At 45.9% G+C, this 71,634-nt stretch overlaps 3 protein-coding genes, 2 non-coding genes and 1 pseudogene across 9 annotated transcripts; all 6 read left to right on the forward strand.

Moving 5' to 3' along the window:
• The first annotated feature begins 15,628 nt into the window (after positions 1 to 15,628).
• On the forward strand, positions 15,629 to 19,476 carry LOC109751794 (large ribosomal subunit protein eL37y). Of its 2 annotated transcripts, none has more exons than XM_073500851.1 (4): positions 15,629 to 15,730; positions 17,597 to 17,732; positions 19,064 to 19,165; positions 19,267 to 19,476. In XM_073500851.1, the coding sequence occupies exons 1-4, from the start codon at positions 15,629 to 15,631 to the stop codon at positions 19,305 to 19,307; spliced, it is 381 nt and encodes a 126-aa protein (XP_073356952.1). In that variant the 3' UTR covers positions 19,308 to 19,476. The 2 variants fall into 2 exon arrangements, with proteins under 2 accessions (XP_073356952.1, XP_020166270.1); XM_020310681.3 differs by lacking the exon at positions 15,629 to 15,730 and adding an exon at positions 17,360 to 17,485.
• Positions 17,973 to 18,069, forward strand: LOC120967614 (small nucleolar RNA R64/Z200 family). The gene has a single exon (XR_005761343.1). It is a non-coding gene; the product is annotated as a small nucleolar RNA R64/Z200 family (small nucleolar RNA).
• Positions 18,154 to 18,237, forward strand: LOC120967591 (small nucleolar RNA Z199). Its single transcript, XR_005761323.1, has one exon. It is a non-coding gene; the product is annotated as a small nucleolar RNA Z199 (small nucleolar RNA).
• On the forward strand, positions 18,412 to 18,490 carry LOC120967593 (small nucleolar RNA Z199; annotated as a pseudogene).
• Positions 19,477 to 21,482: 2,006 nt separating the features above from the next.
• Positions 21,483 to 26,066, forward strand: LOC109751793 (F-box protein At5g49610-like). 4 transcript variants are annotated; one of them, XM_045229548.1, is made up of 4 exons: positions 21,483 to 22,382; positions 23,482 to 24,525; positions 24,806 to 25,298; positions 25,391 to 26,066. In XM_045229548.1, the coding sequence occupies exons 1-2, from the start codon at positions 21,590 to 21,592 to the stop codon at positions 23,640 to 23,642; spliced, it is 954 nt and encodes a 317-aa protein (XP_045085483.1). In that variant the 5' UTR covers positions 21,483 to 21,589; the 3' UTR covers positions 23,643 to 24,525; positions 24,806 to 25,298; positions 25,391 to 26,066. The 4 variants fall into 4 exon arrangements, with proteins under 4 accessions (XP_045085483.1, XP_045085482.1, XP_073356953.1 ...); XM_045229547.1 differs by having other exon boundaries at positions 24,821 to 25,298; XM_073500852.1 differs by having other exon boundaries at positions 23,456 to 25,298.
• Positions 25,221 to 26,159, forward strand: LOC141025696 (putative serpin-Z6C). Its single transcript, XM_073501608.1, has 3 exons — positions 25,221 to 25,298; positions 25,488 to 25,781; positions 26,154 to 26,159. The coding sequence occupies exons 1-3, from the start codon at positions 25,221 to 25,223 to the stop codon at positions 26,157 to 26,159; spliced, it is 378 nt and encodes a 125-aa protein (XP_073357709.1).
• Positions 26,160 to 71,634: the final 45,475 nt, after the last annotated feature.

A 71,634-nucleotide genomic window follows, 5' to 3' on the forward strand; every position in this document is an offset into this window, starting at 1 on the left:
ATAAGTCAATGATAGACATCTTTATGAATAAATACAACTATAATGCATAGTAAAATTTAAGTTTAATCATACAAAAAGTAAAAATTGACCACTTCTTAGACTTCTATGTTGGATAATAATTGCCATATTGGGGCCAGAATTGCTTAAACTAGCTCACTAATATTATTCGGATACTGATATATCCGGTTCTATATTCATATTTATGTCAGTTCATACCATATTGGGATTTTGTTTTGTAAAATAAATCTGGATACCTTTTATTTTTATTTTAGTTTGAATGCATATGTTTCGAATATGAGTTGGCATTTTCTGGAATATAAATATGGTTGACCAGTCATGAGATTTACAAAACGTAGATCGACTTGATACAAACCTACACCCCCATGTACACTAGAGGCAAGGCCCCCATGACAAAGAAGAGTGAGACCAATTATTTTGCTAACCATTACTGTCACCGACATAACTGATACAACGAATAACGACACATATAAAGAAAAACATAACGGTTCAATCTCCCCAACGTCATGACTTCATAGAGGCCGTCGGAGGTAGGGATCGAACATTCACTAGTGAAAAACAGCTGGGATCTTAAGATGTACTCCCTCCGTCCCACAATATAAGATGTTATTACAACCAACGTGTGAGGTTGAGAGCAGAGAGGTGTCACTGGCGGCTTAGCGTGATGGACATTGAGCCCCGTTATTAGAAAAAAGAGACTTATTTTCTTGATATATGTTTTTTTCCTAAAGTGCACGCGGAGATTTTCTTCCTTCAGGCGAGCACCTGATTGGGCCTGCGCCGAACCGAGATGGATCGGCCCAACAATCCAACAGACAAAGCCCACCACTGCACGGCTCTGCCCCTTATAAAGCGTGGTAGGGTTTCACGCCACTCCGACTTCACCGCCGCCACTCCCATTCGCTCGTCTCCTCCAACCCTAAGCAATGGTATGTCTATGCCTTCCCTGCCAAACCCTGCCCGCTAGTGCCGTCGCGCGGCCCCGTCCGCTCCATCGTCGCATCTTGCCGACCCTCTTCTCTCGTTGTCAATGTTCTACAGACAAACGGTATCGACAGTTTTGGCGAGCGCTGGAGCAAGACCCACAAGTTCTGCATTCATTGTGGCTGCCACAACTTCTACCTCCCATAAGAGCACCTGCTCCTCGTGCGGCGCGGCGTACCAACGCAAGATCCTCATGGATCCTTCCCTAGAGCCAACCACCCTTGAGCACCCAGGCAAGAATAATTTCTCTCTTCCAATCCCCGACGAGCTCCTGGTGGATATCTTCCTCCGCCTACCCACCCCAGCTGACCTTATCCGTGTCGCCGTTGGTTGTGTCTCCTTCCGCAACATCATTGTTGAACGCTCCTTTCTTCGACGCTTTCGCAAGCTCCACACCCTGCCACTCGGCTTCCTTGATGATACCCGAGTCTTCCACCCCACCATCTCGCCTCACCCCTCCCCACCAGCAGTAGGCGTCATCGCGGTTGCCGCTGACTTCTCCTTCTCCTTCCTCCCAGGCCCCACCCATAATTGGGCCATCGAGGACATCCGTGATGGTCGCATCCTCCTCTGTAGGATCCCTAGGGATGGCATTAGTCATCGGGGCAAATTATTTACAGAGAGTGTGGTATGCGACCCCTTGCATCGGCGGTATCCTCTTCTTCCCCCAATCCCTGATGACTGATACGTCTCCGTCGTATCTACTTTTCCAAACACTTTTGCCCTTGTTTTGGACTCTAACTTGCATGATTTGAATGGAACTAACCCGGACTGACGCTGTTTTCAGCAGAATTGCCATGGTGTTATTTATGTGCATAAACAAAAGTTTTCAGAATGACCTGAAACTCCACGGAAATTATTTTTGGAAATAATAAAAATACTGGCGAAAGAATCAAGGCCAGGGGGCCACACCCTTTCCACGAGACTGGGGGCACACCCCCCTGCCTCGTGGGCCCCCTGGAGCTCCACCGACCTCAACTCCAACTCTATATATTCGTGTTCGGGGAGAAAAAAATCAGAGAGAAAGATTCATCGCGTTTTACGATACGGAGCCGCCGCCAAGCCCTAAACTCTCTCGGAAGGGCTGATCTGGAGTCCGTTCGGGGCTCCGGAGAGGGGAATCCGTCGCCATCGTCATCATCAACCATCCTCCATCACCAATTTCATGATGCTCACCGCCGTGCGTGAGTAATTCCATCGTAGGCTTGCTGGACGGTGATGGGTTGGATGTGATTTATCATGTAATCGAGTTAGTTTTGTTAGGGTTTGATCCCTAGTATCCACTATGTTCTGAGATTGATGTTGATATGACTTTGCTATGCTTAATGCTTGTCACTAGGGACCGAGTGCCATGATTTCAGATCTGAACCTATTATGTTTTCATGAATATATGTGAGTTCTTGATCCTATCTTGCAAGTCTATAGTCACCTACTATGTGTTATGATCCGGCAACCCCGAAGTGACAATAATCGGGGCCACTCCCGGTGATGACCGTAGTTTGAGGAGTTCATGTATTCACTATGTGTTAATGCTTTGGTCCGGTACTCTATTAAAAGGAGGCCTTCATATCCCTTAGTTTCCATTAGGACCCCGCTGCCACGGGAGGGTAGGACAAAAGATGTCATGCAAGTTCTTTTCCATAAGCACGTATGACTATATTCGGAATACATGCCTACATTACATTGATGAATTGGAGCTAGTTCTGTGTCACCCTATGTTATGATTGTTACATGATGAACCGCATCCGACATAATTCTCCATCACCGATCCAATGCTCATGAGCTTTTCATATATTGTTCTCCGCTTATTTACTTTTCCGTTGCTACTGTTACAATCACTAAAAAAAACCAAAAATATTACTTTTGCTACCGTTACCGTTACTTCCATATTACTTTGCTACTAAATACTTTGCTACAGATACTAAGTTATCCAGGTGTGGTTGAATTGACAACTCAACTGCTAATACTTGAGAATATTCTTTGGCTCCCCTTGTGTCGAATCAATAAATTTGGGTTGAATACTCTACCCTCGAAAACTGTTGCGATCCCCTATACTTGTGGGTTATCAAGACTATTTTCTGGCGCCGTTGCCGGGGAGCATAGCTCTATTCTTTGAGTCACTTGGGATTTATATCTGCGGGTCACTATGAGGAACTTGAAAGACGAAAGAACTAAGATTTTTCCCTCAACTACGAGGGGAGGTAAGGAACTGCCATCTAGCTCTGCACTTGATTCACCTTCTGTTTTGAGTAAGCTTGCAACACCTAAACCTGCTTCTGCTATTAACTCTAATATGTCGCATGTTATTGATGATGCCACTTCTGCTATGCATGATACTTATGATGAAACTACTTCTATGCTTGATACTACTGTGCCACTTAGTGAATTTCTTGATGAACAACTTGCTAAGGCTAGAGAGAACGAAATTATTGAAACTGATAATATTGATGAAAGTGATGATGAAGATTCTCCCCCTAAATATGAATTGCGTGTTGTGCCTGAGGGCTATGTTATGGATGAAGAAACTGCTAGAGACTTTCTTGCTTGCAATGATAGAAGTGATCTTAAGAAATTATTAGCTAAGCTGAAACAAAAAACTCTGAATGCTGAATGAAATATGATCCTGCTTATGCTACTTCACCTATCTTTGTTACTGATAAGGATTATGAATTCTCGATTGATCCTGATATAATTACTTTGGTTGAATCTGATCCTTTCTATGGCTATCAATCTGAAACTGTTGTGGCACGTCTTACTAAATTAAATGATATAGCCACCCTGTTCACTAATGATGAGAAAACTCGCTATTATTATATCCTTAAGATATTTCCGTTCTCATTAAAGGGTGATGCTAAGATATGGTTTAATTCTCTTGATCCTGGTTGTGTGCGTAGTCCCCAGGATATGATTTATTACTTCTCTGCTAAATATTTCCCTGCTCATAAGAAACAAGCTGCTTTAAGGGATATATATAATTTTGTGCAAATTGAAGAAGAGAGTCTCCCACAAGCTTGGGGGAGGCTTCTCCAATTACTTAATGCTTTGCCTGATCATCCTCTCAAGAAAAATGAAATACTTGATATCTTTTATAATGGACTAACCGATGCTTCCAGAGACCACCTGGATAGTTGTGCTGGTTCTGTTTTCAGGGAAAGAACACCAGATGAAACTGAAATTCTATTGAATAATATGTTGACAAATGAAAATAATTGGACACTTCCTGAACCAACTCCTAAGCCAACTCCGAAGAAAAGCGGTGTTCTATTCCTCAGTCCTGAAGATATGCAAGAGGAAAAGAAATCTTTGAAAGAAAAAGGTATTAAAGCCGAAGATGTTAAGAATTTACCACCTATTGAAGAAATACATGGTCTTAATTTACCGCCTGTTGAAGAAATATATGATCTTAATCCATTACCTATTGAAGAAACTCATGGTCTTGATAACCCGACACAGGTAGTAAAGGTAAATTCTCTCTATAGATTTGATGAAGGTGATATTCCTCACTATAAGTCTGCTAGACACTGCTTAGATGAGTTTGACAATTTTATTGTTAAACAAGAAAACTTCAATGCTTATTTTGGTAGAGAATTAAAACGCAATTCTTATATGCTTGAACACTTGAGTGATTATATGTCTAGAGTTAAAGGTGAACTTAAACTCATTAGTAAACATGCTTCTATGGTTACCACTCAAGTAGAACAAGTACTTAAAGCTCAGAATGATTTGCTCAATGAATTGAATAGTAAGAATAATGACTATGCTGTTAGAGTGGCTACTAGAACTGGTAAAAGGACTCAGGAACCTTTGTATCCTGAAGGCCATCCTAAGAGAATTGAGAAGGATTCTCAGAGAACTAATGTAGATGCACCTAGTTCTTCCAAGAAGAAGAAAAAGAAAAATGATAGAACTTTGCATGCTTCTAGTGAACATGTTGTAGACACACCTAAGAATCTAAATGATATTTCTATTTCTGATGCTGAAACATAATCTGGTAATGAACATGAGCCAAGTGATAATGTTAATGAAGATGTTCATGTTGATGCTCAACCTAGCAATGATAATGATGTAGAAATTGAACCTGCTGTTGATCTTGATAACCCACAATCAAAGAATCAACGTTATGATAAGAGAGACTTGGTTGCTAGGAAGCACGGTAAAGAAAGAGAACCATGGGTTCAGAAACCCATGCCTTTTCCTCCCAAACCATCCAAGAAAAAGGATGATGAGGACTTTGAGCGCTTTGCTGAAATGATCAGACCTATCTTTTTGCGTATGCATTTGACTAATATGCTCAAAATGAATCCTTATGCTAAGTATATGAAAGAAATTGTTACAAATAAAAGAAAGATACCGGAAGCTGAAATTTCCACCATGCTTGCTAATTATACTTTTAAAGGTGGAATACCAAAGAAACTTGGAGATCCAGGAGTACCAACTATACCTTGCTCCATTAAAAGAAATTATCTTAGAACTGCTTTATGTGATCTTGGAGCCGGTGTTAGTGTTATGCCTCTCTCTTTATATCGTAGACTTGATTTGAATAAGTTGACACCTACTGAAATATCTTTGCAAATGGCTGATAAATCAACTGCTATACCTGTCGGTATTTATGAGGATGTGCCTGTTGTGGTTGCAAACGTTGCTATTTTAACGGACTTTGTCATTCTTGATATTCCCGAGGACGATAGTATGTCTATTATTCTTGGAAGACCCTTTTTGAATACTACAGGGGCTGTTATTGATTGCAACAAAGACAATGTCACTTTTCATGTTAATGATAATGAGCATACGGTACACTTTCCGAGGAAACAACCTCAAGTTCATAGTATAAATTCTATTGGAAAAATTCCATCGATTATTTTTGGAGGTTTTGAGTTTCCTCTTCCCACTGTCAAAAAGAAATATGATATTCTTATTATTGGGGATGTGCATATCCCCGTTGAGGTAACATAGTGTTATTCGAAATTTCTCCAGTTCCATGTTATTCGGAATGAGTTTGTTAACAAGACTTGATCAACCTTGTTAGTGGATTCCTTTTGATGAGCATGAGATGGATGAAGTTAGAAGGCACAACCTTCTGTACCCTCTCTTTTACTTTCTGTTATTTAGTTGAAATAAAGTAAAAATAGTATTTTTCTGTCTGTTTTCTGAATTATCCGTGCAATATAAAAATACCCCGAAAATAAAAGTTCTCCAAATGCCCTGCCAATTTAATATGATTTTTTTTGAAATATTTGAGAATATTTGGCACTGAGAACATAGCAGGGGGAGCTGGCACCTGGGCACGAGGGTCCAAGGCGCGCCCCCCTGCCTCATGGGCCCATGGTGGCTCCCCTCCACTTATTCCTGCACCCACACACTTCTTCTTCCTCCCAAAAAAATCACCAACCAGCTCTAGCACGAGTTCTAGCTCATTTTGCTGCGATTTTTCGATCTCCTTGCTCAAAGCACCTCTCACAAAACTGCTTTGGGGGATTGTTCCTTGGTATGTGACTCCTCCATTGGTCCAATTAGTTTTTGTTCTAGTGCTTTATTCATTGCAAATTTTTGCTGCCTAGGTGACCATGTTCTTGAGCTTGCATGTCAAATTTATATGGTTCCAAGTAGTTCTAATGCATGATATAGGCTCTAGGCACTTGTAGGAGTAGTTGCTATCAATCTTGTTGAGCTTGGTTCACTTTTATTTGAAGTTACTAAAAATTTCAGAAAATTTCAGAAAATGATGAAGAGATTTTTGAGGGGCTCTTTGATCCGAAGCTCGAAGGATAAGCAGAGTGAAGAAGCAGAGAGGCCCAAATATAATCTGCCTCGCACCGCGGAAGTTCGGCCGTGTGAATGGCCTTGTGATGATTTCTTAAGAGCAGCCGGGATTTATGATGATTTTTATGAGTTGGCTGAGAATGCAGGCCTCACCGACTTCCTCCGTGACCAACGCGAACAGTATCTCTTACTCACTAATACCTTTGTGCAAAATTTTCATTTCCATTCTAGGAGGTCACCACCTATGGTGGATTTTTATTTATATGATGAGTATAAGGAGATGACCCTTCGTGAATTCTGTGAGGTTTGCAAGTTACCTTTTCCGGGTTTCATAGAGGAACCACATAGTAACGATGTGGAGGGGTTTATTGATACAATTGCTTAGGGGAAACGAGGAAGGTCTCCGACGCACGAATCACTAGCATACACTTTCCTGTTCTACGTTACTTTGCTATATTTGCTAGTAGATGCTTAATTGGTCGCGGAAACTATGAAAACTTGAGTGTCCCTGATATTATTATTTTGTTCCATGCCTTGTTTCGTGATGACACATTTAGTATGGGCGCTATTGTTGCAAAGCGGTTAAATCTTAACCGTACTAAGGGCCCCATCTTGGGAGGCATCTTCGCCTCGCGCCTCGCTGCATACTATAACATACCTATTAGGCACTATGAGAAAGAAGAAAAGGTGTTGCCTACTATTTTTCTAGACTATAAGAGTATGGTAGCGCATGATTTTATTGTTAATAATAGGGAAAGGGCGCTTAAATACAAACTGTTATTTGATAAAAATCACCCTGAGACTATTACCTTGCCTGCTCCTTCCTTGTTTGATTTGTCTGCAGGTAAGTATCTCGTTCCGCTGGCGGCCATCCACGCCTACCGGAACCCTACATCAGCTACAGAGCCAGAGCCGGAACCACAATTTGATCCTCCACGACAGTCTAATTACCAGTGGGATCCGGAGGCAATTGCCAACCAGTGGCAATCCGAGGCTTCTTCTCAGTACAACCCCAACTACAACTATGGATATCCGCCAGGCCAGCCGTGGCAATAGACCAACTTAGGCCAAAAGCCTAAGCTTGGGGGAGTATGTATTTCTCACCGACATTACATTTATGTTTACACACTCATTGCTAGATGTCGGTGCTCATACTCTTTCATTGTAATATCCATGCTAGTTTATTTTCTTTTTATGCTTTCTTCTTGTGTGTTTGTTAAACCTTAAGAAAACCAAAAAAATTAGTAATAGCTTTTAGCTAGTTTATTTTCTTGCTGTAGTAGTAATAATTAAAAGAAAACCCAAAAATATTTCCTGTTCTTCTTTTGCTTGTTGGGAGCTTTCCCGTGTAAATAGTTTTTATTTCTTTTCTTTTCTTTGGGGGTCGATAGAAGAAGACCATGATGAAATTGTTGAAGTGGCTCTTATATGCATTATTGTTGATTTAACCAAGAGCCCATATTACCTTGTCTTCTCCTGTTTATTGAATGCTCGCAGATTTCAGCTTAGTCCAATGCACGTGCACTGTTATTTTTATTCGCATCGTTCAGTCATGCAAGTGAAAGGCAATTATGACGACATATGATGGACTGTTTGAGATGAGAGAAGCTGGTATGAACTCGACCTCTCTTGTTTTGTTAAATATGATTAGTTCATCGTTCCTGATTCAGCCTATTATGAATAAACATGTTTGCAATGACAATTAGAGATTATAGTTGCTTATGCCATGCTTAATTAGCTAGGATCTTATAATGGTTTACCTTGCGTGCCAACATGCTATTAAAATGGTTGTGATGTGGTATGATAGGGTGGTATCCTCCTTTGAATGATTCAAGTGACTTGACTTGGCACATGTTCACACATGTAGTTGAAACAAAATCAACATAGCCTTCATGATATTTATGTTCATGGTGGATTATATCCTACTCATGTTTGCACTTAATGTTTATTAATTTTAATGCATGTTCATGACTGTTGTCGCTCTCAAGTTGGTCGCTTCCTAGTCTTTTGCTAGCCTTCACTTGTACTAAGCGGGAATACTGCCTGTGCATCCAATCCCTTAAACCCCAAAGTTATTCCATATGAGTCCACTATACCTTCCTATATGCGGTATCTACCTGCCGTCCCAACTAAATTTGTATGTGCCAAACTCTAAACCTTCAAATGAAATTCTGTTTTGTATGCTCGAATAGCTCATGTATCAACTAGGGTTGTCCGTATCTTTCATGTTAGGCAGGTTATTCTCAATAGGAGTGGACTCCGCTCCTCACTCACGAGAAAATGGCTGGTCACCGGGATGCCCAGTCCCATGCTTTATGCAAATCAAATCAAAATAATTGCAAACAAAACTCCCCCGGGACTCTTGTTAGTTGGAGGCACTCGTTGTTTCGAGCAAGCCATGGATTGATGCTTGTTGGTGGAGGGGGAGTATAAACTTTACCATTCTATTTGAGAACCGCCTATAATGTGTGTAGCATGGAAGATATCGTCATCTCTTGGTTGTTATGTTGACAATGAAAGTATGCCGCTCAAAATATTATTTATCTCTGCTTTAAAATCGAGCTCTGGCACCTCTACAAATCCCTGCTTCCCTCTGCAAAGAGCCTATCTATTTACTTTTATGTTGAGTCATCACCCTCTTATTAAAAAGCACCAGCTGGAGAGCACCGCTGTCATTTGCATCCATTACTATTAATTTATATTGGGTATGACTATGACTGGATCTCTTTTACCATGAATTACAATATTTAGTCAGTCCTTGATCTTTAAAGGTGGTCTGCATTTATGTTTTGCGGTCTCAGAAAGGGCTAGCGAGATACCATTTTGTCATATCATATCATGATTGTTTTGAGAAAGTTTTGTCATCTGAGATTTATTATTATTGCTCGCTAGTTGATTATGCCATTGACATGAGTAAACATGAGACCTAAGTGTTATTGTGAATATGGTTAGTTCATAATCTTTGCTGAAAACTTGAATGCTGGCTTTACATATTTACAACAACAATAGCAAACAGAGTTTGTAAAAGTTTTTCTTTATCACTTTCAGTTTATCAACTGAATTGCTTGAGGACAAGCAAAGGTTTAAGCTTGGGGGAGTTGATACGTCTCCGTCGTATCTACTTTTCCAAACACTTTTGCCCTTGTTTTGGACTCTAACTTGCATGATTTGAATGGAACTAACCCGGACTGACGCTGTTTTCAACAGAATTGCCATGGTGTTATTTATGTGCAGAAACAAAAGTTCTCGGAATGACCTGAAACTCCACGGATATTATTTTTGGAAATAATAAAAAATACTGGCGAAAGAATCAAGGCCAGGGGGCCCACACCCTTTCCACGAGGGTGGGGGGCGCGCCCCCCTGCCTCGTGGGCCCCCTGGAGCTCCACCGACCTCAACTCCAACTCTATATATTCGTGTTCGGGGAGAAAAAAATCAGAGAGAAAGATTCATCGCCTCTTACGATACGGAGCCGCCGCCAAGCCCTAAACTCTCTCGGGAGGGCTGATCTGGAGTCCGTTCGGGGCTCCGGAGAGGGAATCCATCGCCATCGTCATCATCAACCATCCTCCATCACCAATTTCATGATGCTCACCGCCGTGCGTGAGTAATTCCATCGTAGGCTTGCTGGACGGTGATGGGTTGGATGTGATTTATCATGTAATCGAGTTAGTTTTGTTAGGGTTTGATCCCTAGTATCCACTATGTTCTGAGATTGATGTTGCTATGACTTTGCTATGCTTAATGCTTGTCACTAGGGCCCGAGTGCCATGATTTCAGTCTGAACCTATTATGTTTTCATGAATATATGTGAGTTCTTGATCCTATCTTGCAAGTCTATAGTCACCTACTATGTGTTATGATCCGGCAACCTCGAAGTGACAATAATCGGGCCACTCCCGGTGATGACCGTAGTTTGAGGAGTTCATGTATTCACTATGTGTTAATGCTTTGGTCCGGTACTCTATTAAAAGGAGGCCTTAATATCCCTTAGTTTCCATTAGGACCCCGCTGCCACGGGAGGGTAGGACAAAAGATGTCATGCAAGTTCTTTTCCATAAGCACGTATGACTATATTCGGAATACATGCCTACATTACATTGATGAATTGGAGCTAGTTCTGTGTCATCCTATGTTATGATTGTTACATGATGAACCGCATCCGGCATAATTCTCCATCACCGATCCAATGCCTACGAGCTTTTCATATATTGTTCTCCGCTTATTTACTTTTCCGTTGCTACTATTACAATCACTACAAAATCCCAAAAATATTACTTTTGCTACCGTTACCGTTACTTCCATATTACTTTGCTACTAAATACTTTGCTACAGATACTAAGTTATCCAGGTGTGGTTGAATTGACAACTCAACTGCTAATACTTGAGAATATTCTTTGGCTCCCCTTGTGTCGAATCAATAAATTTGGGTTGAATACTCTATCCTTGAAAACTGTTGCGATCCCCTATACTTGTGGGTTATCAATGACCTAATCACTTCAGTGAAGGATCCACACTGGAAAAAGAAGACGAGTCGCTATGAGACATTTCTCTTGCCACCCGGTGAAACCGATAAGGAGGCAATGATTGCAGAAGAAACTTCATTCAGAGTGATTTTGATGGTGCATTCTGAAACTAAGATGGTTTATTTTGTCTTTAGTTCCAACAGTAGACAATGGCAAGTCATTCCAACCCCGAGATGGAGCACTCTAGTTGGTAACTGGCTGCCACGGATGTGGATTTATATCTCTACCCAGTGCCAATACATGTCTAGCAGCTTCTACTGGGTGTCGGGTTGGTGGGAGAAAATATTGGTGCTTGACACCAAGACGATGGAGTTTTACATTGCTAACCCCCCATCTAAAGTGAGAGACTTTTCCAAAGTGGATACAACCATTGTGGAGGCAGGGGAAGACAAGCTCGGGGTGTTTGTATATGGAGAAGGTGCAACTGACCTTGAATTTCGTACCATTAGGAGAAATAATGGTGAGAGTTCCGGTCAATGGCACTTGGAGAAGACCATATCATTGGGTTTTCAGTATCATTTTGTGGGGTCAACGGAGAGGCACTTGTTCCTATATCATGGTGGAAGCTCATCGCTTGATGCTGGTTGTTTCTCACTGGATGTCAAGACATTCCAGCTTGAGAGGGTGTGCACTTTAAAGACGAGCATCTATAGGCTGCATGCATATAACAACTTTCCACCATCGTTGTTGTCCTCACCAATAGTGGCAAGTGGTAAACTTCCTATTTTCTCCAAGTTATCTCCTTCCTTTCATACTTATCTCAAAACTTGCCTTATTAGTTCATTATTGTGATCAGTATTTTTGACCTGTATGGTTTGTTAATTCTTACCATTATCGTTCTCGTGGAAAGAAAATCAAGCACCATAACATCACTGTGACTGGGGTGCATGACAACATTTGGCAGCAACTCAATGTGTTAGAAGTGTATAAAGGGTTGGTAGTTATGATACGTTTTGGTCTCATGAGGGAGTTCTCATGTTTCTTGTTTGTGTTGTATGAATGTTGGCTAGAGCATTCTTTGGGCCTTATTTTCATGTTGGCTTTGTTCATAAAAGGGGTTATCCCTTTCTAACCATCTTTGTGGTTTCTTTTTGGGGGAGGTGGGGGAGGGGTGGGGAGAGTATACTGAGTTTTGTTGTCTTATCAGTTTCGCGCAATATAAAATTTTGGGCATGGAGCCCCTTACTTCAAAAAATATGGGAAGTTCCAAAGGTTGATTCTCGAAATTACATGTGGGTTGTTTTAAGTCCTACTAGTTTAGCTCATCTATCACATAAGAAATTATCAAGTGTTCCAAATAGTAACAATATGACTGTGTATATGTTGTGCAGTTACTCAGAAAGTTGATGAGAAGGAGATGTTGGAACAAGGCACAAAAATGCTACAAACTCAAGAGCTCTCAGATAGCCATCATGACGAGAGCATTGTTGATGGTGTTGATGCTGAGGTCAGGCCGGTGCGCCAAGCATTGGAGATGGAGCCGATTGAGGTTGTGTGGCAACTCGATTGGCCACATGTTGGTCTGTAATAGGAGGCTTTGTTTGGTCTATGAGAATATCTTCTAGAATTTACCTGGAGTTTACCGTGTGTGCCTTTGATATGAGGATGATTGGTGTGTTTGACGCATAAATAATGTTATGTGAGACGTCGAAGGCGATCTTGGTCTTCATGTATGCTTCCTCATAGTTGTAGCTTATCGTTCAAGCATGTGGAAGAATTGAACTTGTCTCATATTTGGAAATAAGGTGGAGTGATATAATACATGAGCAAACAGCAGAGTGAAGTGAACCTCCTTGTGATGCCTGTTAATGTTGTGATTTCTTTGTGCCTATTTTCTTACACAGTGGAAGTTACTTGTAGTTTTGCTTGCGCTTTGTAAATCTGTTTTACAAATTATTTATTTATTTATTTGAACTAGGCTTGATGAGAGTACACTATTTTGAAAAAAAAGAAAAATTACACACCAGAAGCCATTTTATTCAGTAAACATATAAGCATATATTAGGTTATACGAAGCTGAACTGAGAATGTCGAGTTATTTATTTACCACAGCAGAAAACCAAGTATCCAACTAGGTAGAAATACCATAGAAGGAAGCCAACACATGATATCCACAAATTCGGTAGAATGGCAGCCATCATAATAATAAGAGAAACGATATATAGTAAGAGATTGAAGTGTTGAGATCTCAAGCTTGTCATGTTGTCCTGCTGCATCTCCATCAGATTGCCTGCCGAGTGTATTATGACCCACCAGTCCTTTCTATCAACGCTTGAATTACTCTCATGTCCTTTCTATCAACACTTGAATAATTTCGGAAGTTGCGGAAAAGAAAACCTTGTTCTCACTGGATTTGATCCATATCTCCTTGTTCTTGCCAAGAGAATGTTCTGCAAGAAGCAACAAGCAAATGTAGTTTTCTGCTTTTCATGCAGTAATTGCTGCTGCTTTGCGGTATATGCTGATCAACTCTGCAAGCCAGCTGGAACAAAAGACTAACAAATAAGAGATGAAGACACATTTAAACTAGTACCTCAACTTCTTCAGGGTATCTCTGAAGGTTGGTTAATTAATTCACCTTGGCTAGATGAAATATTAAAATCATACTCCCTTATGATTTCAGTTATACATCATCTGGCAACAAACAGAACAAATTACAGGTGAAAGCTGACACACTGATGATCGAAAAGTTGTCATTTCACTTAACATTAAACTCTCCTTAACAGCTATGGTTTTACTAGTTATCATCTCTCCCTCTGCCTAATGTCTCGGTACAACTAAAATGTTTTTTGTGCAGCAAGAACTTCACAAAATCGGGTCATGAAAGGTCAAAAAAAGTAACAGACTGGCAAGTACCCTATGTTTTCTTATCATCATATTGTTCAGTCTCAACACAAGCCTATGTTTGGTGAACCATAAAGAACTCTTTCTGAAATAACGACCTGATGTTGCAATCAATTTTCTGGCGATGGCGCCTTGATGATTTAGGAATTAGGATGCCATTTCTGCATGAACATTATGTTCACCACAGTGCACTTCCATGATCCTTCATTAAAGCAATAGAAAGCTAATTTTACTCTCTCATTTTAACGGCGACAAACTACGAGAGATCAATATTGGTGTGTAGTGAAAAAATCAAAGGGCAAATCATTCTAGCTCGTAACTCTCGATTAAACTTCGCAGATCAAGACAACAAGGAGCCACCAAGTGACAATCACCATCTACCTGAACCTGAAGGTTACATACGGAGTTTGCGGTAATTCTGAAGCTCGTTCATTGGCAAATCAACTGCCTACTGGAGAGCACTCTCATCCGCTGCCGCTTTCTGTTTCTTCAGATGCGGCTACTTATGACGTGCACTAGCTCTCATATCTGACCTCCCCGGCTGATGCAGCCTGATGAGACGACATATAGATTACATTTGTTCTTTTCTTCTTCTTTTTTGAGAAATAAAGCTTACTTGTAGAATATTCCTCTAAGAATGGGGAACGACGAGTGGCCACATAGGTTTAATTCAGAGACCCAGAGATCAGGACGAAGGACATGAGAAGAGAGTGGGGAAAGTGAACAGGTTGGAAGAGCATACATGCAGCAGCCATAGCCACCCAAACCTTTTCTTCAAAACGGAAGTTGTATTAGTGAGGAAAAGGAACAAGCACAATCGACCTTGTAGGCTGGGAGGAGAAAAATCTTCACAGGGAAATTTATGACTATGTACACAAGCATTCAAATATTTATTTTCCAGGAACGTGTAACATTAACACCGTATTTTCAATTAAAAAAAGTGATCAGATGGCATTTTAATTAACTATCAATTTTTATTACCCCTTGGTTAGAAGAATTTGAATCCCCACCCACCCCCACCCCCTTTTTGGTATTTTTCCTGAGAGGCATAGCTCCCCCTATACACCACCATTGCCCAGCCATCTCTGCCCAGGCCTACACCCACCACCGCCAACTGTATCGGCGGGCATACCGCCCCCTACCGCTGCCCCATTGTCCCCCCAGGCATACCCCCCCCCCCTTTGCCTGCACCCCGAGTATACCTCCCCCCTCTACCCGTGCCCCTATAGACCTAGACCGTATCCTCTACCCTAACTATACTAGACCATATACGCGCACACACGTAGCAACCCTAGCTAGCCCGGCAGCGAGCAACAACTGGCCACTTAGCCAGGACGAGGTGGACGATGGGACGGCTGAGGGAGCTGGGATTCGAGCAAGCATGAAGGGCGGACATCATGGATCTAGAAACAGCCAGACATAGACAACACTGCGGGACCATAAACACCACACACGGCAAAATTAAGAGCCCCGCTTGAAAACGCGTGGAAGCGGCCATGTCGAAACGGTGTGGCCGTGTCGGGTGGCCGCAAGGGCATCGAAGAGGGTGCCATCGGCACGGCTCAACGGCAGCAAAAGGGATAGGTGGGTTTGTGGGAGTAAGATAGGAGGGAGAGGAGCGGCGACGCGTGGCCGGACACGGTGAAAAAGGGGCTCGATGACGACCATGAGAATTTTGAATGGGGACAGGGCAGTCGACATGGTATATAATTGGTCGCATAAACAACAACACTGGTCAATGAGAAAATTAAAGTGTCAGATTTGAAAGATCGAGTGTCGATCGATGTTGACAAGCCATCGATTTTGACCATCGGAACACATGATCACTGACATGTTATCTTAGGCACAAATGTGATATACATCCAGCTGATCCCAAAATACCATATCATTGATGTCCCCAGATGACCGGTTAATGACGCATGGCGAGGCACCGGTCAGTGATGAGGGGACAATGATATTCGGATTAGTGGTAGTGTCAAGTCTGGGGGACTTGAACTCTAGTTGGCAGGAGATACCAATATCCTCCTAACCATCCAACCACAAGTTAATTCACGAATGTGAATTTAACCTGCTTTACAAAACATGAGTTGTTCAATAATTTAATCTGTTTTCGGTGCTTTTCATATTCCGTATATGGCCATTTTGAATGTATTCTAACATGATTAAAGAGATCTCCTTCATAGTGACACTTTGGCCATAACCATGATTTTTTTTCTCGTTTGAAGATAAATAGTCTCTAATTCTACATTTGTGTCACTAATACCTAACAACTTTGTTGCAGTGCTAAACGACTCCATGGACGATTTGCCCGGTAGTAGTTCTGAAAGAAACTAATGGAGTGGCACACTATTCATTCGAGTTGCAAAGATGACAACCTTCCACTCTAGAACGGGCCTTTTCTAGCATTTAGATAAGGAACTCCATCATAGCCAGGGCAACTCCGGTAGCCGCCATCGGCACCTCCCGCCGTTGCACTCTGCCTCGACCAGCCGCACTTCAGATCCCGATGAGGAGCCAGGTCACCACCTCCTACCAGCGCCAGCCATCACCATATCTCACGTGCACCCTTGTTGTCGCTGAGCATCTCCGGATGTAGGTGGGAAGTTGGCTCGTTGTCTTTCTACCAGTCGCCACCACCTTCACTGCTGTCCCAAACCCTCGGGTCGGGTCACGGCACCGTCAACGTCTAAGGGAGCCTCGCCTCCGCCTCTAACCCGCGCTGATCCTTACACATGGGCAGACATGGCAACGTCGAATGATAGCTCACCGCGCTTCTCCGTCGGCACCAGTGGCTCGGAAACAGAGAGGTGAGGCGGTGCTTGCCGGGGGATGGAAATGGATGTCGGTAATATTCTAGAACGAGGACAAAGCCACTCCTTTCCCTCTCGAGCCAAGTGAAAACGAAGGATTTGTTCGCGCGACGCGTGTTAGGGAGCGAACGCTCGTCAGCAGACAAATGCCACACTAACAACTTTATGATTCATGCTATTGATTTGATGGTGGATATTGCTTTCAAAATCTGATGTTAGACTTTTAGTATTTTGGGGAAAAAAGACACTTATTTTCTGGCATGTTTTTTTACATGTGCACGCGAAGGTTTTATTTTCTTCACGCAAAGCAAGCACCTCTCGAGCCAAGGATTGGGCAATTGGGTGGGCTTGGGCTGAAGCGAGATGGACTGAATTGCAGCAGCGCCCTCGTTCTCACGGCCCAACAATCCAACAGTCCAAAGACAAAGCCCACCACGGCACCCGGCGGCTCTCCGCCCCCTTATAAAGCGCGGTAGGGTTTACGCCACTCCGCCTCCACCGCCGCCACTCCCATTCGCTCGCCTCCTCCAACCCTAAGCGATGGTACGTCTCCGCCTCCCAACCCTACCCCCCATCCCCGCCGGCGCCGCCTCCGCTCCGTCGTCGCCCTGTCGCTGACCCTCTCTTCTGGCCGTGGTGGTCTTGTTTTTGCAGACGAAGGGTACCGGCAGTTTCGGCAAGCGCCGGAACAAGACCCACACGCTCTGCATCCGCTGCGGCCGCCGCAGCTTCCACCTCCAGAAGAGCACCTGCTCCTCGTGCGGCTACCCCGCCGCCCGCATCCGCAAGTGTAAGCTCCCCTCCTCCTCCCTACGTTATAGATCTCCAGGTTCTTGATGTTGTGCGTTGTCATGTGGATGCCACGAAGGCCGCTGCTCCTGCGTGTGGATTTGATGCGCCATATCATGTAGATGTAGTTTGTTGGATGCATAGTTTGATCTCCCAATGGGAATTATTAGTGAATGATTATGTCTGTGTTCGCGAGATTCTCGGCTGCATCTGGTTTCTCGGGTCTGTTTCCCCGGTTTGCAAAGTGCTGTGATGAATCATGAAATCTACAACGCATGTCAGACTTCGGAGATGCCATTTGGCATTGATGAGAAGATATTTCATATTCTGAGCAACAGCGTTTGCATTTCTTATCGGTAGTTGCCAAACTATCAATTGTTGTAGCCGGTTTTGTTGTTGTCCATGCATGCTTACATGTTTGAGGGTCAGGTGATGAGGAATAAACTGCAACAATATGATGGAGCTATGCTCCTCTGATTCTTAGTATTTAAGTCTCTGATGATACCTCAACACCCTGATATGTTTGTGCCTCTCTGTGCTATGCACATACTCAAGGAAGTCCTTCTATCTTTACAACAAATATAATTTTGCTCCAACGAGTTTATAAATTGAACTATGTAAACAACAGAGATATTTACCATTTGTAGTTCCAATATTCTGTGTTGCCTGATTTCATTTGTGGTTCAAGTGATGATGAAAAACTGCAACAATATGACAGGAGTTACACTCCCGTGATTCGTAGTTTCATGTCTGATGATTTCTCTATGCTTTATCTTATAATAACCTTTGTCTTGTGAAATGCAATTCTTCTCACGTTTTTGTTTACTTGTGCATTGCTTGATGCAATTTGTAAGTCTGGTGATGTTAGAATAAATTGCAGCAATATGACAGGACCATGTTTTGTAGTTTTCTGTTTGATTTCTCCATCCAAAATTGACCTTTGCCTTCTGATTAGCAAATCTTATTTCACTTGTTTTCTCTGACTTCTACCATGCTTACCTCTAAATATTTTCAAATGTGTTGTCTTAACTACCAATTGTCACTTCTTTTGATCATGATCATGGCTGTTACCTGACCATGACTGTTACTACCTATTACCATCAATCAAACCCAAGCTATTTAACAACCAGAAAGCTTATGGTTTGGTGTTTGCTTTGCTGTTCATGTGGTTCATTATGTGTAGTAATATTATGTTCTTTGTTCTGATTGGATGCCACATTATTTCCATTGTCTGTGATTAGTCTTCTACTATGATTAATAATTTGTGCTTTTGCCACTTCTAATCTTTTTGATTGCCTCAGTGCTAACATAGTGATCTATTCATATCTTCAGACAACTGGAGTGTGAAAGCCATCAGGCGCAAGACCACCGGCACTGGAAGGATGAGGTACATGCGCCACGTGCCTCGCAGGTTCAAGAGCAACTTCAGAGAAGGTACCTTGACATCTATATCAAAAGTTATAACACTAGAAACACCCTTTTAGATCTGAAGCACTTCTGATGCGTTTTCTTTCTGTTGCATCTTGTTAATTCAGGTACCGAGGCTGCCCCCAGGAACAGGGCCGCGGCCAACTAGGTCTGGATTTTGCCCCATCAGGAATCTCGTGAAGCTAGAATTTAAAGACTTTTGCTTGGATTGTACCCCGCCTAAACTATTGTTGCTATAGAATTGAGTATGGATCTGATATGTTTTGTTGCATGGGTTTGGAAATTGACCTCTGAATCTAAGACCAAGTTTGTCTGAATGTTACAATTGTTTGTGGGTTAAGGGCATCTGCTTTCCAATCTAGTGAATTCTGTAGGGCTATTTTGCTGTGCGACACATCTGCCTTATAGTGAGGCTGACTGCTTGCGTTTTGATAAACCATACATTAGTAGTACACAGAAGAGAATGTTGAACACTTCATTTTGAAACAAATAATGGCTGAAAAGCATCAAAACTTGGCAACTGGGAGTCGGTCATTGAGCATATCAATTGCACAACTATTCTGTTACCGTAATGTTTGAGCATCATTTCAAAACCATAATGTTGTCTGATTCAACTTGAAACATAATGATGCATTAAATGATTCAAATTAGATCCAAAAACTAAAATCAATCATAACGAACTGGACATTCAACATATATTTAGCCCAAGGGACATTGGCATCCACCTGCCATGAGCACTCACAACCGTGCTTCTATTTTTTATGCTACAATTTGTGCGTTCACCAAATCAATCAGAAGCTGATTGACGTCCAATTTTATTATTGCTGCTCCATTTTATTCGTTTGTTACAACTTGTCTTACTCGATTGCTGCCTTGTGACTCCTCACATGCCACTTCCATAGCCTTCGGGCCGCTTCAAGTCCTTTTATTTTTTCACTTCCTCCCAACTTAATTTTGCGTGTTATGATCTCTTCTAGAAGTCTTACACAATTGCGTCTCCTAAGTTCTTTTGTTAAGTGGTCTCTTTGCCGTTAAGATTGGAGTGGCGTTGGTATTAGGATGTGTGACTTCATCAACATCGTCACCGGTATCGTCATTGTTGTACATTTTGTGTAGCCGATGATGATTTAGCCTTCCTCTTCGGTTGGGTTGGATCATTTTTCCCGTCTATCCACTTCTCATTGTTGTGGGGCTTCCTAATAATGAAACATGAGAAAAGCCACCTCTAACATGTGCCTCTCCTCTGCCCGAGTGACTAGACTCCTTTTTCCCGTCTCCTCCTTCCTCACCTCCTCTAGCACTGCCATGGACTCCTGCTTCACATCGGTCTTGGTCTTGTATCGGGATCAGATCTCGCCCCATCGTCGCCAGCTTGCACGCATCGCCTCGCACGAACATCAGTAGCCACTCCTCCCTCACCGATCGTCAATGAGCTCATCGCCCGATTTGGGGAAAAATGGATCTCAATGGGGAGCGGGTGTGGAGAACTCTCAGTGAAAATGCGGAAGGGCACACACACCTAGCAACAGATGAGTATTAAGTGCGGTGTCAATCCCCCACCCCTAGGCATGCTCATGGATCGAGGAGACCTTCGCGCTGCACCCAATATCCTCGGCGAGCCATGCGACATGGCACTCATGGTACACAATTCTCCTCAGCGCGACATGTTCACGTGTCAACGATGTGGCCCACCTCAGTTTGTGCACCGCCTTCTGCCGGCAGACGAGCAATCTCACTGCCCGAAGATCGGGAACGAACCACGCGGCCTCCACCGTGAGTCGTACGTGCGCAAGAAATCCTCATCATCCCCCCAACAGTGACTTTGTAATAATTTATTTTGATATTACATGAACCGTTGCATACTTGGTAAATTTGACTATGGCTTCGGTATCAGGGTGGTATATTTAACAAGACTGTCAAACAGTTGACACAAGTTCCTTTAAAATTCTTATTTGTCGATGGCTCCATCCGATGACTTTTTAGGACATTACAAGGAGGACGGGAAATTTTGGTCTATGAGTGTATATGTACAACCTATATGGAAAACAAATTTAGTAATTAAATAAAAACTTAAAAAATTCTGAAAATATTTTTGAAATGAACTTGACATTTCATTGTACTTGTAAGAAATATCCACAAAAAGAAAACCCCCGTTGACTTCTTTTAGAAAAAAGTCCTGAAGTCAACACTGGACTTTTGTTCGTGAAAATTTATGTACTACTAGTGCAAAAGAATGTCAAGTTTTTCAAATAAAACCTCTAAACTTTTTTGTCTTTTATTTTAGTTATCAAATTATTCTAAACAAGTTCACGGTGGGCCTCAGTCACCGGTCATCACTCCGTGGAATCCCCAGCCCTAAAAGGCACTCCGTCGGCGCCGCCGCCGCCGCCACCACCGTCCATCCCCCGTCGCCGCCGTCCCTCCCAAGCCATGGAGAAGCCGGTGGAGGAGCCGTTCTCGAGGCTCACCGACGACCTAATCGCGGAGATCCTCTCCCGCGTGCCCTACAAATCACTCCGCATCTGCGAGTGCGTGTGCCCGGCCTGGCGCGCCGTCGTCACCGACCCCGCGAGCCGGAGGAGGATCGCGCAGACCCTGGCCGGCTTCTTCCACATCGTCACCGACGACGAGGCCCCCGGCTTCGCCGTCAGCTACGCCGACCTGTCCGCCTTCCCCTGGGCGAGCGTCCCCAAGGCCTACCCGCGCCTGCCGGTGCCGCCCGACCGCACGGACTGCTTCTTCTATCCCGAGGATTCCTCCGACGGATTGTTCCTCACCCGCGTCGCGCCGCCCCTTGCCTGCGTCCGGCGTGATGAAAAGTTTCTCTACATGGTCTCCAATCCAGCCACCGGCGATTATTTTGTGCTGCCTCACTCCGGCTACACCGGCGGCCACCGCCGTGCCTACCTGGGCTTCGACGGCGATGCGCCCACCCAAGAGTTTCATGTGTTCGAGTTTGTGTTGGAAAAGATCCAGGCTTTGCGTCCCACTGTTGTGAGAAGGGTGAACATTTACTCTTCAGAAACTGGTGCGTGGGTGGCAAGGGAAAGCCAGTGGAACGGCGGATTTACCTTGCGCTGTCGTCAACCCGGAGTTTTCCGTAAGGGGTGTCTGCACTTGCTCACAGATCAGTCTGCGTTGGCGATAGTTGATGCGCAAGGGCTGAAATGGAGAACCGTTCCGCTGCCAACATTCGTCGATCCGAGCATCCAGATTTTCATCGGTAAGTCTGCCGGGCAGCTGCTTTATATCGACTCCAGCGATCGCCAAGGACGGGGCTCAGATAGATTTTTCAGTATATCAGTTTATGCTCTTAGTGTTGGGATTTATCAGTGGGATGTGTCTTGCCCTGATGACATATTCGTGCCTTGGGAACCGTTGTGGAAGCTTTCAAATGTTGCTCCAAAGAAGAGGTTTAAGGTCGACTTGGCCCTTCAATTCACTGGAGTACACCCACATGCCAATATAATCTTCTTGGTATCTTTTTGGGACGGTGAACTGATTGCATATGATCTGGATCATCATGAAAGCACGGTTGTATATCACATCCACCCTGACTATGAGAGGTCTAGGCCATTTCTCCCATATGTGTCATTGCTGTCCCGCCTACCACTGGATGGAGGAATGCAGTTGGCAACTCCAAATTGATGAATGATGTTCTGCTGATTAGAAAAACAGGCAGCCATGGTTGAGATGCTCTGTCGCGTTTTCGAGTGAAATCTTCACAACGATTCAAATGGAGATGGTGTGTTGTTCATGGAAAATGCCAAATTTAGTTTTTATGGTCTGATCTGTATGCCTTTTCATGTCTAATGTAGTCCCTGGTGTGTAGCTGTATGAGACACTTCGGTGTGTCCCTGTTTGGCTAAGCCAGAATTGTTTATGTTCTATGTGAGATTTCCTCGCAGTATGATTTAGGTATACATGCCATGTCTTCTGGATAAGCCCTTCTACATATGCTGACTGCCATTGCAGTATGGGTTAAATTAGTGGAAAAGGCCCAAGTGCCCTTTGTTTTAGATCAGTACACAGTTTTTATTGCTGGCTTCTTTTGTCATGCTTAGATTGGTGGCATAATTTCAAATGAAATGTTATGATACCTCTGAAAATTTAAATAAACAGAGTTGTACTGTTTCGCTTTTCCTTGATGGGCTCCTGTTAATTATTCCCCATCAGTCTATAGAAGCAGTTCTATTATCTCTTGTTGCAACAGCAGCCCTTCGAATTTTCTTAGAAATAAATCCAGTGAATGAGAGTGAAATATCTACCAAGAACTCTAATGGCATCTAATGGCAGCCAATGCTGGGTACCTGTGTTTGCAGTGCTTGCTGGACCAGCCCTTTTACACATCAGGAGGATGCTGACAGAATTCAGAAACACATGCCAAAGACCTCCCTTGTTCTTGAAAGTTCAAGTCGCGTTGGCAGTTAAGTCCGTCTGCGCGTCCATTACTCCAGTTCCGCCGTTTTCATTTTTCGTTTGATGTTATTGGGCATGACACTAACTGGGAAATGGCACTTAGATGGCGGACAGGGTTGTATAGTGCTGCACTGCTGTTTACTTAGATTCTGCATGGTGTGAGTGGAGCAGTAACTCCCATAATATTATGAGTTGTTGTTTCTAGATTAGCGGTGTACCAACTGAAAGTCGATTCTTAGGTTGCCGCACTGCAAAATTTAGAGTCTGTCATGAGTGTGAAAGACCCAATTTCACATCTCAAATTTGCAAGTAAAATGTTACAAAGCGTGAGAATACTATTACATCATTGTTCTTTATTCTTAATTTTTCATAATTTCGCAGGTATCGGTGGGCCAATATTTATCCTCCATTTGTTTTCTTCTTCTTCGTATCTACTATATATATACTGCCTGCATGTTTTTTTTTATTGTAACATCACTCAAGCAATGCATTTTGAATGACAACTGTGACCTCATTAAAAAGGTGTTCTTTTGGTGGAACTTTGCAAATCTGAATTTCATTTTCTGAAAATGCTAGTCGATTCTCGTGATGCTTTGATTTAGGATTTGTTAGTACTTGATAGGAACTAGGAAAATCTGGGTAATTCATTTGGCATATAACCACGGGCATTGCATATTGAAACCCTGCAAACTTCCTATTTGCATTGTGAGTTATCTTGCTTGGATAATACTAACATATCTATAATCTGTTGAAAACCCACGATGCAAAGTTTTTGAAATCAAACACAGAAGTAGAGCTTGTTGCTGTCAAGATTCGGACTGTCGAAGGTGTTCATCTCCGCCGCCTACTGGGCTGTCCTCATCACCCGACATGCCGGCGGTCACCGACAGACACGGGGAACTCTGAAGCTCAAGCTACCCTTGTGACTGAGATCGATCAGATATATAGTGAGTGATAAACTATTAGCATTGCATGTTGCATCTGCAGTTGGTTAATTGTGTTTTGTCAGGTGCTCTGCACTGCATCCCCAAACCTGAATAAACCTTTTCTTTCTCTGAAACTCGTGAGTCAGATGCAGATGGTGATTATTGACTGGTCCGGTTGGTAAGATTGGATCCAACGGTCGGTGGATCCTATTTGACTATCACAATCTAACGGGCGAAAACATCTTTTGATCAGGGTTTATTTAACATCCACGCATACTTTCCGCCTCATTTGTTAATTCAGGCCAACAACATACAGTTGGAAACATCGTCAATCGCATCGGCCGGCAAGTGCATGTACCATGGAAGACCAGGGGGGTCAGACGAGGCCAGGCAAGAAGGCACGCAAGTCGTCGCCGCCGGCGGTGGGCTCCGGCGGACTGACCGCGTTCGCGCTCCGCCTGGCCAAGAAGCTCGCCGAGGGCGACGACACCAGGGGCAGCAACATCGCCTTCTAGCCGCTGTCCCTCTACACCACGCTTGGCTTGGTGGCCGCCGGAGCACGGGGCACAACACTGGACGAGCTCCTCGCCCTGCTCGGTGCCTCGTCGTCCGACGAGGTCGCCGGCTTTGTGCGTAGCCTCGCCGCTGCTGAGCCGTCCGGCTCAGGTGGGGGGCCGCTCATCACCTAAGCCTACGGCGTGTTCCACCAGAAAAGCATGGAGCTCACGCTGACCTACCTCCGCACCGCCGCCGAGTCCTACAAGGCTGAGATACGCGCCGTCGACTTCACTCAGGTATCATATCAATCGCGAGCGAAACTGTTCTTCTTCTCGGCTCGCCGTTGATCCCCGCCGTTTTACAACGTGCGTGCTTGTGTACTGTATAGGATGGCAGCAGGGAGAAGACGAGGAAGGAGATCAACGAGTGGGCGGCGGCGGCAACGGACAATCTCATCCCGGAGAACCAACGCCATCTACTTCAAGGGCGTGTGGGAGAGCCGCTTCCCCGAGGCCCTCACCGAGCACCGCAGGTTCCACCGCCTGGGCGGCGCCATCATCATCCCCTTCATGACCTTTTATCCGGGACTGCACGACCTCTTCGTCTCCTACCACAAGGACTTCGACGTGCTCAAGCTCCCCTACAAGACCGGCGACGCCACGGCCCGGTACTCGATGTGCGTGTTCCTCCCGCACGCGCGTGGCGGGCTGCGCGCCATGACCAACGCTCTGGCAGCCCGCGGCTCGCTGCTCGACCATGTGCCGAAGCATCCGATCAAGGTGACTAAGCTCCTGCACCGCCGTCGGTGGCCGCAGGAAGCAGTGTGCAATGAGGGTGACTCCGATGGAGTTCGTCGCGGACCACCCGTTCGCGTTTTACATAGTGGGGGAGGTGTCCGGGGCCGTGGTCTTTGCCGGCCATGTCCTTGACCCTTCTTCTAGCTCACAGTAGTAGTAATTATAATGCAATTCGATTTCCTACTAGTTACAATTGGTAGTATGCCCAGGTTGCAAGTGGATAATAAATTAAACAGTTCGACTATATATCTTGCTATTTCACGCTTTGGTCCCTCTGTATATGTTTTCTGTTGTTGTTGGGCACCGATGGACAATCCATCTCTGCATTCTGCTAAGCTCACTGTTTTATCTTAGGGATAAGCTCAGCGTTGATGCATCTTTTTGATCTATGAGAGCATCTACGGTCGGACTTCTCAAATTGATCTTGTGGACGCAGGTCTACTAACCGGACAGGAGAGAGTAGGAAAAAGTTGATCCAACTAAACCCTTTAAAGTCTCCTTAAATGTCCGGGCTGTCCGGTACTCCTATTGCTTCCATAAGTGAGATGAGTATGAGAGTGCCCGGGCGTGTCCGATCCGTGGTCCTGCGTCCGCCACATATAGGATTTGACCCACTATAGAGCATTTTTCTTTCTTTATTGTTTCTTTTCTGTCTATCTCTCCTTCACCAATCACATGCATGTGACCGGACATATAAGGAAAAAGAGATGGACGTGGCTGCATGAACGGATAAAACGTGAGTTAAAACGGACACTGGGCACGTCCGCGGACGTTTGAGGGCCGAATTTGGCCAGTGCGGCTATAGATGCCCTGACCTGGCGGATCGAAAACGCATCTTAGCAAAGTCGTCATCCGGCCCTCGGCCTGCATACTTTATGGAGCACGCTCCATATCCAACCCGTGCGCCTCCATATATAGAGACCGCCCTACGAAGCTGAAGACCCAAGACAAACCACTCCGAGGAGTCCAATGTCCTCGGCATGAAGAGTAGTTCATGGGCTACTGACGGTGTCCCAGACTAGGGGGGGGCAAACCATGTCGGCCCCTTAGTAATAGGACGGGCCGAGGACCCCTTGATCGTTAACAAATGGGCCAAGATCACCATGTGCCTCGATGTACTCAAGACATAATCCTCCGAAGACTTGATGCCTACTCCAAGATTTATTTGACTCTTCGACATGTTTATCCTTAGATGTAACCGACCTACATGTAACCCTTGATACCTCCGGTGTCTATATAGGCCGAGGGGTTTAGAGCATATGGTAGAGAACCATTCATACACATACAGTCTCGAGGTAGATCACCCTGTACTTTGTACTCAGACAATCAATAGAACGAAAGTATGATGTAGTGTTTTACCTCTTTGAGAGGGCCCGAACCTGGGTAAACATGTCCCTTGTTCATCCTGTTACCATCTAGCTAAGATTACCAGCTTGGGACGTTGTACCCGAGATCTGCTGGATTTAACCTCGACACCACCCTAAGTTGGTGTTATGAAGGTTTGACGCCGATTCTTCAAAGGATAGTACGTTGCGCTCCTGCAAGGGGCGCCACCAAGCTGCAGGTTCACGACCAGTGAGGGACATGTTGTCATGAGGCTCATCAGGCCTTTTACAATGCAAGGTGCTCAGGGGAGGTGTTTGAAGAAATAAACCCGTTTTCTTTAAGCACTGGTGCTTATTTGTAGAGGGTAGACGCTTAATTAGGCATCCTTTCTATAGAAATAATTACTGATGCTTAAGAAAAACTCAGTTTATTTTACTACGCACACCTCCCAAAGTACCTTGCATTGTACAAGGCCTAAGTATTCTATGCGACCGGGTGCTACGAGTGCAATGGGCGGTCTTGTGAGCCGCCCGACGGCTGTTGCTCCCTGGAGTTGTGTGATGATGCTAACTTATGTGTGCTCCTATTTTCGAAAAAGGGTTTCCCCTCACTTTGTATTACAAAGCAATCAACCGATACAACCAACGATAGGTGCTGGGGCGGAAGCAGTACAGTCACACCCAAAAGAAACGACAGAGAAAATACAAAAACGAAGAAGCCTCACGACCACTGCGCCCACCGGAGATCTCTCACCAAGCTCCTAGACTCCGAAGCGCCGGTACCAATCAACACCTCCAGAAAGGGACGCGACGATGATGACGTTGCTGTCAAGGGTTTCCCCCAGTACGCGAGGAGGAGAAAGAAAGGGTAGCCCCCAACGCCCTCCATGAAGGTCCGGCGACACCCTCACGCGATGATGCTAACTTATGTGTGTTCCCATGTGCACGTTGACCTGAGCGTCGGTCCTTGTTTTTTTGGTGGTTGAAGATATTTTGGTGAAACACTATTATCTTGTGCCGTTCATTGTTGCTTCAAGATTCATGCTATATTTTCCGTGTTTGGCAAATTTTGTCTTCTTTCAGTATTACATTCATCTTTTCCCTTGTTTCAACGTGTATCAAAATGTTTTGCTCTGTGTTGTTTGTGTACTAGTATATTCAATTTGAAACAAGTACACTCATTTTTTCTACGGGGCACAAGTACACTCATTTGTTTTGAGGGAAACACATCACAACAACTTTATTGAAAGAAGCAAGTACAAGATGAATTCTTATGATACACTTTGGGAAGGAAAAACAATAAAACATTATGTAACATTAACATGACAAATTTTGCCTGAAACTAAAGAAATTAGCATGAATCTCAATGCAGCGGTGGACAATGAATCTATGCACGGGTAGAGAAATAATAGTAATGCTAAACATATGTGCTAGTTATAGGAGTTTCACGGCCTTTTCCTAATTCTCTCAACCTCCCCCCTGAATTTCAGCTGAGTGGGCCCCTCCCTTACCTTAATCAAATCATAATTTGCCAAGTTAAAGTTAACCGCATAAAGCCCTGTAAATTTCTGTTGATGTAGCATTGCTCGTAGAGAAACCACTCCTAAAGATGTTTGGTCCAGCGAACCAATATATGCTTGGATGGTTAGGAGGACATTGGTATCCCTAGCCCACCAGGGTTGAACTCCTAGACTTGACGCCGCTGCTTGAATTTTTCTGGATTTATTTTAGGTCTTTTGGTGATGTGCGTTGAGTGGAAGGAGATATTCCGTCGACTACGAAGGCGTCTGTGGCGACTTCGTCAAACTTAAGATGATGTGCTGGATCAGTCTGTCGAAGGTGCTCATAGGCTACGGTGTGTGTGCGTGCGTTCACAGGGGTAAGTGTATGTGCGTATGTATGAGTGTCCGCTTGTGTTAAAAAAAGGATTTTTTTTTTGTTTTTGCCACTAGTTTTTAACAATTTTTCTTATGCCACTCTAGATTTTGACATTTCACTTTTGCTACTCTAGATTTTGACATTTCACTTTTGCCACTCTTAGCTCTCTTCTTGAGGAAAAGAGATTTTATTGAAAGCCATTAAGTAGGCTATACAATCGTATGCAATGTCAGTCTTCAAGTTGCCTAAACCAGAATTTAATGGGACAACTACTGCTATGTCCCAATACTGGTGGGGAGATGAAGAGGTGAAGAAGCATATCATTGGTTTGTGTGGTGGAGATGTGTGTTTCTAAGAGAAACAGAGGTATGAGTTTTAGAGATTTACACAGTACTAATTTCGCACTGTTGGCTAAACAGTGTTGGAGACTTCTCTCAGAACTTGATTCCTTATGTGCAAGAGTGCTAAGAGCAAAGCATTTCACGGATGGTGATCTCCTTAATTGCAGCCTTAAGAAGGGAAGTTCTTACACTTGGCAGAGTTTATGGAGTAGTATCAAAACTTTTAAAAAAGGTCACATATGGAGAGTGGGAGATGGTACCCAAATTAACATTTGGGATGAACCATGGGTTCCTAGCAGCCCAGACCAGAAAATGATGACGACAAGAGGTAACATTGTCATTACCAAAGTTTATGAGCTTATTAATGTGGATAATAGAGAATGAGGGGTGAGCAGCTTATCCGAGATATATTTCGGCCTATTGATGCTTAACGAATTTTAAATATTCCTCTGGCGACGGGAATGATGGAAGACTTTTTCCTAGCATTATAATCGGACTAGTATTTTTACGGTTAAAACAACTTACCATATGGAGTAGGAGCAGCATGGACAAAAGTTGCGGAGAACCAATTCTATGAATTCATCAAGTACTAATCCTATATGGGTAATCCTTTGGAAGCTTCGTGTTCCGGCAAAGGTAAAAATCCATCATTGGAGACCGCTTCTTGGGTCAGTACCTTGCCGAGGTATCATGGCCAATAGACATATGATTACTAGCTCGTAGTGTCCGATTTGTGATCTAGACTGAGAGCATCAGACATGCACTTTTCATGTGCCCGAGAGTCCAAGCTATTTGGAGGGTACTGGGGTTAGCAACCAAAAATGGCGAGGCGTGCGAGTTGAAGAGGGAGGGATCTTCAGTACTTGGCGATAGGCTTCTACTCCCTCTGTAAAGAAATATAAGAGTGTTTAGATCACTATTTTAGTGATCTAAACACTTTTATATTTATTTACGGAGGGAGTAGCTCCGAATTCTATGGCACCACTTCTCCCTGATGTCAACTGCAAGGAATTAATCGCGGTGGCTGTGTGGTACATATGGTGGGAGTGGATGAGGTACACCCATGGGGAACAACTTCAAGATGCTACACGTGTGGCGCAAGCAATCTCTACACTTGCAAAAAACTTTGCCGGTGCAAATAGACAAGGTCCATGGCGCATACAGAGACACGGCTGGACCAAACCAAGCGAGGGATTAGTAAAGTTGAACATCGATGCATCGTTCTATGAGGATAGTGGATCTGGAGGATCTGGTGCCATCATACGAGATACATACGAGGTCTAGATAGCTGCATCTTGCAGCGACATACCTTTTGTCGAGGGCGCGGCAACGGCGGAGGCAGGAGGACTTCGCGATGGGCTCATTCTGGCCAGTGACATCAGTTGAAATAACCTGGTGATTGAAGCTGATTGCATGGAAGTGAGCAAAGTAGTGCCTAATGGAGGCAATTCAATTGGACCAGCGGCACCTGTCTATGAGGAATGCTCGTTTCTTTGTCGTAATTTTAGTTCCGTTAGCTTTTATCATTACCCTAGGAAAGCCAATATGGCGGCAAGACTCGCGTTCTATTGTATGGCAGTCCGAGCCTCTTGACTTTTTGCTCGACATTTTGTCAAATCATGCAGACCTGTTTGCACATGAAATGCAAACCGCCATGATGGCATTTCCTAGGGCCATGATGGCACCCTTCTCGATGCCATTGGCAAGTAGAAAGTTGGGAACAATATGCTCAGTTTCTCGATTTTTGGTTACACTCTCAGAATAATTATACATGCTATATATTCTCCACAAATAAAAATAAACGGTACAAGAAGTTCAAACGCTCTGTGCAAACAAACTTGACGAAGGAATGCGGCCAAACTTCCAGGCCCGCAGCTACACCGACAGACAGCGAGCAGACGTGATTTTGGGTTTGCGTCCAGGCGTTGGGCCGGCGTTTTCGTTCGTTTTGATCCAAACGAACACACGCGGACCAAATTGGTCGGCGCATTGGAGTTACCCCAACTCTTCTAGCCTAGCAGGATGAAACGGATAAAAGAACTTGGTCTCCCTCAAAAAGTGTTCATTATTACATAATCATTAGGAAACAATCTGAAGATAAACAACAAAACAGAAGCATAAACTACTAGTTTAAAACATCAGGATGATGCGTCATCGTTCGTTAAACATTGTCAACGTCTGTATACGAGACGGTATCCTCCGTCAACCAAGGCATCATCCTGAGAAACTGCTCCTTGCGGTAGTTATGAGATATCTCCAGTAAACGGAGTTTTGGCGTGGACAAGCTCATACGCAACCCGTCGGCGGCGGCTTCATCCGTGTGATGACGGCACTCAACGATGGCAAGACGCTCCAGCGAGGGCGACACCAGCGCGTCACCATGGAGCCAGTATCGCACGAGGGTGAGGCGAAGCAGCGCCGGGCAGCAGGAGAAGTCCAGTTGGCCATTGACAAGGCAGACAGTGTCGAGGTGGATCTTGGTCAGGTGCACCGGGGCTTCCACGGCATGCCGTCCTGCCTGCTGAAGCACGCCGTGAGCGAGCGGGCGTGACACACCGACAATGCCTGGCTTACCCAGAAATCGACGTGGGGATGGACCTCCCAGGGCCGGGACTTGCGGTCGGCCTCGGAGTGGCGGTCCTTCCTGCGGCAGAAAGAGCAGACGACGCGCTCCTTGAGATCGGCGTCGATCTCGAACAAGCGCAAGGACATGAAAAAGCATTGCAATTGGTTTTTCTAAAACATCATCATCGAAAGAGCATACCGACCGCGGCCGAAAATAAGTAGTACTCCCTCCGATTTATATCATTTGTCGATGTGTCTAGATGTATTTTAGTGTTAAATACATCCGTTTAAACGATGTGTAATATAGATAGGAGGGAGTATTGTTTTTTACATTTATAACGTACGGGAGGGTCCTTGTATTTCGGCTCAATTGTGTAGGAGCCCCTACACATCGAGGACAAATATGCATGAGCCCTCGTGGCCTGCAGACTCTTACCACAAGATTCTTGGTTGTTCTCAAATTTATGGAGGAAGCCCCCATTTAAATCACCAGGGGAGGTGCTTGAATAAATAAAAAAAAATCAGTTTTTGTTTAAGCACCAGTGCTTATTTATAGAGGATACATGCTTAATTAAGCATTCTTTTTATAAAAATAAGGACTGATGCTTAATAAAAAAATATTTTACTAAGCACACCTTCCAAAGCACCTTGCATTGTATAAGGCATCAGTGTTCTATGCGACCAATGCTACAATTGCAGCGAGCGATATTGTGAGCCGGCCGACAGCTGTTGCTCCCTGGAGTTGCACGACGACACTAACCTATGTGTATTCCCATGTGCATGTTGACACCTGAGCGTCCCTTTTTTCTCGGTGGTCAAAAATATTTTAGTGAAACGCTATTATCTTGTGCCGTCCATTGCTGCTTCAAGATTCACATTATATTTTCTGTGTGTGGCAAAAAATTTCTGGTTTCGTAATTGCAGTTGTTTTTTTTCCTTGGTTCCGCGTTTATCAATTTTTTTTGCTGTGTGTTATTGTGTGCTAGTTTATCAGTTTGAAACAAGTACATTCATTTATTTCGAGGAAACACATCATGACAACTTCATTGAAAGAAACAAGCACATGATGAAACCTTATTGTTAGAAGGAAGAGAGAGGTTTGGCGGAATAGTTGATTGTATTGTTTGAGCCTCGTGGGCATATATATAGGAGTACAATGACCAACTTGAAGTACAAGACAAGGCAGGAACAGACGGTGCTTTGCATGTACATTATACTCAACATCCCCCCGCAGTCCAACGGTAGCGACACAGACGATGAGACTGGAGAAGAATCTGAAGGCAAGCCGACGGACACACCCCCACAGTCGTAACGGTCGATGCATCGCGGAGTCGTGGCTGGAGTGGAAACCGACGAGGTTGCTCAAGCAAGGCGGTAGCCCTTTGTGTCGTTGTCGAGGTAGCCGAGAGCGTGGGTGGTGGAGCCGTGGTCGAGGTAGTCGTGCGAAGAATGCCGTGGTCTTCGTCACGCTGTCAGGGTTCTTCGCCTACTTCGAGCACCGTCGCCGCACTCCTAACCTAGCCGCCGCCGCCGCCGTCAGGCCGCCGTCGCCGCTCTTCTTTGGCCGCCGCCGCATGACAAATTAGGATTACAATGACCAAATTGGAGTATAAGACAAGGCAGGAACAGACGATGCTTTGCATGTACATTATACTCAACACTTGTGATGCATTTTGGGAAGACGACAACGAAACATTAGGTGACATTGACAGATGTTTGGTCTTTATTTTTTTAAGAAGGTTTGATCTAGATTTTTGGAAACCCCCCTTTGATATAACCCTGATCTCTTCAATCTCTTCGAGTGTAAAAAAAAAACTCTTCAATTCCTTTGCGTAGGTCAGGCGTCTCTCTTTGCTGTTCGCCACAAAATTAAACTTGCAGGTTGAGATTCTCGATCACAATTCCGCAGCAGGCCAGGTTCACCGATCTAGCCGGACATGGCACCGACGTCATCTAGCATCCCGCCGGCCAAAAGGCTTCGGCGTCGCCGCCGGGCGAAGCGCTCTCGCGTCACCACCGCCTACTCTGACTGGTAAGATCGCGATCGCCCGCCTCCCGTTGCTCATCTGTCGATCCTGTGCCTAACTCAGACGTGCCCTCCGCAGGAGGGACTGGGCGAGCCTATCGTGCGGGCCGGCCGTTCTGATCGCCGAGCGCGCGCTCTCCGCCGATCTCGCCGACTACGTGCGCCTCCGCGCGGTGTGCAGCGCGTGGCGGCGGTGCACCGCGGATCCCCGTGCCGACGCGCGCGGCGCCGCCCTGGACAGCAGATTCCACCCTCGAGGATGGATCATGCTCGAAGACAGCGTCGGCGGCGTCCGCCCCCGCCACAGCCGCTTCCTGAACGTCTCCACCGGGGAGTGCGTCCGGACGGAGCTGCCGGAGCTGGACGGCCGCGTCGTGCTCGCGCCCACCCCCGAGGGCCTCCTCCTCCTGCTGAACGACGACGAGACCCATGCCGTCTGCCTGCTGAACCCGCTCACCGGCGCTCTCACGGACCTCCCGCCAGCAACCGGTCTGCTCTCCGGCTTTGTTAGCTACTCTAGTCGCTGTAGTTTTTCTTCAGTTAGTTTGCTTTCGTCAGAAATAACGTAGCTAGGCGCACGAGCTCGCGAGTCGTTGTGTGAGCCGCGCATGTAGGCGATCTGGGCACGATCGTTGCCGGATTGAACGGGGTGGCCAGCCACGAAACCCACTCGTGGGATGGCGCGAGTCTTAGGGATCGTGGCACTAGGATCGGGCGACCTCTTCTCTCTGTAACAGAATAAGTAGAGGAGATCAAGAAACAGAAAAGTCATAACGTTGTACGTGACGCAAAAAACCTCCTGTCTCTCCTCTCTGTGTTTGGCGAGCTGTGAGAGATCGATCGACCCTGACAATTGGCATCAGAGCCTGTTTCCGGCGATCCTGGCGCCATGGCTGACACCGGAGTTCAGCCAGACCAGACGGCGGCGGCACCCCGCAACGACGGCGGGGATGGGAGCCGCTCGCGCACTCCACCACGGGGGCGCAGCCGTGGACGGAGCCGCGTACGGAGGGAGCGGCAGGTGGTGATCCACCAGGTGGCGGCCACGGAGCGCGCGCCGCTCGTGCCCGGCGCGGGCACCACGTTCCCGACGCTGACGTCCACGAACTACATCGAGTGGTCCCTCGTGATGAAGGTGCATCTGGAGTCTTGGGGGCTCTGGGACGCGATCCAAGGCAACGCACAACACGTGCGTGACGACAAGACGGCGCTCGGCGTGCTGTTCTGGGCCGTCCCCCCGGAGATGCTCGGCGTCCTCGTCGTCAAGGAAACGGCGAAGGAGGCCTGGGACACGATCAAGGTCATGCGCATGGGGGTGCACCGTGTGCGCGAGGCGACCGCGCAGCGACTGCGCGCGGAGTTCGAGCAGATCACCTTCCGCGACGGCGAGACTCTCGACTCCTTCGGCATGCGGATCACAGCCCTTGTCAACCAGTTGCGTACGCTGGGGGACAACGTCGATGAGGTGCGCGTGATCCAGAAGATCCTTCGTGTCGTCCCCGCCCGCTACACCCAGATCGCAGTCGCCATCGAGACGCTCCTTGACCTGACCACAATCTCGGTCGAGGAGCTGATCGGTGGACTACGCACCGCAGAGGAGCGCTGTGGTGGCGGGGCGGCTCAGGCCAGCGGAGGCGGCCAGTTGCTCATGACGGAGCAGCAGTGGGACGCGCGGCGCCGGGAGCGCGAGCAGGGCCAGGGGTCCGGCTCGAACAGCGCCGGCAACGGGAACGGCCAACGGGGGCGGCGGCAACCGCCGCCGTGGCAAGCCGCAAAACCAGAGGCGCGGCAACGACGCTCAAGGCCAAGGCGGCGGCAGCGGCCGCGACAGCACCGGCAACGGCGGGCGCGACATGTCTAAGGTGAAGTGTTACAATTGCAATAAAAATGGCCACTTCTCCCGTGATTGCACCGAGCCCCGGCGGGAACGAAAGGAGCAGGTTCACCTGGCGCAAGGTGGGGCAGAGGAGAGCTCGCTCCTGCTCGCGACTGCGGACGTGTGGACCGCGGCCGAACCCACGCCGGAGCACGTACTGCTCAACGAAGAGCACTCCCAGGCGCGCGCAGCGGTAGACGGCCAGCGCTGCGACCTAGCCTGGTACCTTGACACGGGTGCGAGCAACCACATGTCGGGCCGGCGAGAGATCTTCTCGGCGCTGGACACCGGCGTCCGCGGCGCCGTGAAACTTGGGGACGGCTCGGCGGTCCAGATCGAGGGGAGAGGGACGATCCTCTTCCAATGCCGGAACGGTGAGCACTTGGTACTGTCGGATGTGTATTACATCCCAAAGCTCTGCAGCAACATCGTCAGCATCGGACAGTTGGACGAGATCGCCTACGAGACCCATATAAGTCTCGGCGTGCTCCAACTCCGTGATCCTGGAGGCCATCTCCTCGCGCGAGTACATCGGAACCAGGGGAGGTTGTACGTGCTGCAGCTCACGCCAGCCCAGCCAGTGTGCTTCGCGGCGCACGCTGGAGAGGACGCTTGGCGCTGGCATGCGCGCTACGGCCACGTAAACTTCCGGGCTCTACGTCAACTTGCCCGGAACGAGCTGGTGCGCGGCCTCCCGCTATTTGATGAGGCGGATCGTGTCTGCGAAGCGTGTCTCGCCGGCAAGCAGCGCCGGGCACCCTTCCCTCAGCAGGCTCTCCGCAGGGCCGGCGAGGTCCTTGAGCTGGTGCACGCGGATCTCTGTGGCCCAATCTCCCTTCCAACGCCAGGAGAGAAGCGGTACTTCTTGTTGCTGGTAGATGATAAGAGCAGGCACATGTGGCTGTACCTGCTCGCGACCAAGGATGAGGCGCAGCCCGCTCTGAAGCGGTTTCAGGCCATGGCGGAGCTCGAGTCCGGGCGGCAGCTCAAATCGCTGCGCACGGACCGCGGCGGGGAGTTCACCTCCGCCAGCCTGGGTGCGTACTACGCCGACCAGGGAGTCAAGCGCCAGCTCACGGCGCCCTACACGCCTCAGCAGAACGGCGTAGCCGAGCGCCGGAACCATACCATCGTGGGCATGGCGCGCAGCCTGCTGAAGACAAAGGGCGTGCCGGCGCGGTTCTGGGGGGAGGCCGTAACGACGGCGGTCTACCTCCTGAACAGGTCTACAACCAAGAGCGTGGCGGGGTCGACCCCGCACGAGGCCTGGTGCGGGCGGCGCCCCAACGTCGAGCACCTGCGCGTGTTCGGGAGCGTCGCACATGTCAAGGTGACACGTCCAAACCTGTCGAAGCTTGATGACAGGAGCACACCCATGGTATTCCTTGGCTACGAGCCAGGATCGGCGGCTTATCGCATCTACCACCCGCCGACGAACCGTGTCCTGGCCTCGAGGGATGTCGTGTTCGACGAGGAGGCCGCGTGGGACTGGTCTCAGGTCGAGGCGACAAGCGAGGAGCCGCAGTGGGACACCTTCTCCGTCGAGCTCGAACCGGTGCCCGCCGAGGAAATCGGCGGCACCCCATCTGGCGCAACATCCCCTGAGGCGCCGAGCTCTCTTACAACGCCGACATCGACGCGCACCAGTGCGCCCACGACGCAGCCCGCGACGCCGATTTGCGCTACACCAAGCCCAGACCGCTCTGGCATAGAGTTCGTGTCTCCACCACCGGGGGCGTCGGTGCCGCCACCCGACGAGGAGGCGCCGCGGCGGTACCTCACGTTGGAGAACCTATGGGACACCACTGAAGAAGGAGCAGGTGATAACAGTCAATACAGTTACCTGTGCCTCTTCGCAGGGGAGGAGCCAACCTCTTTCAACGAGGCGCGGAAGGAGGGAGGATGGAGGAACGCCATGAACGAAGAGATGCAGAGCATCGTCCACAACGACACATGGGAGCTGTGCGAGCTCCCGCCCGGGCACCGACCGATAGGCCTCAAGTGGGTCTACAAGCTCAAGAAGGACGCCCACGGCACGGTAGTGAAGCACAAAGCGCGGCTGGTGGCAAAAGGATATGTCCAAGTCCAAGGAGTGGATTTCGAGGACGTGTTCGCTCCGGTGGCGCGCATGGACTCGGTGCGCGTACTGGTCGCACTCGCCGCGCACCACGCGTGGCCGATTCATCACATGGATGTCAAGTCCGCCTTCTTGAACGGAGACTTGCAGGAGAAGGTCTACGTCGTTCAGCCGCCCGGGTACGTCACCCCCGGCGAGGAAGGGAAGGTGCTACGCCTGTGCAAGGCGTTGTACGGGCTACGCCAGGCCCCGAGAGCTTGGAACGCCAAGCTGGACGAGAGTCTGCGCTCTCTGGGCTTTGAGTGTTGCCCCTCGGAGCACGCGGTCTACCGACGCGGGGAAGGCGACAAACCTCTGCTCGTCGGTGTGTACGTCGACGATCTCGTCATCACGGGCGCGGACAAGACAGAGATCGACGCATTCAAGCACCAGATGACCGCGCTCTTCCGCATGAGCGACCTCGGTGAGCTCAGCTACTACCTGGGCATTGAGGTGCGCCAGGAACGCCACCGCATCACGCTCTGTCAAGCAGCCTACGCGAAGAAACTGCTGGAGCGCGCCGGGCTCCAGGAGTGTAACCCCGGCAACGTGCCGATGGAAGCTCGACTGAAATTGAGCAGAGACAGCAAGGAGAGGCCGGTGGACAGCACGGAGTACCGCAACATCATCGGAGGGCTGTGCTACTTCGTGCACACAAGGCCGGACATCTCCTTCGCCGTCGGCTACCTGAGCCGCTTCATGGAGACACCGGCTTCAGATCATTACGCGGCTGTGATGCGTCTGCTTAGGTGTGTAGCAGGCACGCTGGACTACGGTTGTGCCTACGTCCGGGGCAAGGGCACGCCGGAGCTGCTGGGGTACAGCGACGCGGATCACGCCGGCGACATCGACGATAGGCGGAGCACGACGGGAGTGCTCTACTTCCTAGGCGGCAGCCCGGTGAGTTGGCAGTCGCAGAAGCAAAGGGTTGTGGCGCTCTCCTCATGTGAGGCGGAGTACGTGGCCGCCACCACCGCCGCTTGCCAAGGGATTTGGCTGGCTCGGCTGATCGGAGAGATGCTGAACACGGACGTCCGGCCACCACGACTTCTGGTCGACAACAAGTCAGCGATCTCTCTTTCCAAGAACCCCGTCTTCCATGATCGAAGCAAGCACATTGAGATACGATACCACTTCATTCGTGAGTGTGTGGAAGAAGGGCGGATCGACATCAACTACGTCCGCACCAATGATCAGCTCGCCGACGCCCTCACCAAAGCACTCGGACGACTCAAGTTTCTGGAGCATAGGGGGAGGATTGGCATGACAGAAATAATTCGGCAGCGACAAGATTAGAGGGGAGATTTGTTAGCTACTCTAGTCGCTGTAGTTTTTCTTCAGTTAGTTTGTTTTCGTCAGAAATAACGTAGCTAGGCGCACGAGCTCGCGAGTCGTTGTGTGAGCCGCGCATGTAGGCGATCTGGGCACGATCGTTGCCGGATCGAACGGGGTGGCCAGCCACGAAACCCACTCGTGGGATGGCGCGAGTCTTAGGGATCGTGGCACTAGGATCGGGCGACCTCTTCTCTCTGTAACAGAATAAGTAGAGGAGATCAAGAAACAGAAAAGTCATAACGTTGTACGTGACGCAAAAAACCTCCTGTCTCTCCTCTCTGTGTTTGGCGAGCTGTGAGAGATCGATCGACCCTGACAATTGGCATCAGAGCCTGTTTCCGGCGATCCTGGCGCCATGGCTGACACCGGAGTTCAGCCGGACCAGACGGCGGCGGCACCCCGCAACGACGGCGGGGATGGGAGCCGCTCGCGCACTCCACCACGGGGGCGCAGCCGTGGACGGAGCCGCGTACGGAGGGAGCGGCAGGTGGTGATCCACCAGGTGGCGGCCACGGAGCGCGCGCCGCTCGTGCCCGGCGCGGGCACCACGTTCCCGACGCTGACGTCCACGAACTACATCGAGTGGTCCCTCGTGATGAAGGTGCATCTGGAGTCTTGGGGGCTCTGGGACGCGATCCAAGGCAACGCACAACACGTGCGTGACGACAAGACGGCGCTCGGCGTGCTGTTCCGGGCCGTCCCCCCGGAGATGCTCGGCGTCCTCGTCGTCAAGGAAACGGCGAAGGAGGCCTGGGACACGATCAAGGTCATGCGCATGGGGGTGCACCGTGTGCGCGAGGCGACCGCGCAGCGACTGCGCGCGGAGTTCGAGCAGATCACCTTCCGCGACGGCGAGACTCTCGACTCCTTCGGCATGCGGATCACAGCCCTTGTCAACCAGTTGCGTACGCTGGGGGACAACGTCGATGAGGTGCGCGTGATCCAGAAGATCCTTCGTGTCGTCCCCGCCCGCTACGCCCAGATCGCAGTCGCCATCGAGACGCTCCTTGACCTGACCACAATCTCGGTCGAGGAGCTGATCGGTGGACTACGCACCGCAGAGGAGCGCTGTGGTGGCGGGGCGGCTCAGGCCAGCGGAGGCGGCCAGTTGCTCATGACGGAGCAGCAGTGGGACGCGCGGCGCTGGGAGCGCGAGCAGGGCCAGGGGTCCGGCTCGAACGGCGCCGGCAACGGGAACGGCCAACGGGGGCGGCGGCAACCGCCGCCGTGGCAAGCCGCAAAACCAGAGGCGCGGCAACGACGCTCAAGGCCAAGGCGGCGGCAGCGGCCGCGACAGCACCGGCAACGGCGGGCGCGACATGTCTAAGGTGAAGTGTTACAATTGCAATAAAAATGGCCACTTCTCCCGTGATTGCACCGAGCCCCGGCGGGAACGAAAGGAGCAGGTTCACCTGGCGCAAGGTGTGGCAGAGGAGAGCTCGCTCTTGCTCGCGACTACGGACGTGTGGACCGCGGCCGAACCCACGCCGGAGCACGTACTGCTCAACGAAGAGCACTCCCAGGCGCGCGCAGCGGTAGACGGCCAGCGCTGCGACCTAGCCTGGTACCTTGACACGGGTGCGAGCAACCACATGTCGGGCCGGCGAGAGATCTTCTCGGCGCTGGACACCGGCGTCCGTGGCGCCGTGAAACTTGGGGACGGCTCGGCGGTCCAGATCGAGGGGAGAGGGACGATCCTCTTCCAATGCCGGAACGGTGAGCACTTGGTAATGTCGGATGTGTATTACATCCCAAAGCTCTGCAGCAACATCGTCAACATCGGACAGTTGGACGAGATCGCCTACGAGACCCATATAAGTCTCGGCGTGCTCCAACTCCGTGATCCTGGAGGCCGTCTCCTCGCGCGAGTACATCGGAACCAGGGGAGGTTGTACGTGCTGCAGCTCACGCCAGCCCAGCCAGTGTGCTTCGCGGCGCACGCTGGAGAGGACGCTTGGCGCTGGCATGCGCGCTACGGCCACGTAAACTTCCGGGCTCTACGTCAACTTGCCCGGAACGAGCTGGTGCGCGGCCTCCCGCTATTTGATGAGGCGGATCGTGTCTGCGAAGCGTGTCTCGCCGGCAAGCAGCGCCGGGCACCCTTCCCTCAGCAGGCTCTCCGCAGGGCCGGCGAGGTCCTTGAGCTGGTGCACGCGGATCTCTGTGGCCCAATCTCCCTTCCAACGCCAGGAGAGAAGCGGTACTTCTTGTTGCTGGTAGATGATAAGAGCAGGCACATGTGGCTGTACCTGCTCGCGACCAAGGATGAGGCGCAGCCCGCTCTGAAGCGGTTCCAGGCCATGGCGGAGCTCGAGTCCGGGCGGCAGCTCAAATCGCTGCGCACGGACCGCGGCGGGGAGTTCACCTCCGCCAGCCTGGGTGCGTACTACGCCGACCAGGGAGTCAAGCGCCAGCTCACGGCGCCCTACACGCCTCAGCAGAACGGCGTAGTCGAGCGCCGGAACCATACCATCGTGGGCATGGCGCGCAGCCTGCTGAAGACAAAGGGCGTGCCGGCGCGGTTCTGGGGGGAGGCCGTAACGACGGCGGTCTACCTCCTGAACAGGTCTACAACCAAGAGCGTGGCGGGGTCGACCCCGCACGAGGCCTGGTGCGGGCGGCGCCCCAACGTCGAGCACCTGCGCGTGTTCGGGAGCGTCGCACATGTCAAGGTGACACGTCCAAACCTGTCGAAGCTTGATGACAGGAGCACACCCATGGTATTCCTTGGCTACGAGCCAGGATCGGCGGCTTATCGCATCTACCACCCGCCGACGAACCGTGTCCTGGCCTCGAGGGATGTCGTGTTCGACGAGGAGGCCGCGTGGGACTGGTCTCAGGTCGAGGCGACAAGCGAGGAGCCGCAGTGGGACACCTTCTCCGTCGAGCTCGAACCGGTGCCCGCCGAGGAAATCGGCGGCACCCCATCTGGCGCAACATCCCCTGAGGCGCCGAGCTCTCTTACAACGCCGACATCGACGCGCACCAGTGCGCCCACGACGCAGCCCGCGACGCCGATTTGCGCTACACCAAGCCCAGACCGCTCTGGCATAGAGTTCGTGTCTCCACCACCGGGGGCGTCGGTGCCGCCACCCGACGAGGAGGCGCCGCGGCGGTACCTCACGTTGGAGAACCTATGGGACACCACTGAAGAAGGAGCAGGTGATAACAGTCAATACAGTTACCTGTGCCTCTTCGCAGGGGAGGAGCCAACCTCTTTCAACGAGGCGCGGAAGGAGGGAGGATGGAGGAACGCCATGAACGAAGAGATGCAGAGCATCGTCCACAACGACACATGGGAGCTGTGCGAGCTCCCGCCCGGGCACCGACCGATAGGCCTCAAGTGGGTCTACAAGCTCAAGAAGGACGCCCACGGCACGGTAGTGAAGCACAAAGCGCGGCTGGTGGCAAAAGGATATGTCCAAGTCCAAGGAGTGGATTTCGAGGACGTGTTCGCTCCGGTGGCGCGCATGGACTCGGTGCGCGTACTGGTCGCACTCGCCGCGCACCACGCGTGGCCGATTCATCACATGGACGTCAAGTCCGCCTTCTTGAACGGAGACTTGCAGGAGGAGGTCTACGTCGTTCAGCCGCCCGGGTACGTCACCCCCGGCGAGGAAGGGAAGGTGCTGCGCCTGTGCAAGGCGTTGTACGGGCTACGCCAGGCCCCGAGAGCTTGGAACGCCAAGCTGGACGAGAGTCTGCGCTCTCTGGGCTTTGAGTGTTGCCCCTCGGAGCACGCGGTCTACCGACGCGGGGAGGGCGACAAACCTCTGCTCGTCGGTGTGTACGTCGACGATCTCGTCATCACGGGCGCGGACAAGACAGAGATCGACGCATTCAAGCACCAGATGACCGCGCTCTTCCGCATGAGCGACCTCGGTGAGCTCAGCTACTACCTGGGCATTGAGGTGCGCCAGGAACGCCACCGCATCACGCTCTGTCAAGCAGCCTACGCGAAGAAACTGCTGGAGCGCGCCGGGCTCCAGGAGTGTAACCCCGGCAACGTGCCGATGGAAGCTCGACTGAAATTGAGCAGAGACAGCAAGGAGAGGCCGGTGGACAGCACGGAGTACCGCAACATCATCGGAGGGCTGCGCTACTTCGTGCACACAAGGTCGGACATCTCCTTCGCCGTCGGCTACCTGAGCCGCTTCATGGAGACACCGGCTTCAGATCATTACGCGGCTGTGATGCGTCTGCTTAGGTATGTAGCAGGCACGCTGGACTACGGTTGTGCCTACGTCCGGGGCAAGGGCACGCCGGAGCTGCTGGGGTACAGCGACGCGGATCACGCCGGCGACATCGACGATAGGCGGAGCACGACGGGAGTGCTCTACTTCCTAGGCGGCAGCCCGGTGAGTTGGCAGTCGCAGAAGCAAAGGGTTGTGGCGCTCTCCTCATGTGAGGCGGAGTACGTGGCCGCCACCACCGCCGCTTGCCAAGGGATTTGGCTGGCTCGGCTGATCGGAGAGATGCTGAACACGGACGTCCGGCCACCACGACTTCTGGTCGACAACAAGTCAGCGATCTCTCTTTCCAAGAACCCCGTCTTCCATGATCGAAGCAAGCACATTGAGATACGATACCACTTCATTCGTGAGTGTGTGGAAGAAGGGCGGATCGACATCAACTACGTCCGCACCAATGATCAGCTCGCCGACGCCCTCACCAAAGCACTCGGACGACTCAAGTTTCTGGAGCATAGGGGGAGGATTGGCATGACAGAAATAATTCGGCAGCGACAAGATTAGAGGGGAGATTTGTTAGCTACTCTAGTCGCTGTAGTTTTTCTTCAGTTAGTTTGTTTTCGTCAGAAATAACGTAGCTAGGCGCACGAGCTCGCGAGTCGTTGTGTGAGCCGCGCATGTAGGCGATCTGGGCACGATCGTTGCCGGATCGAATGGGGTGGCCAGCCACGAAACCCACTCGTGGGATGGCACGAGTCTTAGGGATCGTGGCACTAGGATCGGGCGACCTCTTCTCTCTGTAACAGAATAAGTAGAGGAGATCAAGAAACAGAAAAGTCATAACGTTGTACGTGACGCAAAAAACCTCCTGTCTCTCCTCTCTGTGTTTGGCGAGCTGTGAGAGATCGATCGACCCTGACAGGCTACAAGCGGGACCGTTTCTTCCCAAGATCAACCGGCAAGGAGGAGGCGCTCGAGGTGTACGGCGTGGGGATCGCGCACGACTCGACCGTCGTGGTCAACTTCGGGGAGCACCGGCAGCTGGCTGTCGCGAGGCCCGGCGACAAGCACTGGACGAGGCTGCGCTGCGAAGAAGACCGGATCCGCGGCCCGATCATGTCGTTCGCAGGCCGCGTGTACTGTGTCGTGCATAAGGACATCATGGCAGTGGAGACGTCGCCGGACGACCAGCATCCGCCGCGACTGGCCAAGGTCGCCATGATCGAGGGGCCGCTGCGAGGATCGTCGCAGCCCTCTCACAATATGAGGGACACCTTGCATGCACCTGGTCGACAATGGCGGGGAGCTTATAGTGGTGCACCGAATGCCCCGCGTAATTCATATTAGGCTCCATGTCTTCGACATAAGCGCCAAGGTGTACCGGGTGGATCTGGACGCGGGCACGACGACGTGCGTCAATCACAACGTCTGCGTGCGCGCTCTGTTCATCGGCATGCGCCGCACGCTGTCCGTGCCGGCCGGGCTGTCTCCGTTCATCCGCGCCAATGCCGTCTGTGTCGGGTTCGACTGCGATGGCAGCGCGCAGTCCAACCACGACGCAGGCAAAGAGCTTGTGCAGCCCCATAGCATTACTGAGTGCATGTGCATCTGCAGGTACATCGGCCGCCACAAAACCACATAGCATCATTATGTATCTGCAGGTACACATAAGAGCATCTCTAGCCGATGGCTAAAAATTAGAGAAGTAAACCGTCGAAAAAGCTTAGTGAACTATTTTTACTCCACTATTTTTTTCGCGGACCTAGCCAATCTATTAAATATAGTGGAGTAATTCTTTTGTCTTTTAGAAAATAAAAATTAGTCAAATTTATTCTATTTTTGGCAAGTGAAATAAATTTCACTGCTTCTTTATTTTATTGAACGACATCTTGATACACTGAAGTACAAAATTCATCAATTCTTGATTCAAATAAAATAAGAACCACAATTACATTTTAATATAAATCCTACCTTCATAACTGCACCCACTAGTTGGATTAATATTTTCTCTATGTTTTCATTTTGAACATTGTTCATTGTCTCGATTGGCTTCTCGAACTTGCACACTTTTTTTCTGTTTCGGTTCTACATAACTTGACATTGCGTCGTCTCTGATTTCATCTCTAGTATCTACTCTACCAAAGAGTGTACAAACATGTATCAAATTTCTTGCTATTAATAGATCGATCTACTCTTCTTCTCAATACCAAAATTTGCATCCATCCTACACACAATTTTGAGCAAACAACAAGCTACAAATTGCGGCAAATCCGATGAACAAGCGGACAAACAAGCACTCAACCCATCTTTTTTGCACTTGAAAAACACCCATCTTTTTTGCACTTGAAGAACACCCATCAGGGATGTTGCGGCATGGTCAAAATTCGGCGCACCCCCTGCCATGGGTAGTCGTCACACTTGATGACCGGCAACGAGGAGCCGATGAGCTGCTGGGCTAGTGCTGAGCCCGGATGACGGCCGGGTGTGTCTTCACGTGTGGTCCGTCGACGAGTGAGATCCGAGTGGCTAGAGGAGGAGGCCATACCTAGATGCGGCTTTGAGTCGCGAGGCTGTGCGGTTCGGTACCCGGCCAATCCATGAAAAAAGCGACGATGGCGGCAGCCGGATGCACCCAATCTGACAGCGGCAGCAACCACCGTAGATCTGTCGATTTATGCGCTAGCGATGAATAGAGTGGCCCTAATCCGCGTGGGCGAGGAACGTGGCGGGTCCTATGGAGCATCAGCGGCGACAGGGGTTGGGCCGGTGGCGCGCGGAAGGGTGACGCCGGAGTAGAAGCGGCGTGGGAGTGGAGTGGGTGCGACCGAGAAGGGGAGAAAAGTTTTGACTCGGGTGGTAGAAGGCCGACTAAAAATAGGCGGCCGCGTGGCCTTTTAGAAATTAAAGAAGCTCTATATGATTTACTACTTCGGTAGGTCCCAATTAAAGAAGTAAAATCGAAATTTTACTCCTCTGTAGCCTTTTAGAAATTGGCTAGAGATACTGTAAGCTTGCACCTTTGATAGTTCAGAAGCTCATCACGAGTATGGTTATGCACACAGGCTGGAGGATTTATTATGTTGTAATTAGAGCTCTGGTAATTTATCTAGCCCCTGACCATATACTTACACCGAGTATTAATTTTTTTAAATGATCCTTGAATTATTATCACACAGAGATAGAATACATGAGTAAATTGTAAAAAACCACCACAAAAATGGAGTCAAATTCAGAAAATCACCACCCTTTCGTTTTTTTTAAAAACATTCAGTATCTAGTACATAATCATTTTGCAAAAAACACTAATACTATGATTTACAGCGTTGATAGCATTGATGCTGAATTTGACAGGTGGCACGACGGTGACGGACAGGGGAGACGGAAGTTGTTGTTCAACGAGAGTACACGTTTTGTTAGACAGTAGGGTCTGTTTGTCATTGAAAGGGAAAACATAAAAAAATAGAAGACCCACGCGCACTTATGGCAGTGGCCGGTGTTGTGCACCTGCCATGGGCGTGGGACCAGGTGCAGATGGGGGTGCCGGATCTCGGACGTTGTTGTCAGAGCGACACTGTGCGCGGGTGCCGACGCGCCGGAGATGATAGTAGGGGCGCTGGATCCTAATGATGCCGGATCTCGGTTGCGGGCTCCCTCACTCTTTGAGTCCCCCCTACCCCACACACTCCTAAGGTTAAAATAGCCCCCTATACAACTCATCAATATATATTTAAGTTTCACCACATTGATTCTATCTACCTATTAATATAAGATACTAAGCTAGTAAGCTACATAGTTTGGAGCCTCCTAGTGCATCAGGGTTGTATGGTCACTATGTGTCTCGCCTATAAGTGTGTGTCGCCGAGCGTGAGTACACACCTATAGAGCCTTAATGGACATGCACTTTCCGGTTTTGACAAGGTTCTAGAAGGTTTCATCATTTTTTATTTTTCCTCTTTTTTTCCTATGATTTTCTCTTTTCCTGTTTGTTTTTATTCTTTTTGTTTTTTTATTTCATTTTAATTTTATTTTTACATAGTTCGATTCATTGAACATTGGAAAAACTGCGACCATATTGAAAAATTCATGAAAAAGTAAAACTCATGAATATTTTATAGTTAGTGAATATTTAAAAGTTCACAAACTTTTTTAAATTTGAGGAACATTTCCAAATTGGCAAACCTTTCTTTTCAAGTTCATGAATAAATCCATGAGTATTTTTTAAATTCATGATTTTTTTTAAAATTCATGGTTTTTAAATTCACAGCAGTTATAAATCCAAGTTTTCTTAAAATTCGTGAACATCTTTTGATTTAATGAAGTGTTTCAAATGAAAAACAATAGGAGGTTTTTTGGAGCTAGCAGTGGATCGAGCAAAAAAAGAGCTAAGCGAGTGAGTGGAGCAGGGAGCCGAGCTAAGCGAGCGAAAGCTTCAAGGGTCGACCCATGTGATTGTTATAACAACACTTTCATTTTTTAGGGGAAACAAAAGGACTCTGCTGCGTGTATTTTTATTGATTTTCACATCAGCTACCTTTTCGTGGTTTCAACGTGAAATGCTCTCAAGGGGCTCACATAATCACCACTAGCTGACACTAATGTCGAAACGTGCAAGGACACCACAACGAACAACTGCACTCAGCTCTGAGAATGAATACCACCTACAACAGCAGCCCAACACAATATAAAAATGAAAAAAAAGTCACTCTGAGAACATAATTAAAACCCAAGTAAACGTAGGCTAAACCAAACTGAAACAAATGACCGAAATAACCTTCTAGAGAAAAAAAAGAGTTAATCGTACGGTGAAGAACGACGTGTGAAGCGTGTACTAGCTTCGAGTGTATTTATCATGCCACAAAATCCTACTTCCAAAGTCTTCAGACACACGGAGATAAATGTATTATGAACATTCTTAATTTATCATTCCACTCTTTAAATATTGTTTATCCCGTAGCAACGCATGGATATTTAGCTAGTAAGGATAAGTGTGCATGTTTTTTTTTTGTGAGATGGGGCAAGGAGTAGGTGGTAGTGTGATATGGGTTGCACGATCATTTCTCTTAGTGTCAGTGGCTTCCGAGCATCTGAGGCGGTTTCAATTTTTGACTCGCATTCCCTTATTTTTAGAAGTGCTTTTGTTTTTATAACTGTCTAAAACTGATTACAATAGAATTGTTACATGCAGTTTTAAATCTTTGGGCGCATAAGCTCTTTCAGGTGCAGATGTTAATACTAATTTTTCTACAAAGTGATCTACTGTAAGTACTGTTACCAGAACAACTGCGAACGCGACATCGATGATAATGATCAGTATCACTGGAAGGTCAGATGTCATGTTGGCCTGTGGATTAGAACTGTTGGTAGGTCAAACCTCATGTCCACATGTGGCTCGGGCAGGCCCTGTCGGTGTTCTGCGCCCTCTCACTCACGGACCGGTTCGATCATAAGGGAGACGTGTTGTGGAAGCCCCAGGCAGGGGCGGAGCCAGGATTTGAACATAGGGGGAGCGAGGCAGGAAAACTAGTAACTATAAAAGTATTGTCATATGATGTGTTTTTCACTTAGAGCTTATGATTAAATTTCTACCGCCTGCGACACAATATTTTAGTCGGGAGTTTGTATACCAAGTGAAATGAGGACAGAGGTAGCTCCATCTCCTCAGAATTTCATCAAAAATATAAGGTGGTACTTTATTGTTCATCTTCATCTTGAAAAATAACTAACTTTAAAACTAAATAAACTAGACTTCCGAACCAATCATTTGGATTTTGCCTTGTGTAATTGTACATTAGTATACATACAAGCCCATCAGGCTAAAAAATCCTAACTAGTACTCTGCATGAATCTAACTACTATGTAATTCAAAATAGATCTAACAAAAAAACTAACCAATAATCTTTAAAAGTTCATAATGATATACCTTAAGTCTAGAGATGACTCGCCTGATCTACGCCGCCAGGTTCAAAGACTGGACCAATGCGTTGTGGACGACGGCACACGGGAAACGCACGGTTGTGAAGACCGATGCTGCGACCCCCCGCCAAGTGCTCAAGCGCTAGGCCGCTATCAGCTGCTGCTGCTGTGCCGGCCGACGGCAACAATCTGATCTGAACGGAAGTTTCTACTATATCCAGTCGGCGGCAGCGGCAAAACCCTAGCGGAAGTGTAGACATGCACATACGCAGGTCACGATCTGATCGATTCATCGCTCACAATAAGCAAATATTTTCCCTCGACCGTAAATGGGCTATTGCCTGCTGGGCTTTGGGATTTAGCATCATCATTAACATATGGGCTAATGAGTAATTAGCTTTGGCCAGCAGGCCATTAGCGTGTACATATGGTGTATGGCCTCCTAAAATTTGTTGAGGGGGCGAGCGATTGGTATGGGTCTAGCCACTGCTCACCCCTCCCTGTCTTCGCCCCCGGCCCCAGGGGCCCCACACTGAAGGAGCCAATGGTTAATTCGACTTATCCTATTGCGCAGCACTACTCCGCTTCACACTTGTGCATTGTGGAGTGTAGCAACCGGCTCGTGCCATTCTCGCCGGAGCACCTCAGCATTGACTGCTACACTGATATTGATGATGATCTAAAAAGAATCCAATAAGAGGATGCACACAAGGTTGTAAACCACGAGACTCCGTTTCTTGGAGATATCTCGTAACTACCACACAAATAAGTTTATCGAGATGATGGCTTGATTAAATAAGCAGAGTGTTTTATATATCTTTCACATCAACCTTGCTGAATTAAATACGCATTTGTACTAAAATTTTATATTTTTCATTACATATTTTTCACTACTATCTTAATAACAATAAATTTGTTATTTAATTAAAATAGGTAACAACATAAAATGTTGCTAAAAATCATATAGATTGATGGGCATCATTGAATACTTAATTATGTTGTGCTAAATATAAAATGTTTATGTAAGAAAAATGATGTTAGTTTTTTTTCCTTTGTAAACGTTTACTCTTCGTAGATTTTAAAGTGACCTCATATATAGTTGCATGGATTATATAGTGTATAGTTATGTTGTTGTTGTGTGTGTCCCTTTATGGCTAGTTACCCTTAAATATCTTGTTATAGATCTCCAAAGCATGCAAATAACTTAATGGTGGTTTCTGGTATATCACAATCATTCTAGACACCGGAGGTTATCCTCTAATACTGTTGTATCCTTTTTCCTGATGTTGTGTCCCAATGGAAAAGTACTACATGGTTTATTCAGTGGTAATCTCATCCTTCGATTATGATAATAGATGGGCCACAGTAATTTGATGCAATGTAAGAGTAGTTGCAACTTTTTTTCATGAATAAAAGTAGTTGGAACTTTGATCTCGAGTGGTAAATAACCGAGAGAAAACGGGTAGCATTTTTACCCTGGTCATCTTCCCTGAGAAAACTCCACATGGGCTATCCTATCCTCTATTGGTCCCCGCCAATTACGGTTAGGTGCTAATATTCCTCTAAAAAGTTGTTCTAATTAAGAGATCGAAGATCCTATTATGTTAATTCTAAAGGATTTTGCTAAACAAAGAGTATTACACATAACATTGATAAAATTCTATCAGTCACGGAAAATAGTTTCGATCACCACAAAAGTGATACTTAAATCACACACAAAAGGCTTCAACAAAAAGGCAAATTGCAATTAGTTTGGTAGATTTATTTGTCCAACGGATCTTAGTTTACCAAAGCTGTTATGAGAAGAAGCAGAATTTGTTGTAATCGTGCCGAGAACAGATAGCAACTTCGCAAGATACGAGGAAACATTTTCGGAGACAGATCAAAATAATTTCTGCAAAAAAAAAGTGAAACAAAATCATCAAAAGTGTATTGAAAAAGATTAATACTGTGGCTACCAGTAGTCGCCAACGGAACGCAATCTTGTCACAATCGTACCGGATATTATCCATACCATTTTTATAGCGTTGCCATGCCTGCAAAAACCCGAGATAAAAGGATACCAGGACGTCCAGGCTCCATCAATCCATCCCCTACATTCTGCGCGCCGATCTCTGAAGGATGAGCCCCGGCGGCGAGCTCTTCGGCCGGCTGCCGGACGAGCTCCTGAGCCACGTGCTCTCCTTCCTGCCCTCGCGCAAGGCCGTGCAGGCATCCTGCCTCTCCCGCCGCTGGCGCCTTCGACCTCTTCGTCAACAACCTCCTCATCGGCCGCGAGACCGCATCCGCGCCGCCGCTGCGCTCCTTCGAGATCGACGCCGACCTGAAGACCCGCCTCCACTGCATTTTCTGCGAGAAAAAGTACTGCCAGTGCGAGCTCTTCTTCGGCTTAGACGTGGACCGCTGGGAGGTCAGCCCCCGCGTCGACGTGTGGGTCGCACAGGCCATGTCGTCGTTCCGCACCCGCTCGCTCACGGCCCGCTTCGACCAGCAGGGGGACGTGCTGTGGAAGCCGCGGTGCCCCGTCCCATTCGTCTCGCCGCACCTGACGAGGATTCACCTCGACACTGTCTACCTCGTCGACGGCCAGCTCAACTTCTCCTGTTGCCCGGCGCTGTCGCGCCTCACCCTAGTAGGTTGTGCCCTCTACGGCGACACACTGGTGTCGCCCTCGGTGGAGCGCCTCGCCATCGTCGACTGCAACACCGATATGCACAAACACCCGGAAGAAGAGCCCGATGAGAGGTTGCATATGAGCTTGTCCACGCCAAGACTTTGTTTCCTGGCGATATCTGATAACTACAACAAGGAGCAGTTCCTCGAGATGATGCCTTGGTTGACGGAGGAGAGCATTTCGTATACAGATGATTTCTCGTATAGATATGATGATGATGATGATGACGAGGATGAGGAGGACGAGGACGACGACGACGAGGATGAGGAGGACGAGGACGACGACGACAATGAGGAGGAGGGGGATGAGGAGGAAGAGGAGGACGATGAGGAGGAGGAGGATGAGGATGAAGATGAGAACGATGAAGAGGAGGAGGGGGACGACAACGATGTAACTGGTACAGTTTTAAACTCGTTGCAACAGAATGCACAGTACACTGCGACTTGAAGTTTTTCACGCCAGTTTGTTTCCTAATAATTTTGTCGACACTAATTTCTGTCCCTAGTGGACAAAATCAAGTTGTTCGTGTTCCTAGTTGTTTTTTGAGTAAAAAGGGATTTCCTCGATGTTTCTTACTAGAAAGCATTGGAGATTCGAATTACAAGTAAAATCAAAAAGAGCAGCAAATCTTCCTCCTTAAAGGAATATAAGATGATCTAAAAGTTGTAAACGCTTTTATATTCCTTTACAGAGGAAGTACATAGCATGCTATAGGAACTAAACTAGGGACGTAAGACGTAACCCAGACCTTTCCATAGTTCCATATTAATTACATAAGTTTTCACTAGCACATATGCCCGTGCGTTGCAACGTGAGATAAAATAGTATGCATCTAAAGTCAGTGAAAATTATATGTGCAAGCAAAACCCTATGTGCACATGAAAAAGGAACAGGCGCATGTGAAGGAATCAATCTATTGTTTTTTCCATTCATTGATCGAGGGCATTCAAGAGTTTTGTTACGTCATCGTACGCCAGAGAAGGCCCATGAGTTATTCAATCTACTCTTCCTTTCAATCATTTCAATCGAGGAAATTTTAAGGTATGAAGTTTCTGAATATTCTAGGAGACATGAACAATTTTTTAAATCCAGAACAGTTTGACATGAACACTATTTTTAATTTTTAAAATTTCACTAAAGCATGAATATTTTTCAAATTTGGAGCATTTTTTGAAATGCCATTTTCTTCTTACAAATCACGAACAATTTTAAAAAAACAATATTTTTTAAGAAAATGGGCAACTTTTTGAAAGTTCCGAATATTTTTCAAAATAGCAACAAAATTTTGTAATTCTGAACATTTTCCAAAAAATTAACTCTCAAGTTTTTGAGAATTTTTAATTTACGAAATAAATTCTAAAAGAAAATAAACTTGTAAGGGAAAAAAAGATAGGGAAAGGAGAATAAAAGTAGCAGTAAAACAAAGAAAAACAGAAAAATGGCCAGCCCATTATTGGTTGTCCTGTGCGAAACTCCGACTATTTGTCGCCTTGTGCGAAAAATATAATTTTCCCATCTGCCTGGGAGAAAAATAAGTGCGCTGGCTTCGCTGGGCCACAGTGCGTAGCCCACTACGAAAAAAATTCTAACAGATAAACGCATAAGAATTTAGTACCATCTAAAGTAGAAAAAAAATATTCTCGGTAGTGAACGGATGAAAAAATTTATAGGTATTGATACATATCCGGGACCTAGGAAAATCATACCAAAGGGAGAAATGGGATACAACATGAAAGATAAAGATCCTTAGCGAAGAACCAATATGTGAAGAGTATCAGTCAGCTAGAGTGAAATAAGTAATTAGTTCATTAACTCAAACTGTTCGTACGCTTTAGGCCAACAACTTTAGAAATTGAACAATTTAGGCTGTAAGCTTGTTTATTTGATAAAATAAGGCCAAAACTTTTTTTGGATGGAAAAACCCGTTCACATGGCTGCCACATCCGCATACCTTTAATCACTCGTGAATTAACTAATATTTACAGGGGTCAATTTACGATAGTGGCATCGGAAAAAAATTAAAAAGGCATGCATTGGTTGGGACTTGAAGATACGACCTGAGGACAATACAAGGGCTCGCTGACCACCAGACTATTAATTGATTTGTGTCTAATGTACAGCTCATAGTATATATTACAAACTTTTAAAGCTGGATCAGCTGAGCACTCATCGTTAAATTTTTTTTATGAATACTAGCAAATATGCCCATGAGTTGCAATAGGAGAAATAATGTTTCTTTTCATGTCTCTAACTAAGTACCTATGCATCATCGCAACCGGAGAACAACATATATGCAGAGTGATATAGTTTGTGATGCTACCAAGATTCGTTGTTACGTCAACTTTCTCATTCCCCAATTAAACCTAGGCACATTGTCTCACCCTTAACTCACATTTTCTGGCACCCACACCTGCTTCCTCGCCTCGTCCCCGTCTTAGCACGGCCTTGAGCTCCGCACGGCTTCCTTCCAAATCGACTTGCACCCCAAAAGAATTCAGTTGACTTACAAATAGCCCACGCAAAACTATTTTGCGCCACTTATCGCAATGAGTGTTGAGTGCATGCAGGTTTTGACCGTCTAATCACTATCACCACCCCCTTCTTCTTTCCACCATTTTACAGTTATCATCAAGTTCATCTATGCCCACATGGTCATATTGGCTCTTTCGTGCCTCTTTGTTCACCCCGACTCTATGTTGGCTGCACCTTAGAAAATAAATTTGAAACAATAGGACTTTTCGCGTGTTGAGGATAAGGATGCAATGATTAACGCATAGAAGGCATACTTGTCCAAAAATAGACCCTATAATAAAGACACTATTTATGTGACCTGCATATTGTTGCTGCCAGGACATGTTCAGCGTCAGAATTTCAAGTAAGTTCAAGTGACTAAGTGATGGTGTTCAATCTTCATGGTTGTAAGTTCAAATATGAAAAGAACTAAAATATAAGAAATAGTGTAGCTGTGTAGCTGTTCTCACAAATTTAAATCTATTGCTAGTTGCTTAGATTCAACTTTTAGCCATGAATGGCAAGAAAAGTAGTTTCTCAACTCCCTAATAACAGCTGACACATCAAATACCATTTAATAATGTGTACAGTAAAACAACTTCTAAATCTCGGCATACTCCTTTGAGTATTTAACTGGATACGACACATAATGTGCATTAATGGTTGTAAGTTCCTACCAATACTTTTTTTTGGCAGAACCTATATTTTTATACCTACTAATAAAGCAAGGTGCATTTTTTCAATTTTTTCATCCGTTCACCAACGAAAAGAATTTTTTCTATCCCACATGGTACTAAATTCTTATGCGTTCGTCTGCTAGAAAAAAAGGCTTTTCCAGAATTTCGTACATGGGTCGCGGACTGTGGCGGAGCGAAGCCAGCCCGCTTATTTTTCTGCCCACGCAGCTGTAAGAAATCTATTTTCCAGAACAGGGCAACAAATAGTTGGAGCTTCGCACAGGACAACCAATAATGGACTAGCCCATTTGTCTTTATTTATGTGTTTTATTTCTATTTTTATTCTCCTTCCCGTATCTCTTTGTGCACTTCCAAATTTATTTTTATTATAGAATTTATTTCATAAATTCAAAATTTTAGACAAATGTTCATAATTTCAAAGAAATCAAATTAGAGAAAATATTCAGAATTCCAAAATTTTGTTGCTATTTTGAAAAATATTTGGAACTTGAATTTTTTTCCCATTTTTTCAAAAACTTTCATTGTTTTTCAAAATTGTTTGAGATTTCTAAAAAGAAAATAGAAATTTATAAAATGCTCAAAATTCGAAAAATATTCTTGTTTTAGTAAAATTCTCACAATTTAAAATAATGTTCAAAGATAGACATTTTAGAAAAATGTTATGAATTTTCAACACATGTTCCCGTTTTAAAAAAATGTTCACAAATTCAAATAATGTTCATTTTTTTAAGTTGGTGTTTTCAAAAAAAAAATTTGTGAATTTTAAAATATGTTCATGTTTCAAATTTTGTTCACATTTTTCTAGAAGTGTACATAATCTTCAGAAATTTGTTCCGGGTTAAAAAATGGTTCATGTTTCTTACAATATTAGGAAACTTCATACCTTAGAATCTCCTCGATTGAAAGGAAAAGTAGATTGAATAATTCATGGGCCTTCTCTGCGTACTATGACATAAAAAAACTCTTAAATGCCCTCGATTAATGAATGGAAAAATAACGGATTGATTACTTCACACCCAGCGAAACCGAGAAGCTAAATACCTTTTTCACGTGCGCACAGGGTTTTGGTTGCACATATAATTCTCACTAACTTTAAATGCATACTAGTTTTTCTCCCGTTGCAATGCACGGGCATATGTGCTAGTATATATGAATACTAGATTACTTAACAAAGTCAATTGCATACACACCATACTTCCCACCTGACACTCTAGCGAGGGAAGCAAGATCATGAGCTACACAATTGCTACTTCTCTCAACTCTGAAGCACACACACAACTCATACACATCCTAGACTCAGCAAAGATCATACATGAGGTCAACAGATCCTGACAGTTAGAGTTAACAGCATTGATAACTACAATATTTCTACAGCATTGGGAGAGGCTGCATTTTAGACCCTCCGAGAAAGCTACAGCTTCAGCTTCCTCGGTGCAGTTTCAGATATTCAATATACACATAGAAGAGAAAATAATTATACTGCACTGATTTCGGGCAATAATACCTGCTATAGCAACCCTGGTATTAGAGATAAAAGATGCATCAATATTTACCTTAATCATACCTTTATCAGGAGGCTTCTAACAAGGATTAGCATTAGAGATTTTGTCCTGTTTAACAAAGGAATTACAGATTACAGAAATATGCCTGCAGCGATTTCTTTCCCTTTTCCCTTGGGATCACCCTTTTGTAGTTCTCCATTAATCATCTACAGACAATTAACCAAGAACTCAACCGAGCTTTGAATAGAACTTTTAGCATCGTCCATGGATGATGTCACTTCATAGATGGCAGGCTCTCCACAATCTAAGCATAACAAGGCCTCTCTTCTCTTTGTCGATGTTGGCTAAAAGAAAATTAATCAGTCTGGTCCATTATACCTGCAATTTTTATGAGTTGACCTTAAGGCTTAATGTTTCTCTACATTGGATGTCCTAAATCTATCACACATTTGTGCATGATGGAAAATATGTCACACTGAATTTCTTCTGAACTTCTTCTCAGATGTAACAACACAAGCAGTAAAAACAAGTAAGCAGACCTACCAATCGAGCTTTGAATGAATTTGTAAAATAAATGCACAATCCAGGCCGCATCCACACAAATTAATAAATTCACCCTCAAGTTTCTACAACCACATCAATTTCAAAAATCGGGAGGAAAATACAAAGCCGCAAAATCCACTACCGCAAATTTTAAGAATTTTACAGTAATATCACTCTCTCAAATAGTTATTTTATCAAACCGGAGATGATTAAGAACTTGCATATTTCCCATTACTAAGCTCTCCTTGGTGCTTGCATTGTCGGAACAGCCAGCCTAATTTATTTCTATTTAAGATTGGCATTTGACAAATCCCACAACCAAGTTAACATCCAGCAGTGGCACCGAAAGCACAAAAGTATAAAATTGTAACCATAAGATACATCTGAAACTTCATTAGAAAGTGTGCAATTCGACAAGACGCTCTCACCATCTGATGAAATTGATGCAGCCAGTGTCATTGTCGAGGATGAAGGACACGTCTATATTCCTCTCCATCTTTCCGGTCACCATCCCAACGAGCCTGGTCTGCAGACCACCCAACCTAGACAGTCGCGTAAGAAGCCAATTTCAATGAACACAAAGCCGAGGAGATGCGAATAGTGGGCACTCACCCTGGTCGTCTCGATGCGAGCCATCCTTCTCGCCGGTGCCGGACAACGGCACAACGACGATCTACTTCTTGGTGATGAAAGAGGGTGAAGACCACCACCGCAAGGAGGCCAGCCGCCTGGGTGGCAACCGACAATGGGTTATTACCGGGCCGGCCCAGGTGGGGATTCCACTGTGTGAAACGTTTCTTATCACTTATAATGGCATCAGTGGATAATATTATGCCACTTTCGGGGCAATTTCGGTGACGTACCGCCTGAAGCAATAGCCCTTTTATCATTAGGTATAGATATAGATATAGACTACCAAAACTGCCCGTGCGTTGCAACGGTAAAAAAAAAAATCATAATCTTGAATGGCCATGACCACATTTTGATGCACCACCGAGGTACAATATCACTCTCATTTTCATGAAATCGTGAACAATTTTTAAAAATCAAGAATATTTTTTAAAACTCATGAACAACTTTCAAATTCTTGAACATTTTTACAGATTTTAAACATTTTTTGAAGTCATATAAATTTTAAATTATTTGCAAAATTATGAACGTTTTTTAAAACATTTTTCTTGAATAGGCAAATATTTCTAGACTAAATGAAAATTTATTTGGCAATTGGTGGAATAAATTTTGCAATTCAAGATCATTTTTTTACTTAACGAATATTTTTTCAAATGCATAATAATTTTATGAATAAGCGATCATTTTCTGAATCAATTCTTGAATTTCTTGGTTATTTTTCAATTCATGTACATTTTTTGTATTGGCAAAATATTGTTCGTTTTCATTAAAAAATTCTAACTACACTAACATTTTTCAAAATCATGAACAGTTTTTGATTTCCTGGACTTTTGTTTTCAAAATTGCGGACATATTTTAAATATTCAAATAATTTTCTGAATCCACATAATATAAGAATTATTAAATATTTTATTTCATTATTCGTATTTCATAAATTTTCCCAACTTTTTGAAGTTCAAATTATTTAATATAGAAAAAAACAAAGATGAAAAAGGACAACGAAAAATAAAAACAGACCGTTCGGACATGGGCCGACCCAAACAGGCGCGCTGTGTCTTCTCCCAGCGCGCAGAGTGCAGTATAGAAGATAATAGTACATGGACCGGCCCAGGTAGGATCCCTTGTGTGAAACTTTTTTTATCACTTATAGGTGGCATCGGTAGGTAATATTTTACAACTTCAGGGGCACTTTTCATGACATACCACCAGAACCAATAGATCATTTATTATTAGGTACAGATATAGATACAGATTAGCAAAATGACCCTTGCGTTGCAATGGGAGAATTGTTTTTTTCATAATCTCAAGTGGCCATCACTCCATTTTGCTGCATTACCGAGATACACTATCACTTGCAATTTCATGAAATCATGAAGAATGTTTTAAATCATGAACATTTTTCAAAACTCATGCACATATCTGAAATCGTGAATAATTTTCAAATCTGTGAACACTTTTACAAATTAAAAAAAACTAAAAGCAAGAACTTTTTTGCATTCATGAACGGTTTATACAATTTTGGAACGTTTTAAAAATGGTGAACATTATTTTAAACAATTTTCTTGAATTGGCGAATATTTCTCAAGTCGATGAATATTTTTTGGAAATGGTGGAACAATATTTTAATTCACGAACATTTTTTGATTTAATGAAAATTTTCTGAAATGCATGATCATTTGTTGAATCATGAACATTTTATGAATGAATAAACTATTTTTTAAGTTAAGAACGGTTTTTGAATTTTGGAATATCTTTCCGTTCATGAACATTTTTTTGAATTGGTGAAATTATGTTCATTTTATTAATATTTTTTAATACATGAACTTTTGAAAAATTATTGTTTTTCTATTTCCCAAACATTTGTTTTCAAAATTGCAAACATTTCTTAAAAATTGCGAACATTTTCTGAGCCCGCAAATATTCTGAAATCCGGCCCAAATATGCGTCTTCTCTCAGTGCGCAGAGTGCAGTATAGAAGGTTACTACCGCATGGGCCGGCCCAGGCAGGGATTCCCTTGTGTGAAACATTTTTATCACCTATAGTTGGCATTGGTGGGCAAAAATTTGCAATTTTGAGGATAATTTCGATGGCGTATGGCCAGAAGCAATAAACACTTTATTATTAGGTAGAGACTAGGAAAACGGCCCGTGCGTTGCAACGGGTGCATAATTATATTAACTGGTTAACATCAATGTCGTAAATATATATTTTTAGTATCCATATGCACAACACATAATATTGTAGATTTTTTTTAAACCACTCTTCTTCGTGTGGCCACGAAGGCATGGTGAATCCCATCGCCAATGACACATCCATCTAAATATGGTATACCTGTATATTCATCTTTTGCGAACCTTAACATCGTGCGGGCAAGCCATTACTCGCCATTTCTTATATCCATTTCTAGTAAATGTGGTAATAAGTTTAAATTTATTATCGCTTTTGGGAGCATGAATTGTGGACAAGAAGAAATCACCTTGATGTCCTTTATTTGATGGAAGAGTGGAAGAGTAGTAGTGCATGGATTAGTCTGATTAATCACATTTATCTTTTGCTCTATAGAAAAACTGTGTGTTGCAACATGTGAAGAAAAAACATATCATATGTTCCTCCCCACAGTAAGCATGACTCAAGATCTCCACAAGCCCATACCCTCTATTTCAACACACCTCCATTTGTATTGCCACTTATTATTGCCCCCATGGCCTTTGAATCGTTCCGCACGGCTAAGCTTAGCTGCTCGCTCGACCTTGTTAGAGCATCCAGGTCGTCCGTCGGCCGACCCGCCGGCGTAACTCTTTCTCAAACCTCCTAGGCTAGTTTCGGCGGCTCCTAATGGTTGTTCCAAATAATACCATTTATTTTTGATTTTGAGTCCCTTTTTATCAATATGGATTTAAAATTAATGTTAAAGTTATTTAAAAATCCATAATAATTTCTAATAGAATAATTTCTCCACCATATAAAATCTAAAATAAATATTTTAAACTTCCACTTTGAAAGATTAAACTAAAGCATTAAGTATATGCAGGTCACCTTAAATTCAACCAGAATATTGTTTTCAAAGTCAAGCAATTCTAATATTTTCAGAACAATGGTAGCTTAATTTTGAGTTAAAATAAGTATGATATTTTTTTAGTATTTATAAGTGAATTCGTGTACTGCTGGCTGCTGCTGATTTACACGGTGATCACTGATGAGATCTTTTTGCTTTTTGCGTGGAATCACTGATGGGGTCAATGTACATATCTATAGTTAATCTATATTAGCGCCCACACACACATGTACCTTGGGTGCTTCCTCACGGCACCGTACCTGGCGGAGGTAGACTTGGACCGCGTTGAGGTAGAGCATCGTCACCATCAAAGATAGATGGCAATCAGAGTGGTGAAACTACATATGCCTGGGAGAACGAGATCCATTGTAGAGTGAAATCTCGTTTTGTTTTGTTTTTCTCTGATTGTAAAAAATAGTGGGGAATGCTGACAATCACACAAAAAGAGCAAACCCATATTGCATACCTGAGTGTCTGGATGTGACTACGAATTCACAAATCAGTGTGGATGATCATGTAGGTTCTCATTCACAAATCAGCATGGTGCAAAAAGCATAATGAGATAAAGCCTGGAAGTAGGAAATGTCCGACCAGCAAGGAGTAGTCATTATTTTACTACTGGCCTTTGCACACAGAACTGAACATGGGATCGGTATTACTTAAATGTTGAAAAGAATCTTCTGACAATAGTAGTCATCAAGGAAACATGAACAATTTGTGCATAACTTGGCTATTAGCCTTGGCACGAATTGATTAAAAGTGTGGTTAGTAAGACAATTACATTATCAAAAACTCAATGCTTTTACAAAATAATGGCAAAACTGCCTACACAAAAGACAACTTTCATAACGAAATATATTATCTAATTGAATCGATTTCCTTTGCTTCCATGTCGTGGATGTAGGGACGGACTCGTACGCATCTAGCCTGCAATCTGCACTTTTGCGCAGTATCATTGGCAGCGACACCAGAGCGAACCGTGTTGGCTAAGTCCCTCCACATGGAGGTGCGTTGGCAGCCCAACTTCAGCCCATAAGTCCAACACATGTCAGCCGTTGATCTTCGCTACATCCAACGGTTGAGAGCGCTTCCAAGGGAAGTGAAGCAAGGAAAAAACCCTTGCCACTCCACCCCTGCTGGTGGTGGCTGCCATTCGCGAGAGTGTGAGAGAGAACACACAAGAGAAAACACAACCTGAGAGAGAGGAAGAAGAAGCAGAGGTTCTGGCCAGATTTGCTACATCTGGCTAGACAGTGTTCAAGCTGGTGATTGGAGGCTCAAATGTGCTTGGATTGCCACAAAACTTGGTGAGCTCGTTCCTTACTTTGAGTACTTTGATCTAGTTTGATGGTTTGAGGATCGTGTCAGTGGAGCATCAGATTTGAGAGTGGTTTTGTTAGCTCTGACTGCTGCAGTTTCAGAACAAAATAGTTTTGGGAGACGGGCAGTTTGGGTAGGCAAACGGTGTACGATTGAGCTGAAATTTGGAGGGGATCTCACCAACTCGTGTGTCTACTTGTCTGCCAAATTTGGTGTTGTTTGATTCAGTAGTTTAAGATCAGTTTCCAAAACACTGAAGGGTACAAAAGCTGTGTAAACTCTGCTTTGCTAAAATCTTGCCTCTTGTGGTTATTGTTGCTTTTCCGGTTGGCAACGTGGAGAGTGTGTTGTAAATCTCTAGAGGTTCTAGAGAAGACTTTGTACTCATCATTCTCATAGTGAAGTTGTGTGGACCGGTCGGTCCATAGCCGTGGTTTTTTACTCCTCAAGTTGTGGAGGTTTTTCCACGTTAAATCCTATGTCACATGTGCATGTTGTTTGTGTTATTCCGCTGCTTATTTGTTGGTTGAAGTTATCCTCAAAGTTCATCACAGATGGAGGGGGCTGTTTAGTGTGTATATTTGCCGTGTCGGTGAATTTGTGCAGCTCATTGTTGCTGTCCAGTCCCAACAAAGTGGTATCAGAGCCTTGGTTTACTTGTGCTAATTGCTGAGTTTATTGTGGTGAAAGATGAAAGTGAATAGCAGCAGGATGATATCTTTGAATTGTACAAATTATCATGCATGGAAGGGCAAAATGGAGGACTTGTTATATGTCAAAGCATACTGGAAGCCAGTGTTCTCCACTGAGATGCCGGAGGGCATTGAGGAAGGTCAGTGGAAGGTACTTCATCGCCAAGCTTGTGAGTTTATTCGGAAATGGGTCGATGACAATGTTTTGAACCATGTCATTGATGAGACACATGCACGCACCTTATAGCATAAATTGGAAATGTTGTTTGCTCGGAAAGAAGGTACAAACAAGATGTTCTTGATCAAACAATTGATGTGTTTGAGGTACAAAGAGGGCATTCCAATTGCAGATCACGTGAATACATTCCAAGGTATTATAAATCGACTTTCTTCAATGCGAATTACATTTGAGCATCCAATGGTGCCATAATAGCAACGGTGGGAGGTCGATGGTGGGCGCCCCTAGGAGCCTTGCCCGCCACTGCTAGACATTCCTATAGTAGCGTTAGAGCACTATCGTTTATTGACGGGACACGCGCCAATGAAAACGGCCTCGAGCCATGATAAAATCGACATGATGACCATTGACGGGACCTTTCGGTTCTACTGTACGTGTCAACGGTTCATTTTTTTGGTCTAAAGTTGTCGGAGAACAACCCAATCGACCCACATGTGCCAGCACTACAAACTTTGATGTTAAGACACCTATGATTGATAGGTTCCTCGGATCGGAAAAAAGAATAAAAACACTTCTCGGGGATTATGGGTTGGACCTCCTCGGACGTCCGGAGTATGTAAGTTCTCGGACTTAAAGCAAAAGACATGGTTACATTTGACGAAAATGCCGAAGACAAGGAGGCGAATAAACCCTCAAGAGACACCAATCCAAGGGATTCCTCGGACACGGAATCAAGACAGAGCATCAAGTTTATAGAACTCACCTACGAAGCCAAATACTTAAGTTGAATCCACTCCGAAGAGTTCAATGTCCTCGGCTTGAAGACCTGTGTAGGGGATGCTGACGTTGTCCCGGACTAGGGGGTGCTAACCATGTCGGTCCCATCATAGTGGACCGGGCCAAGGACCCCTAGGTCGTTAACAGATGGGCTAGGACTGCCATGCCCCATGGCGTACTCAAGATGGAAACCTCCGAAGACTTGGCGCATACTTTAAGAATTGTTTGAATCTTCGGCATGTTTATCCCTAGATGTAACCGATCTCAAGTAAACCCTAGTACCCCCGGTACTTATATAAGTCGAGGAGTTTAGAGCTTAGGGTAGAGATTCTTAGACATTCACATACGATCTCGACATAGACCATCATGTACCTTGTACTTCAGCACAATCAATACAACAAAAGCAAGACGTAGGGTTTTACCTCTTCGAGAGGGCCCTAACATGGGTAAACTTCGTCTCCCTTGATCTTCATGTTACCATCTAGCCAAGATCACCATCTCGGGACCCCCTACCTGAGATTTGCCGGATTTAAACCCGACAGTCGTACCTGAGAACGTAGACAAGCGGAAGAAAAGGCAGTGCCACAAGGTACTCAAACAAGCAGGATCGAACCTGCAACAATGAGAAACTATAGAGGTGGCCACAAATCACCAACCACCTCCAGTATATCCTACATGCAGTTTCACAATTCTAACCACCTCTGGTGCTTCGTATAGGACGAATAATAGTCTCAGGCGAGTTTACTATAGGCGGCTTTGGTATGCTTGGTCAGAACCGCTTCCTGCGGCCGCTGCTAATGCTCGTTTTTCTACTAGTGGATTATGAAAAAGATGATAAAGTCAGCGTGTTGTCTACAAATTGTTGTATCCTTTGAGTTGTGGTTTACAAGAACGTTCGTATTTTTGGTTAAAAGTTGGCCACATATTTAACAAAATAAATACGAGTTGGGTTCCGCAAAAAAGTATACTTTTGAAAACATCTTTCAGTTGCAAATCAGTGGTACACTCTTTTGGGAACCAAAATGGACGTAGTATAAGTTAAGGTCTCCCCACCTCATCCTATTTTCGGTGTTGCTTCATCGTATTGTCACGATGCCTATTGAGGATGGTGTGTAAACTCTGCTTTGCTGAAATCTTGCCTGTTGTGGTTATTGTTGCTGTTGCCGGCTGGCAACTTGGAGAGTGTGTTGTAAATCTCTAGAGGTTCTAGAGAAGACTTTGTACTCATCATTCTCATAGTGAAGTTGTGTGGACCGGTCGGTCCACAACTGTGGTTTTTTACTCCTCAAGCTGAGAAGGTTTTTCCATGTTCAATCTTGTGTCACATGTGCATGTTGTTTGTGTTATTCCGCTCCTTACTTGTTAGTTGAAGCTGTCCTCAAAGTTCATGACAGATGGAGGGGGCTGTGTAGTGTGCATATTTGCCGTGTCAATGAATTTGTGCAGCTCATTGTTGTTGTCCAGTCCCAACAAAGTGGTATCGGAGCCTTGGTTTACGTGTGCTAATTGCTGAGTTTATTGTGGTGAAAGATGGAAGTGAATACTAGCAGGATGATATCTTTGAATGGTACAAATTATCAAGCATGGAAGGGCAAGATGGAGGACTTGTTATTTGTCAAAGAATACTGGAAGCCAATGTTCTCCACTGAGATGCCGGAGGGCATCGAGGAAGGTCAATGGAAGGTACTTCATTGCCAAGCTTGTGGGTTTATTCGGCAATGGGTCGATGACAATGTTTTGAACCATATCATTAATGAGACACATGCACGCACCTTATGGCATAAATTGGAAGAGTTGTTTGCTCGAAAAGAAGGTACAAACAAGATGTTCTTGATCAAACAATTGATGTGTTTGAGGTACAAAGAGGGCATTCTAATTGCAGATCACATGAATACATTCGAAGGCATTATAAATCTGCTTTCTTCAATGGGAATTACATTTGAAGATGAAGAGAGAGCCTTGATGCTACTAGGCTCATTACCGGACAACTGGGAGACCTTTAAGGTCACAGTTTGCAATTCAGCACCTAATGGAGTTGTCACTTGGAACCATGTGAAAATCAGGGTACTAAATGAACAGTCCAGAAAGGTGGATGAAGCTAGTTATTCCTCACATTCTGAGGTGTTGGTCACTCAGTACATGGGGAGAAGCAAGAGCAGAGGTCCAGGTAAAGGGGCAGAAAGAGGTAGGAGCAAATCAAGAAGCAAGTATGCTGATTATGAGTGCCATCACTGCCATCAGAAGGGCCACATTAAGTGGCAATGTGACAAGTGGAAGAAAGAGAAAAAGAAAAAGAAGAAGCAAGATCATAAGCAATCTGACAGTGATAGTGACACAGAGGCCAACCGAGTTACTACAGTAGAAGAGGACATCATGCTTGTTATGCATGAAGAAAATGAGGGAAGATTTGGTTCCATTATTGAGGAGAAGATTGATGTTGTTTCTGATGAAACTGTCAACCTTGTGGATGGTGACGAGATGATTTGGATACTGGATAGCGGTGCTACCATTCATGCTACATCTCATAGAGATCTCTTCACTAACTATATACCCGATGATTTTGGTGTTGTGAAGATGGGGAACAATGATAGGGCAGTTGTCGGTGTTAGAACCGACGGATCTTGGGTAAGGGGTCCCGAGCTGTGGATCTAGGATCAATGGGGAACAAGGGACGATGAACACGGTGTTTACCCAAGTGCGGGCCCTCTCTAAGAGGTAAAAACCTACGTCCTACTTGATTGTATTTGATGTGTATGATATGGTTACAGAGTCGATCTACCTCGAGATCAATTGAACTAAACCCTAGGTTCAGGGGGTATGGGATGTAGCTCTAGCCCTAAAGACTAAAACCCCTTAGTTTATATAGACACCGGTAGGGTTAGGGTTACACTCAATCGGTTACAACAAAGGATAGATCACACTAATCTTGACTTGGAGGGCACACCACGGCTCCAAAGATCTCCAATCCAGACACGGGTCTTCTCGCAGCTCGACTCCACCGTAGCCCATCAGTCCGGCCCATAAGCAGGGGACAGGCACCCCGAGGACCCCTTAGTCTAGGACTCCCTCAGCAGCCATCATTGGAAAAGGAGATGTGCATTTGGAGACCACAAATGGTACAAGGTTAGTCCTCAAATCTGTGAGGCATTGTTGAGGCGCTTCGTCTCAATATTATTGTAGTTGGTTTGCTTGATGGAGATGATTACTTGAGCAGTTTTGGAAAAGGGCAGTACAAGCTCACCAAAGGCAACATGGTTCTTGCAAGAGGTAAAATGGTCTCAGTTTTGTACCATGTTCATGCTAAGCTCTTTAGTGCTTCTGTCAGTGCACTAGAGAAGGATGATAATTGTGCTCTATGGCACAAGAGACTTGGGCACATGAGTGAGAAGGGGATAACAGTGCTAGTGAAGAAAAAATTGTTGAAGGGTGTGAAAGGAGTTCACATCAAGAAATGTTCAGATTGTCTAGAAGGGAAGCAACACAGAGTTGCCTTCAAGACTCTACCTCCTCACAAGAAGCCTGAGAAGATGGACTTGATACATTTCGATGTTTGCAAAATGTCGGTAAGATCTCTTGGTGGTGCTAAGTACTTTGTGACCTTTATTGATGACTTTTCTAGGAAAGTTTGGGCCTTCACTTTGAAGACCAAAGATCAAGTACTAGGTGTTCAAGCAATTCCAAGCCTCAGTTGAGAGAGAAACTGAGAATAAGATCAAGTGCATACGCACTTATAATGGAGGAGAGTATATTGAGCCATTTGATGCATATTGCTAGCAGCAAGGTATTAGGCATCAATTTACTCCCTCGAAGACACCACAGTTGAATGATCTTGCTGAGAGGATGAACAAGACAATTGTGGAGAGAGTTAGATGCTTACTGTCAAGTGTAAAGGTACGTAAACACTTTTGGGGTGAGGCTTTGATGACTGCAGTTTATCTTATTAATCTCTCACCAAGTTATCCTTTGCAGGGAGATGTTCCTAACAAGGTTTGGTGTGACAAGGACGTTTCATATGATTACCTGAAAGTTTTTGGGTGCAAGGACTTTGTTCATATTCCTCAAGATGAAAGGTCAAATCTTGATTCAAAGACATGATAGTGCATCTTTCTTGGCTATGGGGGTGATGAGTTTGGCTATAAGTTGTTTGACCCTATAGCAAGGAAAGTTGTGAGAAGCCGTGATGGTGTGTTTGTAGAAGACCAAAGAATTGAGGATATTGTGAAGATAAAGGGGCAGGTTCCTCCTCAGCAGTAGCAAGACATGATTGATTCTGACCCAGTTCCTGTAGCTTCAGCTTTTGTGCAAGTTGAAGCAAATGCAAAAGATGTACAAGATGTGGTACATGGTAGTTCAGGTGAAGAAGATGCTCCCCAACAGCGACAAGTGTATGATGCTGAAGTTGATGATCCAGATTAGCAGGAAGCACCATCACCAGAAAGTCCACCAGCCGCTCCACTCAGAAGATCCAACATGGGTCGAATTCCTTCCAGCAGGTATCCCTTAGATCAATATGTGGTGTTATTATCTGTCAGTTCAGAACCTGAATGCTTTGCAGATGCAATGGAAGATGAGCACAAGGAGTGGAAAAGGCTATGCAAGAAGAGATGGATTCCTTGCATAAGAATCATACTTATGAGTTGGTGAAGTTGCCCAAGGGCAAGAAAATTTTGAAGAACAAGTGGGTCTACAGAATCAAGCAAGAAGAGCACGCATCACATCCAAGGTACAAGGTCAGGCTAGCTGTAAAAGGATTCGGCCAGAGAAAAGGCATTGACTATGATGAGATCTTTTCTCCGGTTGTGAAAATGACATCCATAAGAGTAATCCTTGGCATAGCAGCAAGTCTCAACTTGGAGGTTGAGCAAATGGATGTGAAGAATGCATTTATTCAAGGTGAGTTGGAGGAAGAAATATACATGGAGCAACTTGAGGGGTTTCTTGTGAAAGGCAAAGAAGACTATGTGTGCAAGCTGAAGAAAAGTATTTATGGCCTAAAACAAGCACCAAGACAATGGCACATGAGGTTTGAAACTGTCATGGGGGAGCAAGGCTGCAAGAAGTGTAGCTCAGACCATTGTGTGTTTATTCAGAGGTTCGCAGGTGATGATTTCACCATATTATCGCTCTATGTTGATGACATCCTGATTGTTGGCAAGAATGTCTCAAGGATTGCTAAGTTGAAGAAAGAGTTGAGCAAATGTTTTGCTATGAAAGACTTAGGTCCATCAAAGAATATTCTCAAGATGAGAATTGAGCGAGAAAGAAATTGTAACAAGTTGTACTTGTCTCGAGAGAAGTATATTGAGAAGGTACTTCAAAAGTTCAGGATGGAAAATGCTAAAGTTGTGAGTTGTCCACTAGCAGCCCATTTCAAGTTGAGCAGAAAGCAATGTCCTACCACTGATGAGCAGAAAAAGGAAATGCATCATGTTCCTTATACTTCATGGTCTGTACAAGGCCTGACATTCTTCATGTGGCTAGTACTGTGAGAAGATTTATGTCTAATCCAGGAAGACCTCATTGGGAAGACGTGAAGTGGATTTTGAGGTATCTCCGGGGCAGCACAAATCTGAAGCTTTGCTTTGGTAGTGGTGAGGCCAAGCTGATTGCTTTTTCAGATTCTGATGTGGCTGGAGATGTTGATAGAAGGAAGTCTACTTCAGGTTACTTGGTTACCTATGCAGGGGGAGCGGTGTCATGGCAAAGTAGGCTGCCGAAGTGTGTGGCACTGAATACAACTGAAGCTGAATTCATTGCAATAACAGAGGCGAGTAAAGAGCTATTGTGACTGAAACGGCTGGCTTGTGAGCTTAGTTTTAAGCAAGACAAGTATGTGTTGTTTTGTGACAACCAAAGTGCTATCCACTTGAGTAAGAATGCAAGCTTTCATTCAAGGTCTAAGCATATAGAAATACGCTATCATTGGATTCAAGATGTGTTGTATTCCAATCAAATGCAACTTGAGAAGGTTCACACTGATGACAATGGGGCTGATATGTTGACTAAAGTGGTGACAAGGAAGAAGCTCGAAGTATGCCGCTGGCTCGCTGGCATTACTACCGGACGGCATTGAGACCCTCCATGATGTCGGGGGGGGGGGGGAGTTTGTTGGGCTAAGTCCCTCCACATGGAGGTGTGTTGGTAGCCCAACATTAGCCCATAAGTCCAACACATGCCAGCCATTGATCTTCGCTACATCCAACGGTTGAGAGCGCTTCCAAGGGAAGTGAAGCAAGAAGAAAACCCTAGCCACTCCACCCCTAGTGGTCGTGGCTGCCATTCGTGAGAGGCTGAGAGAGAAAACACAAGAGAAAACACAACCTGAGAGAGAGAGGAAGAAGAAGAAGCGGAGGTTCTGTCCAGATTTGCTGCATCTGACTAGACAGTGTTCAAGCTGGTGATTGGATGCTCAAATGTGCTTGGATTGGCACCAAACTTGGTGAGCTCGTTCCTTACTTTGAGTACTTCGATCTAGTATGATGGTTTGAGGACCGGGTCAGTGGAACATCAGATTTGAGAGTGGTTTTGTTAGCTCTGACTACTGCAGTTTCTGAACAGGGCAGTTTTGGGAGATGAACAGTTTGGGTAGGCAAACAGTGTCTGATTGAGCTGAAATTTTGAGTGGATCTTAGGAACTCGTGTGTCTACTTGTCTGCCAAATTTAGTGTTGTTTGATTCAGCAGTTTAAGACTAGTTTCCAAAACACTGAAGGGTACAGAAGCTGTATAAACTCTGCTTTGCTGAAATCTTGCCTCTTGTGGTTATTGTAGATGTTGCCTGTTGGCAACATGGAGAGTGTATTGTAAATCTCTAGAGGTTCTGACTTTGTACTCATCATTCTCATAGTGAAGTTGTGTGGACCGGTCGGTCCACAACCGTGGTTTTTTACTCCTCAAGTTGAGGAGGTTTTTCCACGTTAAATCCTATGTCACATGTGCATATTGTTTTGTGTTATTCCGTTTCTTACTTGTTGGTTGAAGCTGTCCTCAAAGTTCATCACAAATGGAGGGGGCTGTTTAGTGTGTATATTTGTTGTGTCGGTGAATTTGTGCAGCTCATTGTTGCTAGTATCAGAGCCTTGGTTTACTTGTGCTAATTGCTGAGTTTATTGTGGTGAAAGATGGAAGTGAGTACCAGCAGGATGATATCTTTGAATGGTACAAATTATCATGCATGGAAGGGCAAGATGGAGGACTTGTTATATGTCAAAGCATACTGGAAGCCGGTGTTCTCCACTGAGATGCCGGAGGGCAATGAGGAAGGTCCGTGGAAGGTACTTCATCGCCAAGCTTGTGGGTTTATTGGGCAATGGGTCGATGACAATGTTTTGAACCATATCATTGATGAGACACATGAACACACCTTATGGCATAAATTGGAAGAGTTGTTTGCTCGGAAAGAAGGTACAAACAAGATGTTCTTGATCAAACAATTGATGTGTTTGAGGTACAAAGAGGTCATTCTAATTGCAGATCACGTGAATACATTCCAAGGCATTATAAATCGGCTTTCTTCAATGGGAATTACATTTGAGCATCCAATGGTGCCATAATAGCAGCGGTGGGAGGTCGGTGGTGGGCGCCCCTGGGAGCCTTGCCCGCCACTGCTGACCGTTTCCCACCCGCCACTGCTAGGCATTCCTGCAATAGTGTCATAGCACTATCCTTTATTGATTGGACGCGCGCCAAT

This window comes from Aegilops tauschii, chromosome 6 (genome assembly GCF_002575655.3).
Source record: "Aegilops tauschii subsp. strangulata cultivar AL8/78 chromosome 6, Aet v6.0, whole genome shotgun sequence".
In the NCBI taxonomy this organism is placed as follows: Eukaryota; Viridiplantae; Streptophyta; class Magnoliopsida; order Poales; family Poaceae; genus Aegilops; species Aegilops tauschii.

Coding starts and splice junctions, on each gene's coding strand:
- LOC109751794 (XM_073500851.1), top strand. CDS start 15,629: ATGTCGAAACGGTGTGGCCGTGTCGGGTGGCCGCAAGGGCATCGAAGA. Junction 15,731..17,596: donor GGATAGGTGGGTTTGTGGGA/GTAAGATAGGAG, acceptor TTGTTTTTGCAG/ACGAAGGGTACCGGCAGTTT. Junction 17,733..19,063: donor CGCCGCCCGCATCCGCAAGT/GTAAGCTCCCCT, acceptor TCATATCTTCAG/ACAACTGGAGTGTGAAAGCC.
- LOC109751793 (XM_045229546.1), top strand. CDS start 21,590: ATGGAGAAGCCGGTGGAGGAGCCGTTCTCGAGGCTCACCGACGACCTA. Junction 22,383..23,481: donor GAGCATCCAGATTTTCATCG/GTAAGTCTGCCG, acceptor CTGTGTTTGCAG/TGCTTGCTGGACCAGCCCTT.
- LOC141025696 (XM_073501608.1), top strand. CDS start 25,221: ATGGAGCTCACGCTGACCTACCTCCGCACCGCCGCCGAGTCCTACAAG. Junction 25,299..25,487: donor GCGCCGTCGACTTCACTCAG/GTATCATATCAA, acceptor ATCTACTTCAAG/GGCGTGTGGGAGAGCCGCTT.